Genomic DNA, 72,089 nt, shown 5'->3' with positions numbered 1-72,089 from the left:
AAAGTAAAGAATTAAAAAAAAATGTAAAACACAAAACACAGAAGACACAAAAGCAGAAAACTCCCTTTTAAAAAACAGCAATGCTTAGACATAGGTTTATATTAGGTAAAACAAATGTGTGTTCCTTTACAGAGTCCCTGACCAGAGTATTGCCTTTAACGCCCTGATAGCAGCCCTAGTTATCCAATACTGACAGGTATAAGGCTGGTTACCAGGGATAAAGATAATGAGTCATTTTGTTTACAATGAACAAATCTTATGATACAATTTGTATCCAGTTCAGTATCACAAATTGTATTACAATTCTGTACTATGTATCCAGCATAGTTATCAGTCCTTGAAGGGACACATCAAGCGCCATAATGACCCCAGTGTATAGTAACACGAGTTCTCTTGCCTTTTCCTTCCTTGAACTAGTTACAGAAAAATACAGTGATCTGCAAAATCATTGCAGTTGTAAGCTCATTTTAGGGATGTTGCTAGGTCCCAAAACGACTGAAGCGTGAGAACACATTAAACTTAGATTACTTGTATTAGACTGCATATATTGTTAGGTCACCTTTACTGCCCAAGATATGGGCATCATACCTAGTAACTCATAAATATCTGACTTTTGCTCTCTAGCACATTGTCTATAAACTACCAGCATATTGACTATATTGTATGAAGCTGCCGAGGTATTGCTTTGTTTTAGTTTTTTTTTATTTTGTAACACTTATGTTGTACCACTTTTGTAATGTGAAAATCATAATGGGGAAAAAACTACTTTATGTCCATAACATATGAGTACGCAAGAAAGCCTGATGCTGTTCCAGTGACAACGGGTGGCCTTTTTCCTTGTTAGGGCCTTTACATTATTAGGCATTTCCCTCATTTTATCCATACAATTTGTGGGGGGTTTTGTTTTTTATTCTTGTTATAGGCTGACAGATGAGCGTTCTTATACTGCCATCTTGTGGGTAACATGCAAAATAACTAAAATGTCAAACCTTGGTAAGTCAAAGTACACTTCAATATACAAATATCCTTGTGCTTCTGAAGTGCTGTATATTATTACTTGATTAAGATTGCAATACTAACATGGGGAATTAATCAGCACTGCTGATAATTCCCTCAAGTCAGTAACTGATTGCTGGCAGCTGTCTGATATTTCTGTTCCATATTGATTTATATAAGGTGATCTATTAATTTTATTTTATAACTTCTCATATAAAGATTACATTTTTTTTATTTCTGTTAATTGAGCTTGTTTTTACCAGGTATACAATTATATCATATATTCCAGGTGTTGCAAGAAATTAAAGAGTGGTAGTGCACGTTAATAATTTCTAAATTTACTACAGCGGAGATACATTTAAAAAAGGTACAGCGGAGATGCATTTGAAAAAGGTACAGCAGAGATGCATTTTTTTTAAAAAAACAAAAAACTTTTTTTTAAAGTCCAAGCCAATTCAGTGTAAGCAAATATAGGCCAAAATACAACAGTTCCAAAACTAGAAGAACGTAAAGTTCCTCTATAATCTATACATCACAGAGAACGTCACATCCATCCAACCTCCTGATTACATATTGGAGCACTTAACACATTGTAATGATCACACACTTGGGCAATGCAAAGGGTTCTTTCTAAGTCACTTACATGTCTAGAGTCTCAAAAGGACTGTGGTGGCAAACAGGAAGATCAAATTCCAGCTCCAAAGACAAATGATACCCTTCCTCAGTGCCTGCACAGGAAGAAAAAAAAAACATTACGTTACATATTCTTGCACCTAAAAATACCTTTAAATTCCCTGGTTAAACATCTGAAAATTCAGTTTACTGTAAAGCCAACTCTGATGAGTATATTATCAGAACACTCCTGACTACTCCACTCGTATTATGTTTATACAGGTTGTTTTTTTTGTCGTGCAAAATATGCTCTTCTGGCCTGAATCAATTTTTATGAAAAAGGTCTTTATGGTTAACAAAAGGTCCTACCATGGGACGGGACCTAGCTTCCAGGCTGAATGGACGTGCCAAGAATCAGCTCCTGATACAAGCCACATAACTGGGGGAAAAACCCTGGAAAATCGGATCGTACTCCATCTGGAAGGTGAATCGATCGACACCAAGCTTGCAACACACACACACCGGGAACCCGCAAACACAGCATGGGGCCTACCTGTCAGTGAGCCGGAGAGAGGCGGCTGCTCTCCTCGCTGGCAACACGACACACAGACCCCTCTGCTAACTCACCTCTTACCCCCTGGGGTGGGGATATTACAGTCCTCACTGGGTGTCTGGAGCGGTCAGCTTGAATCAACCTGTACCACAAGGACACAGCGCTCATACTCCCGGCGCACCTAAGATGTCGGAGGTCAACACGAAATTTAAGCAGAGTCTGCTCACACACCACATGCCGCACCAAGAAACCATGAAGCGTCTGGATGATATCTTTAACCGCTTTTGGGAACGACTATGGGAGCGACAAAAAGCAGCCCAGCCCGCGCAGCACACTCCACAGATCACGGGTGTGCGGGGCCACAAGCAACGAGAGGTGAGGGGAAAATCCTTGGGCACAGCTACAGTCCACCCACCTACCCCCACTTTACAGGGCCACCCAAACTGACGTCCAGAGGGGTGACAACCCAGAAGCATCATCCACACCAACGGAGGCAAAAGCACCGCAAGTCACCAGGACCTCTGTTACTCCCACACTGGGAGGAAACTCGGACCCTAGTAGGCATCGAGTTCGTGAGATGCAGGCCGACGCACCAGCCTAGGGCAAGAAGGACACCCTCACGTGTACCTGCGCATCAGCAGCCTCCCGCGGACCACCAGCAGGTGCTGACCGTCTCCCATCAGCAGGAATTGGTTAACAGAGACACCATTTCAAACCCAGAGAGCTCTCATCGTTTTCTCAAAGAGCAAACATCTCACTAAGTTGTTCAGGACGACTAAAATTATTTAGATTTGGGAGCAAAATGTTTTGTTTAATGTATATCACTGTCTTAACGCGTGGCATCAGCGTTGTGTCACTGCCATAGCACTAATTTAGCACTGTTTCACTAGGATTGTCTCACTGCGGCTCCAGACTACAGTGATTTATAAGCCCAAGAGTAGCCTGTTTAGACCCATTATACAAAAGGAAAATGTGTAGTGTATCGCAACAAATCTACACTTAGACTTAACTAGCTTAGTCACTCTTTCTTAAAAGTCGACCTAAACGTATACTGCCTAGCCTGTACCTATTATACAAAAAAATGTGCATGTTTTTCTCAATACCCCAATTGTTATGCGGGATAATTAGCACGAGGACTGCTGTTGGGGCACCTCAAGCGTGTTTGTAATGTCTTTATGCACTGCAAAAATAAAAAATATTATAAAAAAAAAATAAAAAGGTCCTACCATTCTTCTCAATAGGAAAGTTGATTGCATAAACCTCTGCAGATGTCGTGTATTACTCATCTGTAGTTTACCGTATATACTCGAGTATAAGCCGAGTTTTTCAGCACATTTTTTGTGCTGAAAAACCCCAACTCGGCTTATACTCGAGTCAATAGTCTGTATTATGGCAATTTGCATTGCCATAATACAGACTGGGGGCTGTGGGGGATGGCAGAGCTGTAACTTACCTCTCCTGCAGCTCCTGTCAGCTCTCTCCTCCTCCGCGCCGTCCGTTCAGCACCTCGGTCAGCTCCCAGTGTAAATCTCGCGAGAGCCGCGACTTACAGTGGGAGCTGACAGAAGAGCTGCACGGACCGGCTGGGAGGAGGAGAGAGCTGACAGGAGCTGCAGGAGAGGTAAGTTACAGCTCTGCCAGCCCCCCTCACCCCCAATGAACTGCCAATGCCACTGGACCACCAGGGAAGGAGATAAATTAACAAAGAGATTTATCTGCATATTAGGCTGATTGAGTTATGAATGTAACTCAATAGTAAATAGTACAAGACAGTTGTGGTGTCCCGGGACAGACAAAGCGGTAGGCCTGTAATAAAGAATTTCCTTCAATTTTTTACAGAGAGGGACTATTTGTTTTTCGATACACTCCCTCTTTGGTTATACATTTTTTTTTATATATTGGTTTAGGAGATACAGAGATACAGCCCTTTGCTGACAGAGGTGTAACTATGCCTTCAGCAGCATCAATATGGCGTCATTAGTTAGCACAGGAACAATGGTTCTGGGTTGGTTAATGTTGGTTTTGCACATTTTACACATCAGCTCACATTATAATGCTGAAAGCAAGGTTGAAGGTTGATATATTAACCTAATCCTTTCAGTATTACCATCATTCTTTTCAGATTTTTTCCGCAGCTTCTCGCTGAATTATCTGTTCTGAGCTACATCACTGCTTTACACTTACACATGCACAGGGCTACAAAAATGAGGTCTTGCAGAATCTTTTATAGGACAAAGAGATTCCATTCCTATTATGTATGGAGATGTTTGCACACCAAGATCTCTATTTCATCTTATATTTTCTTCTGATTGCATTGAGAATCCAGTGAAATGCAAATGTACTGTTTATGAGTTTTCCATAAATATATATTTTTTTTAATTCTTTATTTTTGCTGTGCATATCATGAGTAACATCCAACAGAGTAATCCGCTGTGCCACAACAGCTACAGCGTGAACTTGACAAACATAAAGCAACTTGTGTGCTTAAAACAGGTATTACGATGAATATTCTGCACATTTTTTAAATGTTTGAACATATGTGCTATGGTGTACGTGGGAGAGCTGGTGTAAATGGATGCATGCATGGAATTAGAGACATTGAGTTGCATGGTGGTTACACAGGAATGGTGCTAGGGATGAGTCGGGGAGGGTCGTCCAATGTGGGGCTCTCTCGCTATAGCGTGTGGTGTGCTTGTTGAGATTGAGTAGACTGGCCCTCCTTTGGTGGTACCCCTAACCAAGCGGGGGGAGAGCTGGCAGGTGTGGAGCCAGCACCTACCAGGTAGCGCCCTGGTGCCAGGGGTTGGAAGTCAAGGGATGTTAGGTCCTCCTTAGGGGACTCACCTGTATGTGTTATGTTAAACATGCAATTGACAACTGTGAGCAATACTAATAAACTAGTTTGCCGGCAGATGTGCAGTCCCGGAGGTGATCAAGTCTCTTGGTGTGTGGAACAAATGGTACAATTTGGGAAGGGTTCCAGTCGTGAGTGTTCGTTCGCCTGTCATTGGCTGTCGAATGGGACGGTAGGCCCAGTGCCGTGAGGAGGGTTGGGGTGTCTGCAAGCGATGATATTTTGTGAACTGTACCTTCGTGGTTTATCACAAGAAGCCTGGGGGACATCCATCGATATTTGATGCCAGCTGTTCTCAGTTGGCTTGTGAGAGGTTGAAGAGATCTCCGCCACTGCAGGGTGGACCTCGTGAGGTCTTGATAGAAGGTTAGGTTAGAGCCTTCGAAGATGAGCGGTGTCTTGCCCTGCAGTGCTGACCAGATGGAAATTTTGTCTTGGGAGTGTGAGCAGCGCGCTATGACGTTTGGCAGGCGATAAGTCCCATCTAGGGTGATTTTCCTGGCTTGGGCAGCTGGTAGGATGGTGGCCACCAGCCGTCTTATGTAGTGGGGGAGCTCTTCTGGGGTTACTGTGTCGAGTATGCCCCTTATCTTAAGATGGTTTCTCCTGGACCTATCGTCCAGTGTGGCTTGGTGTAGTGAGAGTGAATGTGTCATGGCATTTAGGTGTTGGATAGCCACATGTACAGTGTTCATACCTTGTTTAGAGTCTGCGATATCCCCCTCTGCCACTCTCACTCGGTCGGTGACCTTCTGCATGTCTGCCTTTATGGCGGCTACATTAGCCGCTAGTAGGTTTTTAATTTCACCCACCAGGTTTTGGAAGTCTTGCTGGGTGACCGGAGCTGAGCCGTCTCGTGCAGCTGTTCAGGCTGCGAGTATGGTTCGGCCTGAGGAGGGCTTTCGGGTGTGCCCGCGGCCATGCTGTTCCCGGGCGGCGCCATTTTGGTTTGTGGCTGTCGCTGGAGCAAAGTCCCAATGTCCTGTGCCCCTGATGGTGTGTGGGGTGGCGATTTCTGGGACCGACATCCCATCTGGCGGCTGGCTCAGCCTGGGTTGCAGGTCTCTCTCCGGGTGTTCCCGTTGGTGCGAAGTCGCCAAACAGTGCAGCCAAATCCAGGCTTTGGGTGGCGTGATAGGCCCCAGTTGGCAGCTAGGAAGAACGGCATATGTATTGTCGGGGTTGTGCTCACGATGTTTTCGGGGGAGTTACACGTGCAATTGGGTATTTTGATTTGGTTTTTAGGCGTTTATCTATGTTTTCAGCGGAGCTGATGCGAGTGGCGTCCGTTCTGGTTCAGGCGCACGCTCCGTCCTCCTTCCACAAATGTTCTAAAATGCATAACACAATCATTACAGTGCCACTTTACATCAAGCTCCAGGAGTGCTCTGGCTCTGTGGTGGAACATCGGATGTTGCAGCTACCAAGATGGGCAAATTTAATTCTCGCCTGATACAGACTGAAGCCAAATATTCATACTTCTACCTCAGCACCATGTATTCAACTCATACTTAGTTTGACATCTGGCTGTACTCTTAGTCTGCCTTCCCTAGTGTTCTGCTGTTAGTGGGTTTTACAACATTTGTTGAAAATAAGTCCTAGAGAGAAACCTTACTGGTGTGTTGGGCCCTTTTCAAAATGAGAGAGGTGTGCATATGTAAGGTATCTGATCATATGTAAGGTGTCTGATCATATGGATAAATACAAGTACAGGAGACAAAAAAAAAATTCTGGGCAACTAAAGAAACACATCTCTTTGATCTGTTAACAAGAGTATATCACCAGTTACTATGAATATGAATATATTGCATGTCTAGCACTAACCTTTAATATATTTATCCTTTATTAAGGTGACAATCTGAATAGTGAAGTTTCAGCCAAGCAAGGCCTTTATCAAACCGTGAATATCAAATTATCAAAAGGAAGTCTATGCCTCTGCATTTACTAATTTATTGTGGGAAGTAATGTGGGCCTGAAATAAAATTGTTTAATTAGGTCGGACAGGTAAATAAATCATTGCCAGTTATTCACTAAAGTCTCAACCTTCAGGAATTCAAACTGAACTTTAAAAAGTTGACTTAAAAAGCAGCACTGGAATAAATATCCAAGTCAACTATATTTTCAGTTGGGCTTTTTTTTGCTTAGAATTTGAAATTCACTTTGAATTCCCAACAATGCACATTAAAGTAAATAACCCTGTGAGTAAGAAAAGGCAGAGCTTCCTATCAGCGTGCCTCAAATGCGGACCTGAGGGATCCAAAAGACTTGCATCTAAGACAACCAATAAAAGACTCATTATATGTTATTATACGGCTAACCCAAGCCTTCAAAAGGGTTACGCTATAGTGATCCTTACATGAGTAAGTAAAATGTAACAGGCTCTCATATATGTTAGTTCAAAGTAAATAGTAATCTATCCATTTGTCTGTACTGCATTGCTGAACTATAGCCAGAGGAAAGATGTCACAGACAAACGTCTTTGAGATCAAAATACTTCAATGAAAGGAACATTCTACTTAAAGGGAAACTCCAGTGCCAGGAAAACAATCCGTTTTCCTGGCACTGGAGGGTCCCTCTCCCTCCCACCCCCCAATCCCCAGTTGCTGAAGGGGTGAAAACCCCTTCAGTCACTTACCAGGGGCAGCGACAGGTCCCACGTCGCTGCTTCCTCCTCCCCCGCCGCTCCTCCTTCTGGTTACGTCGGCCGGTGGGCGAGACTGATCTCGCCCGCCGGCCGAGGAGACCTAATGCGCATGCGCGGCAATGCCGCGCATGCGCATTAGCGCACCCCATAGGAAAGCATTGAAAATGAATTTCAATGCTTCCCTATGGGGAATAGAGCGACGCTGGAGGTCCTCACACAGCGTGAGGACGTCCAGCGACGCTCTAGCACAGAAAACCTGTGCTATGAAGCAGGAAGTGTCCTCTAGTGGCTGTCTAATAGACAGCCACTAGGGGAGGACTTAACCCTGCAAGTTAAATATTGCAGTTTTAAAAAAACTGCAATAATTACACTTGCAGGGTTAAGGGTAGTGGGAGTTGGCACCCAGACCACTCCAATGAGCTGAAGTGGTCTGGGTGCCTGGAGTGTCCCTTTAAGTTTTAAGGAAATTAACACACTGCCAATTTTTACAGAGCAATCAGTGATGGCTCTACTTAGCTTTTTTTTTTCTAAACTTAATACAGTAGTGTATCATACATGTGGAAATCAGTAGAGGGGAAAAAAGAAATAGCCCTTTCACAAGTTTCTAATCATTACTATTACTGGTCATCACAAGAGTGTCAGAAGATGAGATAAAACGTAAAGAGTATGCAGAAGTAAAGATGTTAATGAGCGAATAAAATACGCAGACTTGTATGGGATAATGTTCAATAGACACTGAGCACCATTACAAAATTATACTCCTTGCTCAGTTTTTGGTAAAGAAGTTCCCTTGTTCCTATCTGATTGACAAACACCACAGCAATCGTCCACTTGTCACCTCACTTAAAGGAACACTATAGTCACCTAAATTACTTTAGCTAAATAAAGCAGTTTTAGTGTATAGATCAATCCCCTGCAATTTCACTGCTCAATTCACTGTCATTTAGGAGTTAAATCACTTTGTTTATGTTTATGCAGCCCTAGCCACACCTCCCCTGGCTATGATTGACAGAGCCTGCATAAAAAAAACTGGTTTCACTTTCAAACAGATGTAATTTACCTTAAATAATTGTATTTCAATCTGTAAATTGAACTTTAATCACATACAGGAGGCTCTTGCAGGGTCTAGCAAGCTATTAACATAGCAGGGGATAAAAAAATCTTAATTAAACAGAACTTGCAATAAAGAAAGCCTAAATAGGGCTCTCCTTACAGGAAGTGTTTATGGAAGGCTGTGCAAGTCACATGCAGGGAGGTGTGACTAGGCTTCAATAAACAAAGGGATTTAACTCCTAAATGGCAGAGGATTGAGCAGTGAGGCTGCAGGGGCATGTTCTATACACCAAAACTGCTTCATTAAGCTAAAGTTAATCAGGTGACTATAGTGTCCCTTTAAATATGTCACGAGGAAAGCATGACCCATGTATTTGCATTGTGTGTCCATACAAGCAAGGAGCCAGTGTCTCAGCAACACTCACACCCTCATGCAGCTCTTTTCTTAGAATCAATACAACATATCAATTATACTATTCAGGTTCTCTGATGCTGAGCAGAGTTTATGGTATATGTTCATCACTCACTGTGAAAATATGAAAAAAAAGATAAGATTAGCTGACACGTTTTGAGTTTTTACTAGTTTGGGCGTAGCTTACTTCAGTGGCTGCAAATACAGAAACATTAAAGATAAGTATCTTCTATGTTTTGGTTTGTATTTTTGCATATTTAACAAGGGTCTCACAGACAGAAACATCTTTAATTTTTAGGTTATTTACATTTATTTTAACCTTTCCATACCACACATCAGAACAAGCTACACTAGTCTTTGGCACTGAAAGGGATGGTTTTACTAATGGAGTACACACCCAGTCATGCTACATACACTATGTAGCCAGCCTGGTAGGTGGGGATAGTGGGACCTTACATATGATCCCACTAGCCCAAAATTGACTTTTAAAATTGACCATTTTAAACCAGAGAATATACAGCCCCATCTACTGAATGAATTAAGATGTTGCAGCTTCCCGGTTTCTGAAAGACTAAATTTAATAAATGGCATAAAAAGTAAAAAATGACATAAATACATAAATAGTTGTGAGAAAAGACAGCCCACAATGTAGCATGTTTTCACTAATCATTGAATTGTGCCGAACTGAAAACCAAATTGAAAAACAGACAAACTGTGTCTTTAGTTGACTTGCAGTATTTTGAAATTTTCAAAAACAGTTTTCAATTCACTATTTGATGAGCAACCAATCAGATGTATCTATCCGAAGCATGAATCTCATGCTTCTCTTTGCGAATTGTTAAGAGCCACCTGCATCCTAACATCACAGCGCTGAACATGAACACCAGACTGACATTAGAGCTGTGATATCAAACAAACATAAGCATTGGCATTTCTCTGAAATCAGTCACGGGCAGGGGTGCTGCTAATTGCTAAAATGCCCATTGGTAGTCACAAAACGGCTTGAGAGAAGTATGTATGTTTCTCAAGCCTTTTTGTGAATAGGGAGGTACTGACTGAGCTGACCGCTGTAAGCCAATCAGCAATCTGAGGTTTCTTTTGTTAAAGGGTGTGGCGGAACCAACCTCGCCACTGTCCACTGGAGAGGCCTGGTTGCTCGCCTGCTACCTTTAAACTATGGTCCTGCATTTTAAACTTTTATTTTACCTGCAGAAAGGTTTATTCGTGCCTTTCTGCAGACTGTTAAAGCCATGCTACCCCAGATAGCTATGCCATGGAGCCCAGCCGTATACTGAAAAACTGTATGAAAGATTTTGGCGATTGAACTCCATGGCGATTGAACTGAATTGTATGTGATCTGAGCACCATCCGGTAATAATGTGCGCTCAGATCTAAGCTATCTGGGGATAGTTAGAATGTGTATGTTCTATGTGATAAATGTAACAGTATGTATTTTTATGTCTTTTATTGTCCTTTGTCTGCCATGTGGCTAATGGAGTTTTGCCTCTGTCCTTGAAGATAATTGGATTACTTCCCAATTATCTCCAGGATGGAAGACTCTGTGGAACTGGTTTGGGGCAGAAAAGCCATGCTTCATTTGGTCAAATAGGACTTTCCCTTAACTTTTTAAAGTATGCCGATTCTGAATATGTATGTTTTATGTGAATATGATGCATATTTTTAAAGTTACAGTGTATGTATAAAAAGTGTATTTTTCCTGCCTGTGATAAATTACATAAACCCATTGTGTTCAGTAATTATATCACAGGCAGAGGGGAGGGATGTATGTTTGTGCTGGGTGTGTTTTACGGTTCTCCTGTGAATGATTGGTTGTACTGTGTCCCACCCTGTGGGATGTCCCCTTACATGGGGACTTGCATAAAAGCCAGTGTGTGGCCATTACAGTGGAGTTCCTGCTTAACCCTCAAAGTGAAGTGTCTCATTAATGGGAGAGGATTTATTGTATGCTGTTCCAGTTTGACTGCTAGGAGTGTAAACCTATTCGCATGGTTTGTCCAATTCGGCTGTATACAGCATTCATATGCTTGAGAGAATTTATATGTTTCTCCGGTTCGGTTGTTGTGGTGTCTGCTGCAGTGCTTGGAGTCCTCAGGAAGTGCTAGGAGCATCCTTCAACGGAGGTACCCAGTCGGGGTGCCAGGTGATTTGTTACAAAGGGACACTATAGTCACCCAGACCACTCAATGAAGTGGTCTGGGTGCCAGGTCCCTCTAGGGTTAACCCTACCTGCTGTAAACATATGCTATGTTTATATTTGGGGTTAAGCCAGCCTCTAGTGGCTGTCTTCCGGACAGCCACTAGTGGCGCATCTGCGACGTTGGAGGCATGTTATGCCTCCATCCCACAGAGCGTCTATAGGAAAGCATTGAGAAATGCATTCCTATGGACACTTTGAATGCACGCGCGGCACTGCATTCCGCTCCGCTGACGTCGGCGGGGGAGGAGAGGTAAGGGAGCCCAGCGGTGGAATAAGGTGACTAACTAAAGGGTTTTAACCTTCAGCACCACGGGAGGGGACACTCTCAGGGTACTATAGTGTCAGTAAAACCGATTTGTTTTCCTAACACTATAGTGATCCTTTAAGAATTTTTAGAAAGATGTTGGGAGGAGGTAGAGCAAAAAGGCACTGATTAGGAGACTTTGGGGTTAAACAGTTTGTGAATGGATGGTTAGAGCCCTAAAGGTAATCCAGCGCCAGAGACCTTCTGGTGCAATAACAACTTCATTTTAATTAAGTTGTTATGGTGACAAGAGTGTTCCTTAATTAAAGGCCCCTGGATAGGGTCACGTTAAAGTAAGATTATATATATATTTATAAATACAATACATTACATTACATTAAAAGATTTCACCAAGCGGTGCTTCTCCAACTCTGACCATCTTAATTTATCCACAATAATCTTTCCATTTACCAGAGGCAAATAGGATGATGGGGCAAAAATAATAATAATAATAATAATAATAATAATAATTCAACTGGGAAACTAGCAGATCCAGAGAAAATTCGGCTTCTCTGGTCTAAAATCTGCATTGCCCTTTTCTCATTCTAATTCTCAGTTTAGTGAATAAACCTCTCCTAGGATATACCAACCTCAGCTCCCTCAGCCCAGTGACAAGAATCAGTCTCTCCATTCACCATGTTATGTGGGCAACTGCCCCCACATCTCCCCCCACATGGATACATGGCTGCTCTGGTGAAATGAGCTGACAGAAAAGGCGGGAACAGCTGCACCCCCCCCACACCAGGGTTTACCTCAGAGAAGGTACTCTTCTGCGTAAAAAACCGCGGGCTTTTCACCGGAAGTGACGTAAATATCCCACTCACCAGCGCCACCCTTGAGGATGTCCTCCCTTCCAAGCTTTCTGCAAGAGTTACCCGTTTGTAGTTCGGCCGTTCCTATTAGTTGCCAAATGGTCACATGGTCAGCAGGAAGAGCCCACGTACACTTGCATGGGGGGGGTTGAAAATAGATAATATGTCTGACCAATGACCATATATTATTATTGTGTTCAGAAAGAGAGGGTTCATAGGGTAATTTATACTACAAAAATAAGAATAATCAGAGAGTATATTCTTTAGAAAGTCAGTTTAGCTATTTTGACTAAAAGTGTACCATATAGAAATAGGCAATAAAACAAGGAATGGTTTTAGTGGTTGTCAAAAGTAAAAATAGTAAATGAAACAAATAATTGTATGGGGCAAAATGTCTGGTTCACAGAGTTCCAAATCTGTGTGGTATGAAAAATAAAAACTGCTGCAAATGTAAAATGACACTATTATTGTGAAGGGATAATCATAATAATAGTGTCATTTTCACTTAATAAACCTGGCACAATTCTAATTTCTAACTATTCTCGTATGTGGAAAAATGCATACTTGTGCAGTCTACCATTGCTATGTCACAGAATAAATAAAACCAGCTATGCTATTTATTATGGCCAACGCTCTGTTGTATAAACGAGAGTAAAATAAACACTGATTAATAAGATGCTAGAATAATGAATTCTTTGTGAGAGACAGAGCAAAGCAGATGATCCTAACCCCCAAGGGATCATGTCCTGATCATACGTTTATTCTGCTTGAACGCATTGCTCTCCCACATCAGGATGTGTAAAATGTGTTTTTGTTTTGTGCATACTATCTCTCCATCTCTGATTGACCGGTATACGTTTGGGCAACTTGCTGGACATCGAGATGACCACTGGATGCTTGGGCTGTTAGAGGCTGCAAATCAAGCAGGTTATAGCATCAAAAAAATATAACCCTTAAATTGGGCTATAGCAGTCTTCCATAAACCAGTATATGTAATCAGCAATCTAGCATTTAGGGGTGTTATTAAATCCTTGGTAGTTAGTGGGCCTGATGGATAGGTTACAGATGTGCTAAATTAGGAAACAGAGGACCAAAAAAAAGCCCTAACACTATAACTATTAACCCTAAGCTACTGTTACTAAGCGACGAGTAACTCATAGTGACAATCGTAATTAACCAGCTTGTACCTAACCTGTTTTATTACCAAAAAATCTGTGCATTTTATCTAATGCTGCATGACTGTTAACAACTCTGTGCGCTCAAACTGTCTGATTATGCTGTTGTGGCATTGTTGGCACGCTTATGTTATTCCTGCACAGCAAAAATAAAGAATTAAAAAAAAAAAAAAAAAAAAGCCCTAAAACAACCATATAGAGCTAATTTCTCCATTACCTTCAATAAATTAACTGGATTCCTCCTATAATAACACAGTTATAAAACATAAATGGTGCAGAGCAACGTGGTTTTCAATTCCTGGCTAAAAATGGTCACGTTACCTAATGACCGACCCAGATTGGTGATTTGTGGAACAGTCTGGTGAGTTCTAATAAGCAATTTACAATATATTACAGGTTCCAAGTAAAAGTTTAACACTAATGTGGGAAGTGCGGAAGAAAGGGTTAATCATATGCCAAACACACTATCTCCTTTCTGCCACTCTCAATGGGCTGTATGTGATTTCAGCTGCGGTAATACCCAACAGATGTGTTTGTCCACTAAACTTAATTCGACATCTTTGTGACAAAAGGCTATGCAAATCCTATTGTATGTAATTGGTCAAAAAAGGGTTACACACATTGCTGACACTTTTCTCATTAATAACATGCCCATACATGTGCTGACTGTATTCTTGCAATAGGTGTTTAGTCTCTTATGTAGGGAAGAGGTTAAACTTTGCGGTCACCGCACACATCATCTGGGAAAGGAGTAGCGTCCGGAGCAGATGTTGCTGGGAAGAGTCCAGTTCCTGCATCCCATAGTGCTGTGAGCCTGTGAGTTTCTATCTAAGAGACCACCCCGGTCTGACCAGAGGCTTGTGTGTTCTAATAGACATGGATCTGTGTCTGTCCGTGACAGAGCGTTAGCTTCTGTACCAGCTCATATTTTCACCATTGTATTATCAAGCTCATCAGCCCTGCAACCTATTCTCAAGGTTCTATAATTTAGGAAACATCCAATTCTTTTAAAATAAAGATTTTGACAAAAAAAAATACTGGTCAAGTGGACTGGTGGTCCATTAGAATTGGTTTGACGGTCTGTAGTCTACTGCATTTACGTAGCCAACATTTATTGGCCAGTTAGACCTCTACTGGAGCCAAGCGCAGCCTAGGTTAATTTCAGAACCTGTCTAGGGGGACACTCATAGGGTGCTAAATAAAATATATAAAAAGTTGCACTAAACAGAATTTTTTGGGGGGGAAATATGGTCCCCTAGCTTCTGGGGTTTGGCAATCCCAGGCATGAATACTATGTACTAATATGAATACTATTTGAAAGATTAACCATTGTTTAAACTTGGCTCTGTAAAATAAACAGGAGAATGCAGGAGAAAAATGCAGGTGATGCATATTTTTGCTTTTAATGGTTTTTAAAATATCCCTTTAAAGCAAATATATATTCTTAACTACTTCCTCTCCCCTTGGCTACCACCATACAAGAGGGCCTTGGGGGCTACGCAAAAAATGCTAAAGCCCCACAACCGACAGTGCTTCTTTAATGTATTAATTATTAAAAGTACTCATGGGCAGGGTCTACCACATCCAACCTAACTTTAAATCCCCCTAAAAATTCTGAATGCTGAAGACAATAAACATAACACTCTGCTGTGGAAAATGTACAAGTTACTGTTATTTTCTGATCTTTGCAGACCTTGTCACATATTCTCTTAATTTGCTCAAAATGATGGCCATTCTTGGAGCATCTTTTATATTTTTTTTCATAGCTTTGTTTTTGTTAGTTTTTGTTTTGTTTTGGGGTTGTTGTTTGTTTGTTGTTTTTTTGTGCATTAATAATGAAAGCATTCTGAAAAAGAAACTCAAGTTCCATTAACTTTTGTGCTGTCTTACATTAATCTCTGTGAATGTCTCTCTTTTTGGCTCCCAATAAATAAATAAAGTGAAACGTTATGTTTATTGTGGATTTTGAAGAATCACTCTAATCTGTACAGTTTATAAAGACGTTTGTGGATGCTGCCCTCCCTTTTATTGTGAAGACATTTTCGACTGCATGCCTCCCATGAAAGCTATGAGAGTACCAGATGCATAGTCCCTGGTCGCTCACCAGCTCAGGACACCAAGGAATTGTCCCCAACCAGCATAGAGCTCACGGGTACTTAGAACATTCATGCTACACAGAACGCTCGTAGCCCTTAGGTAGCTGTCTGATCTGTCCACAAGGCCTCTGATTGAGCGGAAACTGGATCTGCAGCTAATGTAAGCTAGCTTTTTTATAACCCCCTCCAAAATAAATAAATAAAAAAATAAAAGTGTGTTTATATAAAACTTTATATAATACATGTTTTTGGGGGCTTTGCGAATACAAAGCCGTTGATTTATTTTTGTATGGAGTGTTCCTTATTATGTACTTTGTCCAGCATTATTTAACAGAATTACTAAACTTGGATATGGCTCTAGGCATTTGGCATTCTACCACATATATAAACATCTTTGAATGTTTAATGCCTTTATCTATCTTTTGCTAGATAGCTTCTGAATGCTACAAACATATATTATAATGCATAATACATTTCAGACTAGCGAAGAAAACAACTATTTATTAGCACTGAGAAATCAAAAAAGTTTAAAAAAAAAACCTGAAATCGTTTGAATGAACTTATAATATGAACGCTAATATTAAGTAATAAATGGCCACAAAGTCAAGTAAATATATTGCAATGTAATTGTGTCCTTTATAGAATGTAATAGAATGAGTTGCCCCGGTATGATACATTTTACATCTTCATTTATTTATTTTTGTCATGAACAATATCAGCTCATATCTATGCTCTATTAAATAAAATGGGAGCATTTACAAAATAGCACATCTTTGGCTTCCCTTCCATCAATCCTTTGAAAGTTCAACCTTTAAAACACATTTTCTAAATTTTCATACTTTTGATCCAAAAAGGAAACAACAACAAAAAACCCTGTACAATTTAAATAGATTTGCCACAAAGAGGGTGGAAAATAATTTCTTGACTCCACAGAGGCAATCAGATTTCTCATTGGATCAACAACCTGCTCATATACACGTTAATTATATCCTTGAAATTATGTATTTTTTTAAAAAAAAAACAAACATCTAGGAAGAACCTTGCACAGGCAAAGTGTAAAAATTATTAATGGAGGATAAGACCGATCTAAAATTCAACTACATTTTTTGGATAGGTTTTTGGTAAATCCCTGTCTGTAACTGTTTTGAGCAGCATACCATCAGTCCGACTCCCTCAACCCTGTGTGTTGCAATAGGCATACCAGACTAGTACACCTAAAATTATAATAAGTTTAAAAATGACAAAAATTATTTTTACAAAATAGGGCCGGATAGGGGGCGGAGCTACAGGCTGCCTGAGAAGATGCGCTCAGCACAAGCTCCGTTCAAAACTGCACAAAAAACAGCTTTACAGCTTACAAACATCGGTGACACCGACTACAAAAGCTCCCAATTACGGGTCACACAATGGGGAAACACTCACAAAAGAGACAAAACAACCCAGGACGTTGCTATCAAGATATCAGAGAATTACTGCTCCGGGGAGCACCGCGTGCAGCACCCAAGATGGCCAACGCTGCCGTAGAGACTTGCTCCGATGAGGAACCTTCACTGGATACCCTCAATGAGCAACCCCAGAGAGGAGGTTTACACCACACATCTTCAGAGGAGGAAGATGATATGCCAGCTACCAAAAGGGACATTAAGTCACTGTTAAAGGACATTAGATCCCTATTTCAAGCAGACCTGGCGATAGTTCGGGAAGATGTGCACTCCCTCACAGGCAGAGTGAAGCTGACAGAGGAAGAGGTCTCAAGACTACTCACCACACAAGCCGCTAGGCAAGAGGCTCAGGTGAAAACTAGCCAGGCCCAGGAAATTCTGGCAGCGAAGATGGCGGACCTGGAGGACAAAAGCAATAACATCAAGCTCAGGGTAGTGCCAGAAGAGGTGGCCATGGTGGAGCTACCCCAATATCTACGCCGCCTGTTTTACCGCCTGCTCCCACCTAAACGAGCAAAAGCCATCTTACTAAATGGCTGCTACCGCCTACCCAAGCCATCAAATGGCCAGGAAATATCCTCAAAAGAAATCATAGTCCAATTTGTGTCCTCTCTGGACAAAATGGCAATACTGGCTGTGGTACGTGACTCATCAGCCTGCGAATTCGAATCGCAAACACTCACTTTCTACTCTGACCTGTCTCGGGCCACCCTAATGTGGAGACGCTCCATGCGCCCGTTACCAGTGTCCTACAGTGGAATGGAATCCCCTACAGATGGGGCAATCCCTGCTCACTTCAAGCCACCAAAGAAAGAACGCTGCACCGCGTCACTGACGCTGCTGAATCCCGAACCTTCCTGCAAGTGCTGGGCCTCTCCCTGACAGAACAATCGAAACGGCCCCATCAAAGGTACACACCGCCGGTATGTGGAGAAGATACAACCCCTCACCCCTAACAAGGACCGGCAGCGAGGAGCTAAAACGGCCCCAACTGGCTAAAACTGTACATTCTTTCTTTGACTTTTAAACTTGTTTACTGCTTATGCTATAATGGCCACCACACTCAACCACATGGTTTTCCACGTGGACCTTTTTTTTACCTCCTAGACAGTGCCTTACGAGCACGACACATTCCGATGACCGACACATAGGGAAGGCTATCGAAAGTTTGTTTTCACTGTATTCTAATTTATAGTCACTGTATATAATTAGCGTGTAACCATAACAACTGCCGAAGATACCCACCAAACAGAGATGAGGTATGATATAAACCCCAAGCTTAACACCTCCAGGATGGCTTAATTAAACCTCCCCACCCCATCTGAAGCAAGTTACTAAAGCGGGCTACAAAGTTCTAAACAGCTGTTTCGCTACCATATTTAATCAGGCCCAAAGCACAGCATTATAATACCCTCAACGCTTTAACCAGTACTAGCACAAGTCGAGTCCTACACGCCACCTATTATCTGCTCACGCATGTGCAAAACACACTTACTTAACCATGTATTGCTACTGTTAAAAAAATGTTAATACGTATATGTGGTCACTGAATGCCATGGCTCTTGTTTACAACTATAGGCCGATAGCAGCACAGTTTCTGCCCTAGTTAATACCCCCAATTCTGAGACCATGGTCAGTTAATCTCAAAGCTCTGGGATAACGCCACCCCCTAGCCAGCCTCTACTAACCTGCAATTCTCTTGTAGAGCCACACTATGACCCAGGAGGGCTATCCCAGCTAGGCTAATCTCCTGTAGGCTAAGCATGTTAATATATGGTACTTTATTATATATTGCTATAGCTCACAGCACTACCAGCAACCACAGAATGTTATGCTCACCATTTATGACATACTCCATGTTCAGCATGTTTAATTTAGCTACTGACATATTGTTACCCCTTTATTATATAAAAAAAAAAAGTGCAGTGTCTTGGCATTTCTTGCTATTGCTGCACCAAAGTGTTATCAAAATATCCAGAAAAATGCCACTGTATAATTGATTGATTATTTCTCAAATAGCCTCCCTGTGGGATTAATCAGGCTATACCTGAGCAAGGTTTGTGGGTCTGTGCATAGAAAGTCACTGAGCGGCCTAAGGCAACCAGGATATAAAAAACAGAGCCTTGGTGATCCCCTGCTTCCCCAGGAGCCAACACAATAGTGCCACAGACCTGACCATTAAAAATGTCCTAGTCTCTTCTTCGGGAAAGTAAAAGATCCCACCAGGCATCCCTACACAGGTGTGGGCAGTATAGGAAGGTAAGTCCTCTAGTTGCTCTATAGGTATTGTACCATCTGTAAAAAATGTTCCAATCTCATGGTTGCTGCATTGCTTCCAAGGATGGCCCACTCAGAATTTCATATTTACAAGGTCAATAACATCTGGTCATTGAGTTGGGTAACAATACATACGTCCCATATTGACATCACAGTTTATCCTTCTTCGTTAATAAATAAATAAATAAATAAATAAATCTTTCACCTTGTTGGTCTTCATGGGGGCTCCCTGGTCCTTGTGCCACCAGGTCAATGCACATTAGTCACACCTGTTTTGACTTCACCACTCGTGTTACTGCTGACCAGGGAGTCTACTCCTCCATGTATAACGACCCACGATAATAGCCAGGGTACGGCTCTACCTGTTTTATATAGGTACCTGTGTGTACTAATCTATACCTGCCGAGATCTGCAAGTCTTACACTATCTTTTTAGAGACCTGCGAGTCTCAACTGACCACTGCACTGCTTGACTTTTATGGGTACCTGCGTGTACCACCATACTGTTGATCTTTAGATGTCATGTTGGTAACAATAATTTGACTTATCACAAAATACTAAAACAAAAAATGTACAATAGACAGAAATTTACAAACACAAAAAAACTAATTTCATGGATATATACTGAAGTGTAAATTGTTGAAAATTCTAAGTAAATGTCATAATTTATGTATTCTGTCTGCTTTCCTGACAATTCACACTTTAGTGAATAAGCCTGTTTGAAATGATTTCCCCCCATTATTGTTTATAAGTTGGTTCTCATCATTACTGTGGTCACAAATATTACTCGTATAATAAAATCTCACTGCTATAATGGCTAATGCACAGGAGCATGGCTGTGAATACATTACACACCTTTCACAGAGAGGGGGATAATGTCTCATATTAGCGGAAATTAAGCCCAACACAACATATTTGCACTAATGCACTTTAATAGAGCTTATCCATTTTATATGTTAAGCCCTCGGTGATCAAACTGTGTCATGTTCTTACTTAGGCCCACAGCCATAAGTGATTAAGAACCGACAGAGTACTCTCCTACTAGAGGCAATTTGACTTTGCAGAATAATTCACATCATATTATCAGTTCATTATCTTAACCCTATATGGGCTAAGGTGATTATATTACTGATTTTATTAGAGATCGCTATTATAAATTGCTCCCCAAAAAAATATTTTTTTGTACAATATAAAGAAAGGCAAATCAACATTTGTTAGGTTAGTAAATGTGTTGACAATAAATTGAGACAGAGAAAGAGATTTTTCTACAATTTAAAGTAATTAATTCAACCCTTCTATTCTAAACCTCAGCCCTCCTTCCTGTGCCAAGAGGCTTGTGGTATATAATTTATTATACCCATCATCCATTCCATTGCATAGATATGGAGAGCACATTGATGGACTTGTTTCCCACCTCTAACTTGCAATGAAAAGGTTAATGCTGCTGTAACTATAGTTTCCGATGAGACTTACTTGCCGCACACTTAGAACACGAATCCTCTCAACGAGGCTGTCATTGCTGCATAGAATGTATCTCGGTGTTTAGAAGATTGGAGTGAGGACACACATGCAGAATACAGGGTGGAGATTGCCTTGTGATGAATTAACTCCTTTATTCAGGCACTACATTGAATCTGCTTCATACACAAGCGATGTCTAATGTTGCTATTTGTAAGATTAACCCATTTGGCTGAAATCATTTTTTTAATTTGTACAGTCATTGTCATGATATCACAATGGGTTTTATATAAAAGATATAAAATGGGACACAATTGTCAGAGTCAGATTAGGTTCCAAGAGGTTCCATAGGCAGGTTACCATTTGAGCCCCCCTCTCCTTCACTAATTTTCCTTGTGCTTCACATACTGCCACTCCTAACATTTCATTCTTTACTCAATACAGTTAATATACAATGTGGGACAGAATTCTGAGTACGATTTGACAGATAAGTAACTGATTTGTTAGTTGTTCATTTGGGGTTTTTTTTGTTGCAGGTACAGGTACTCTTAATAGCTCCCAACTGATTCCTCTTCTGCAACTGTCACTGGTCTAATACTATCCTTACCTTTTGTGTCATTTTACCCCACTCCCTCTAGCATGTAAGCTCATTGAGCAGGGCCCTCAACCCCTCTGTTCCTGTGTGTCCAACTTGTCTGGTTACAACTACTTGTCTGTTCGTCCACCCATTGTAAAGCGCTGCGGAATTTGACGGCGCTCTATAAATAATATAATAATAATGATAATAATAATACATATAACTGAGTCTTGGGGGATCCACCATTGGTAATTTTGTGAAGTAACGACAAGTAAAAATAGTGGAATTTTATTAATGTGAGATATCGGGACGGAAAAATGTTTATGTCCTGTAGAGTAAAAATCGTCCTGAAATGTGGTTTCAAATAGAATGGGGCAGCTGCCCATAGAGTCAGTGCCACAATGTACCTCCTGAGACAACTGTTAATCGAGCGGATAAGTTCTAATGATTCCCAGATTAATTGGCCGCCACGTTCACATGACCTTTCAGAGATATCTGAAGGAGCAGGTGTACATGAAGAAACACATACACTTGAGTCGCTCAAGGAGAATATCAGTGCAGAAATCTGATTGCTAGAGCTTCAAACATTAACTAATGTTATGAAAAATTTAATTGAAAGAGCCCGACTTTGCGAGGCGGCAAATGGAGTTTATTTAAAAGATGTTATCTTCTGTACCTAGTCAAACAAATCCCAATATGTTAAGCATGCATGGTATGTAATATTATTGAAATTGGATAATTAATAAAACAGTTATTGATTCTTCAAACCATCGTCTGAATCTTGGCCCACCCAGTAGTTACTGTGGAATGTCTGTGAATGTAGAGATGTATTTGTTTGCAATGTCAGCACCTTTACACTCCTAAATTGAGATGGATTAACATTGCCCAGGGCCCTAGGCAGGGTGCCAGATTGGGGCACCCTCCTAGGGCACTGGCCTTTGTATCTGCGTGTGGTGCGTGTGTGTGGTGACTGAGTGTCGTGTATGTGGAGGAGAAGTGTAGAGGGGTCTCTGGCACTGTGCACCTGTATACATGTCTGAGCATCCTGGAGTGTGTGTCTGTGTGCATCTGTATGTATGTTTCTGGGAGTATATGTATAGGGGGTAGTGGGTAGTGCGTTGTGTTGGGTGTAGTTGGGGTGCTTGTGGTCTTTGTGTATTGTTGTTACAGGGTATGTGTGGCAGAATGAGAGGAGTGGTGAGTGTGACACAGTTGGGGTTAGTGTGACAGGGTGCATGGCGATTGTTACAGGGTTATTGTGGCAGGGTAAGAGGGTGGTGAGTGTGATAAGGTTAGGGGAGGTAAATGTCATAGCGTGAGGGCAAGCAATTGTGATAGGTTGAGCAGTGACAAGGTTGACGGGTGAGTGGCTGTGGCAGTGCGACAATGTGTGGGGCTGAGTGTGTGTGGGGAGTGGCAGTATGTAAGGAGGCTGTGTTAAGCACAATCTCCTCACACTAATGCAGTTTATTTTTTGTATATAATGTTTGCCCCCTTTTCTGTTTACTTTATGGGCAGCGAGGGGAGCAATAATACATTCCCTGATGGAATAATTTTTAGACATTAGAATGAATTCTCTCTAAAATATGTGTCTGTCGCTATTTTTGTGCTTGCTCTGTCTATCTGTGAGTCACTGTTATCTGTAATTGAATTTAAAAATTCTGATGTTCTTTTATTGATCGCATCTAAGTGTGATTGTCAATAAAAAAAAAATCACCTAAAAGAAAATCAAAAACATTTTCCAAACTAAATAAAGATTGTAACAGTAACTGTGTTTTATTAGTGAAGTGTTTTCTGTACCCTAAAGCACTACAACACGTAATACAATTAATGAGCTGATCTATAACAGAATAAATAGCAAGTTTTAGAGTTATTGATTCTGAACTGTGCAGATACGTGATAATGTGAACTATTGACGGTGAAATTTATCTTGTGATTTCTCTGGGTCTAAGGTGCAAATGCTTCAATCCTCAATTTCAATTCTGTCCAAAATAATACACATCGATCTTTTGCCAGGGGCGATTCTAGGTTTTAATGCCCCCTGAGAGAATGTTGACTAATCTGCCCCACGTTTACCAAATTTGATATTATTTATATAAAATTGAAGAAGAAAAAACACTGCAATACATAAGGTCACTTGTTTATTTCCTTTGTATATATTTCCAGAAGTGCATAAAAGTTTTAACATTTAGACAAGTCTGTTCTTTATTTGTCACTTGGTTGAAACTCAAACTGGCAAATTGTCTATTTAATTTGATCATAATGAAGTGTTACTTATGTTACTTTTGTAAACTGTTGAATTCCTGCTTCCAGTCTGATTCAATGTATTATTCCATAATGAATGCAGGGGAAAAAAGTAGCTTCCAGAAGATAATACATTGGGAAATGTATAACTGAATAAGGCTCAAGAAGCGAGAAATCTTTTTTTAACCTCATTAATGTCAACCTGTCATAACATGTTTACTTTAACTTAGAATATCACCTAAAGCAATGAATTTAACATTTGCCGTATAGATAAACAATATAGTTAAAGGGACAAGGTATCTATTGTAACTGCTTCATCTCATTGAAGTGGTTATAGTATCTCACAAGTCATTTTTTTATTTTCAGTAATAATAACAGTGATTATTTAAGCTAGTTTTAATTTTACTATAGCATTATGTTTACTTTCTGGAATTGTGTTCTTTTCATTTACAAGTTGCAATAAAAGTGTAGTTTTAATTTAAAGCGGCACTGTTACCATCGGGGGACTTTGCATTATTTGCAAAGACCACCGACGGTGACATCGGTGCTAGGGGTCCGGAGGCCGGAGGGGCAGCAACCCTTGCGTGTGCTGCCATCCTCATCTGTTTCTGGCACTTCAGCAAAAGTAGCCGATGTCATAGCTGTACTCTTGCACATACGTGAGATTACAGCATTTTGTTCAAAGGAGATCGCAGGATCCTCCATAGATAGAGCCAATTCCCTGCAGCCATCACTGGTGACATCCAGCTCAATACATCTATGTCACGGTGATATAACCTAACACGCAGAGTCTAGGATAACAATAGTAGACCAGACAGAACAGACATATTACTGGATATTAGAGTGGTCTGGGCAAAAGAGATAAATCATAGTCAAAATACAAAAATATCAGAATAACATATAAACAAGCCAGGTCAGGATTACATAAGTACTCAGAGTCAAGAAGTAGCTGAGGCCAATGCCAGAAAAATCAGACAGGAACAAGGAAGGCACTAAACGGGTACTAGGAACAGAAGCCATGATAGGGTACATTAAATGGGGCCATGTCACATCTGTGACCGCAAAACATGCGTTAATGGGTAAGCCGGGTCAACCCCCCTTGTGCATCTTTAAAAATGTGCTTCGTATGTAAGCAGCATTCGTATCTCTATAATCCGCCCCCACTGGGACATCGGATCATCGCGTGGCACGGGCAAGTAACGCTACCATCTGTTGCCAGAATGGACATTTGGCAGTCCATAACCGAGTTCCCGGCTGCCAAAGTCATGTGTGCCAGGGATGCAACTAACAACTGGCACACAATATCTCAGTATGTGCAGTGTTTTCAATACTGACTCCTATCACCATGACCACTTTAAATTACCGAAACGGTACTAATGGTGGATGGAGAAACCCTTACAGCTAATGTTTTGATTTGATATTGATGCCATAGTATGCCTCTAACCCTAGCTACTTATTACTCAACACTTCTTACTGCTAAAATAAAATCCCCCAGGAAGGATGTAGCTTGGTTAGCTCCTGTGCAGCTTTTAATAGTTATGATGGTCATTTGAACATGATTTAGCCAAGCAGTGTCCATTTAAGATACATTGCAGTTGTAATAATTTATTTTCTAATGTGGTGCCCGTGTAATGCAGGGTTTATGCTTATCAGCCACTGAGTTCAGTGTTACTGTCAAGTTTTGACTATAAATAAAGTTGTTGTAGAACATACTCGGTAGCAGAACAAAGCTGGAAGGAGATTGGATAACCCTGTCACACTGTTCAACACTGTGGTTTCTGATTGGCGAAGCTTCAGAGCGTCTTCCGCATGGCAACCGTTGTTAGGGCTACTTGAAAGTGGCGCTTCCTGCTTCCTATATGCATGTGGCTTCCCGGGCTCTCTCTACGTGGGACACCCTGGCCATCTGTCATGGAAGGTGTTAAAAAGTAACTCACTGTTTCATGCTAGCCCGAGCCAGGGAGAGACATCTCCTTCAGCTTAATCTTTTATCACAGTGAGTTTTTATTATTAGCAATAATCAATTATCCCCAGTAGTTATGGTCAGATGGTGGACCTGTCAATAATATTTGCACCTGAAGGCCAAATTCTAAAATTATAAGAAAGCTCTTAATCATTGTAAACTGTAATATAAGTTAAAACTCCCTAATTTATAGTGTTTTGTGGATTATATTTAACTATTATTGACCAGTATTTATTGCTTTTCTTATGTTCTCATACATTGATAATGGAAATATGTAATTGTGTAATTTCTGTATTTTAGGGTATAAATTGAATGGCAGATGGTGATCAGGAATCCATGCCAAGCACTGTTTTATGGTAAACATTTACTAAGTACAGTACCATGTAGATGGTAAGAAGCTCCTACAGTGCAGTACGTGGTGAGTAGAGGAAATTACCTATGGAATTATGAATTTTTAAACTTTTTTTTTTTTTTTTTTTTGAAATTTGCTGTTTACATGATAACATTACTTGAACCTTAATCTATTGTCTTTATTGATTTATTTTTTGTTAGGTTCAATATCCCGGTGTTTTGTGGCATGATTAGATTAACACTGCAGGATGTTGTCTGCAGACTGCTCTCACAGGTACTGATCAGTGCATGTTTAGAAAGTATTATTTATTTAATTAATTTAATATTTTTGCAGTGCATAAGGTGAGTACATACGTGCCTGAGGTACCCCGACGGCAATCCTCTGGCTTCTTAGCTCGCTTAACATACAGGGTATTAGATTTAACATGCACTATTTTATATTATGAATAACACGTTTTAAATTGTATAGTCATAGCATTGGTTGATTAAGTAATACAAACATAACAGATGTATCAGATAAATCATGGATGAACTGCTTGAATTACTGAGTTACATACTAGATAGGTCACATTTATTTTGACATAGTGTGGTTGCACCTTTGCATGTACCTTGTGGGACTGCAGCTGTATATGCGATAGTGTAAAGGTACTTGTTTGTCGATTGGGTTGTTTGGTTGGGTTGCAGGTTTTGGTTGCCACGGGCACTGAGCGAGGACTCAAGCTTATTGCTCCCATTGGCGGGTCTGTTAGCCAGTGTAGCAGGTGTGGGGGCCTAGTGATATTTGTGCCAGGTGAGTGTTGTGGCTTGCTTTATGTCTGGTGTTTATAGCGTCATGGGGGTGGTCGTGTAGGATTTTGTGTGTGTAGCCATATGTGCTAGCCGGTATCCCTGTGGGTGCGGGTGTCAGCCAGCACCACAGGTGTAGGTGTAGAGTCTCAAGCTAGCCGATTCCCTGGTTAGGTGATCGGCTTGGGGGTAGCAAAAGATCTAGAGGCAGTCCCAGCAAGTCATGGAGACCTGCATCCGTGTTCCACGAACTAGGAATTTCCCATAGGAGGCCACATTCTTCCCTGGTCGGGCTCTGCCGTGGGATCCGTTGGAGTGTTGCCAGTTGTGGCGCTGAATCCTCGGCACCGGTGGGCGACGCTTGGGGTTTAATCCCCAGGAGGTCTTCAGCCCGAGTGGGCCTATCTGGTGAGGCTGTGTGCGTGAGACGTCTTGAGTGCCCAGGGGGGACTTACGTTTTTCCCTCCTGTCTTCTCCTTGCTTGTTGCTGCTGGTAGTTTTTTCTGCCCTGGGGTATCAGTTAGCCCGTTTTGGGGGCCATCACGGTTGGCGAGATGGTGCTGTGTGGTAGACTGGCTCGTTTTGCATGTCGGCTCTGTCTTTGCCCTCACACGTGGCCATGGATGCTCTGCCATCTTGGGGTGAACCTTTTTGTCTGCACTTTGCGGCTTGGTTGATGCCCGCTGTTTGGGCCTGGTGGACTCTGATCGTGGTCGCCCGTGTGGAACGGGATAACCCCCACCGGTCCGGGGGGGGGCAGCCAAACACCTGGGAGAGCGGCCATCTCTTCCCAGCTCAAGCCCGGTAGGCCTCAATCCTCGATCGGGTTACTCCGGTACCGTGCTGGGTCGATGCTGGTACCTTCGTGTTCGCCTGTAGCTTGTGGGTAGTTTGGGCACCTTTGTGGATTAGTGGGTGCTGTTGGTACAGAGTTGGCTCCGAAAATTTAGTCTAGGCACTGGAGCTCAGACTAGACGCGTCTGATCCATTTGGCGGTTGGCTCCGCCCCCTTATTTATTTTTTTATACTGCTCAAGTTTGTCAGTGTCTGTTTTTACTTTTTAAATGTAAATTTCTACTATATCAAATGTAGACTTTTATTTACATATGTAAATGTGCATGTTACTATCTAGACTGTATGTATATGGTCATCACAATTTATTATGAAACCGGCATTAAAAAAAAAAAAATAAAAAAAAAAATTGTATATGTCAGAAGAACAGATCCAGATATTTGGCATGTGGGTCCCACATTAATAGTATTTAGAAATGAGACACTTAGGTTTTCTTTAATTTGAGCACTGTCAGGTCCACTTTGTTTTCATAAGCATGTGACCTTTTCATCTAGCTGACAAATCCATGTAATAGCAGCAAAATGTTCGTAATCAATGGTGGTGTTTTGTTTTTCCTTTCAAAACCAGCACTTAGGAACAACCTTAGTGCTAATCTTTTTACCTTTTACTAAGAAAAAGGTGTGTGTGTGTGTGTGTGTGTGTGTGTGTATATATATATATATATATATATATATATATATATTTATTTATACTAAACATGCATACATTATAAAAGGAATTGCTGGGGCCAAATCATACAATATCCAGCCCACTCGTTCACTAGAGGGCAACCCCCCAAAAAAACAACCTAATCCAGACACAACCAATGCTGGTACAATTGGCGTATATGATTGTATATTACATAAGCCTGCCACAATGCCAATGTACCCCATTCACGGCAGGTCCTACCCTAGCAACTCTCTTATGAGATTAATCCACTTACTTTGGAAATGCTTTCTCTTGGGACCTGGAATCAGGCACCTGTGAGAGGGAGGGGTACAGAACTGTAATTAAAATCCCATAGGTTTTTATCGGGGTTAGGTGTATTTAAAGAAGACAATTGCATTCCCTGAGCTTTGAAATTGCCATTTAATGAATGAGTGCGCTGGATATATATATATATATATATATATATATATATATAATATATTTTTTTTTTCTTCTACAATTTATGTTAATTGCTAAGGTGGTAGGCCTTTATTCCAGCGCTTGCGAGAAACTCCTTGCTATAGCCCAATCCACCAAGTACTGGGACACATGGCGCATGTACAGTAACTGGCAAGATCTACCAATAATGATTTTAATTGAGAAGGACTCACTTCCACGTTGAACTGCAAGTAAGGCAGGAAACCTCAGCCAGCTGAAGTGCTTTAGGGGACTGCAGTGTTCCTATAAGTAGACTAGTTGTTTGATCCCAATCATCATTCAAGTCGCACGGAAGGGAAGCCAATTAAACATCTCAAACAGAAACAGAGGCCAATTTATTAAACATAGTTTCACCAACAGCATTAACCTTAGAACAGGAAATCTAATAAAATAACATTCTGAATAATATCTACTTCTACCTCATACTAAAATCTGACAGATCTGCATGTAAAAAAAATGTATGTCTTTGGACAGGCTTTTGTCATTGCTGAACCAGTCAATATTGAACTGCAAGGAGGAAGAGAAGAAGTTGGAGCAACAGCTCACACAGTATCACACTCTTCTGAGAAAATGGTGAGTTAATGACTTGTATTTTGTGGGTGGTAGACTGTTCCTTTGGCTCCTCAGCATCATGTAGACAATTACTCTATGGATGGTAATAACTAGGAAATTATTATTATTATTATTATTAGCGGACTATCATTCACTAATTATCACAACCACTAAAAATATACTTTAGAATGTTCCTTTCCATCTATTATGCTATATTCCCCTTTCCTCTACTTCCGTCTGTCCTATTGCTCTCTGCTCTTCTTCTTCTGTCCTTTCAGTTTATATTCCCATTTTTCTTTTGCCTAGGTTAAATAGTTAATCCAAGCCCCATGATCACTGCAGTGATTTGAAGTGGTCATGGTTCCTGCAGTCTGTATGTGCAGCGTTTTGCCATGAAAGGCTGCATATGAGGAGTTTAACCTCTTTGGGTGGTTATGATTTTTGGAGTAACACTTTAATGTCCCTTTCACTGCACATCATTGGATATTTTTTTTTGAGTTTCACTACTCACTGCCTCCATATGCCATCCCATGACACTTGTTTTATATAGTCCTCTCATTCCAAGTGATTCCATTGATTGATACGTTGACTTATTTAAAAAAAGGACACTTTTTTTTTAAGTTGAAGATGGTAAAATATATATTTAGATGCCAATGTTAAAGTATTTTGTGTAGTAAATGGCGTTACCTTGTTATAGCATATCACCTGTGAAACATGTGTAATGCTTTTTGTAAATATAGTTTTTGTTTTTTTTGTTTTTTTTTATTGATTTAACATATAATCATATATCATGGCACATAACTTAGAAGATGAGATGAATTTTTAACTGCAAGAGGTTTAGACACGCAGGTCTGGTAACATATCAGAAAGGAAGAGACACGCAGGTCTTGCAACTTACATCTTCTAACCATGGTGACAAAGATTTCCATGCGGTCATGTGACAATTTGTTGTATCCGTAAGTGTATTTTCATGACCTGTTATCTTGTATGTTTTTGTTGTGGTGTGTTGCATACAGTATGCACATGCTAAGATTGTGATTTTGTGTTTTTTTTTTTTTTTTTTTTCGTAAATTTAGCTTTTATTATTGTTTTTTGTCATTGAGCGTTTAACTTGCAATAAAGAGGTAGGACTCGCAGGGCCATTGCGTGTAATGCCTTTTGTGACTCGTGGTATTATGGGCAAGTTTGGGGTGACTGCCTGCATGGCAGCTAGCGGAAAATAAGATGCAGAGGATTTTGAATATTAATGGATAGCATGGTAGGGAAAGGGAGGGGGAATTGTTCCCTAAAATGTGTGAGGGGATTCCTTCACACCCCCATGTGACTATATTTTCAGCTGGGCTAACTTGGCCTGATATGCACATTTCCCTTGTCCGTTCCCACTTTTGTCAAACCAGTGGGGATTTGCTGCAAAACTGTGAATAGCGTTAATGAGTAGCACATAATGTACCTTAAACTGTTTGTTTGTTCTTTGTGTAATGATATTTTCCTGCGTGGTTTTTATATTGACATGGCATCAAGGGAAATACCTCATCTCATGTTTATTAGAACAATAAAGCTCCATGATACTATGACGACAGGATAATTAATTACATGTCTGTTTGCTGACGCTGTGTAGTGATCCAGTACACCGTGTAGGCAAACCGACTTCTTGACTTGATTTCCTCCAATAATTAAAAACACTTAGAGTGGAACTCTTTAAATGATGCACGTGGGGAAAATAAAAAAGTAATTAGGTTTATATTTAGTAATCCTGTTTCTCTCTCTCTCTCTCTCTCTCTCTCTCTCACTCTCTCACTCTGTCTTTCTAAAGGAGAACGGGTGAATGTGAGGATGGAGAGCAAGATACAAAACCAGACGAGATTCAAAGTAAGTCCTCTGTTACTGGACTATATGTTTGGACACTCACTCATCCTAATAGAGCGCTATAGCCCGAATCTATTAACTTATTAATGAATCTTAAAGGAACACTATAGTCTCCAAAACAACAGTAGCTTAATGATGCAGTTTTGGTGTATAAAATATGCCCCCTGCAGTCTCACTGCTCAATTCTCTGCCATTTAGGAATGAAATCACTTTGTTTATGCAGCCCTAATTACACCTACCCGGAAAGTGACTTACACAGCCTTCCTAAACACTTCCTGTAAAGAGTCATCTAATGTTTATACTTTATTGCACAGTCTGTTTAATTTTATGATTTCTTATGATTTCCTGCTCTGTTAATAGCTTGCTATACCCTGCAGGTGCCTCCTGTATGTAAGTAAAGTTCAATTTACAGAGCAGTAGATAAAAACTTGAAAGTATGTCTCTCTAAACATACTGCCTCAATGACAATTTTGATTGACAAAAAAACTTGAAAGTAATTTGGTCTGATTTCAATTAAAAAATATATATATTTTTTTATTTTGCATGCAGCCTGTATCAGTCCCTGCTAGGGGAGGTGTGACTAGGCAGAATAAACAGAAACAAAAGTAATTGAACTAAAAAATGGCAGATAATTAAGCAGTGAGACTTCAGAGGCATGATTGTTGATGAGTTGCTTTAAAAAAATTCCAAATAGTTCAGTATCTGTAGACAACACACCAGAATTTCTGTTTAACCCCTTAAGGACACATGACGTGTCTGACACGTCATGATTCCCTTTTATTCCAGAAGTTTGGTCCTTAAGGGGTTAAATATGACCTAAAATGCATTGTAACTGTGAATTGTGATGTGTAATGTATATGTTCATTTTGGTTGATGTGTCTCTCACATGCAGTGGACCTGGCAACCTCAAAATAAATGATTCAGGTGATAAACTTTTGGTATGGACAGAAACAGCACTGGTCATTACTCCAGACCTTGTAAAGGATTGATAAGGGATTTTTAGCCAAAATATCCAAATTGGAAAATTTATCCAAATCCACAATTTTTCTATCTCGGCTGTTTGTAATTTCCCGTTCCATACAATTTTTTATGATCACAACTCATTCCCAAACCTTGTCCAAGATGCAGTTCCACATTATACAATGGTCGTGCAGGCTTTCCTACTTTCAACACATTCATAATTCACTTCATTGTTTCCTTCCTAATCAGATTCTCTAATTTCTGAAATCCGGAAGCTCTTTATCTGTCCACTCCAGTTCAATTCTCCTTTTATTCATGATTGAGTGTAGTTAGGGCCGCCATTATCTTATTCATGAGATTGTCCTATAGCCAGTCCAGACCTCATCCTCCTTATAATTCTACCTTTTTCAAATGATTGCAACAACAACTGCTTCATAGCCATTCTGTCTTGCCTGCAGATTCACCCCAAATTAAATAAACAGGTTGTAGCAGAGAGGATCATTCTTCCTAACTGTCTCCTGAAACCCAATTGCTTTTCTAATCCTTATCTCCTACATACAGCTTCATCCTCAACGTCTTCATTACCAGGTGGCCGCACAGGTCCCATTACTGGATGGCCATTCCAAAATCTAATTCAAAGCTATAGGCTCCCGCAGGCAGTTTTAGTTTGAGTACCTGCATTGTTCTTAGGAAATGCAGATATTTAATTTTATTGTTTACTTCCAACTTTGCCACTCCTAGGTGTAAAACGTTTCTATTTATTGTATGTGAAGCTTCAGCGGGATCATCAAACCAGCAGGATGCCATTCGGAGAAGCAATTTGAGGCTCTTTCCATTTCAGCAGAATTTCATAATATTAAGCTACGAGCATGAAAAACATTAACAACCCAGGCTGTCTACCAGACAAGTGTAATAATGCAAGTTAATGTATGCTAATTATTTCTTGTCTCTATTTCTTTTTTTTTCTCTCGGTGGAACTATTTATATATACTTTTTTTTTTTTTTGAAAGGCATTCTGTCGTGCAAAATACAGCAGAGTGTTATTCTCATATTATTATTTCGACTGTACATCATGCTAGCCAGATTTCACTGCAGTAACTGCACTGCATGTGTCCCTGGGGGGCAGGGGGACATGCACACAGTAAGTTTGCAAGGCTCACAGTATGTATGACTTCTAATCTATACATCTGCTAGTCATTTTGCTAGCACGGGTGAATAGGTTTAACTTTGGGATTATTTGCTAAACTGAGAACTCTGGAGAATTGACAGTGAAATTTCAAATTTTGGACTAAAATAAGAAACATTGTATTTTTCCCCCAGTTCAGCTGTCTTGATCTAAAGTCCAGAATTCACTGTTTAGTAAATAACTTTGCTTGTGTTCCAATCAGAAGTTCACTTTGTCTGCAACCTGTTTTGATGATCTGTGATTTACGTTTACATATATAATCATTCTTTACTATAAATTTTTTTTCTAGAATACTATAGTTGTTAAGCCTGTTTTTCCGAGGTTTACTGCCTGTTTTTTGCAATCAGAAAGATGGCAGAACTGATTGGAAGCAATATCTTGTTATTCCGTCATTGAGAGTCTCTGGGGCTCATAAGGGATTCTTAGAGGAGATTTCATGAAATGCAGCGAGATTGATCTCCAAGGAAACTGATTAAATGAATACTCCAAACACCGAGAGCTGAAGTTCTCCAAATGTTAACAGAATGGAACTTCTTTCTTACTTTTATAAGACTGCTGATTTTTAAGGGAAATCTGCACTTTTATAAAGTTTCTGGGTTGCACACTCCCAATTGTCAGACAGATGGGAGGATGCTCATCCTTACTACCCCTGAGCACTCGGTCAAGGCAGAAGGGAGTACTTCTCATCGAGAAGCATTGAGTTGATCATGAGATCTCTAGTAATGATCTCCCAGAGACAGAACGGAGATGCAGCAAGGGACTCTCTCGCCACTGAAGTAGAGGTAAGTAACTTTTTTTTTTTTTAAATATATTTATTTTTTACCATCAGCCTACATTTAAAAAGTGTTTTAATGTGCTCCAGAGTATTTATTCTTACATTCATAAGCAGGTTCTCTTCTTTCCACCTCTTTCTCGTCCATTTGCCTTCCTCCATTTTTACAAAACCTGTAACTATTCAGTTCTGCTTGTCTTTTTTATTTATTTTTTTCCCAGCTTTTAGAGTCTCATTGTCTTCATTCCATTTCTTTCTTACCTAGCCCTTTTCCTATTTTACACCAGTTTACTTGATTGGAGGTCTACCCCAACCCCACCCCCTTTTTTCCCCTCTATTAATTATTTAGTTCTTGCCTTACTTGTGTTTTGTTTATTTTTATTTATTTTTTTATTTACCCTTCCCATGTTACACACTATACCTAAATTCTCCCCCCCTACCCCACCCACACACATACAATTTAAAAAAAATTCTAGATCTGAATAGGCAACATAAACATCAAGGACCAGTTAGTTATAATTCATGGTTTAATAAAGTCTAATCTGGTGTCACAAGAAAACCAAAAATTAGGTAGATCTTTTTACTGTGCAAACCTGTGTAATCTTAAAATTAAGCAGCTGCTACTACACTGAATGTGTGTGGTGTGGTTGGTTTGTTTGTTTATTTTTCGGTATGTCCTAGATTTACAGAGTAGTCCATCCGCAAAAGAAATCCAGGAGGTGGAGATACTCAGCAAAGCCCTGGAGAAAGCCTTGAAGGTGCGAACAGGCAGCAGACCACAAACTGCTGGAGCCAGACTTCCACTAGCCAATGCTCAAGTTGATCCACCATGTCCATCCACTAAGAAGACAAAGCCACTCATCAAATGTTCACATCCTGGAAGAAAGCCTATGACCTACCAGTTGAATCCTCCTTACAAGACTAACCCAGAGAAGAAAAGGGCTCACGGGTCTAGCAGAGGGGAATCAAGTGACGGGACTAGGCAATTCACTTCTGGGGTCAACCTCCCAGATAAGGACAGACGTGACTGCGCCCAACTGCACAAGGCCAAAGAAGGCGCTTCGAGTACAGATACAGTGCTGGGAGCATCAGCACCTCCTACTGTTTTTCCCCAACCGCTGGAGACACAAGAAGTGCAAGATGAAGAAAAGCATAGGGTGAAACACATACGGTAAGCTAATTATTTAATCTCAAATTTCCTATCCTCTCGTCAGGACAATACGCAAATGTAGAAACCAAAACTTTTTCTTTTTAAACTCAATGTTGATTGTTTATTTGCTGGTGGCTTATTTTTCCATCTATATGGAAGAGAATATGCTGGTTATTTTCCTTTTAAAATTTTCTAACAAAGGTGTGTGTCTCTGTATCTCATCTGAATTTACATCCTTTTTTTAAAAAAAATTCAAGTTGATTCAGGTTGTTTGTGAACTAGCTAAAATTTCAAAATCAATTTGTTCAGGGGTTGCCAGGTATTTTTATTCATTTAAATGTAATAATTTAAAATGAATTATTCACATGTCCAATATTCTATTTGTTATTATTTATTTTTTATGGGTTTTGTTTATTGATGCACTTTTTACAACTGTCTAACAAATGGGGTTAATAAGATAATCAATATCCCAAATGAATTCCCTCCAAGGCAAGTCTGTTAATTTCACCATTTACATTCTTAAACCTATTAAACCACTTCTAATCTACTATAAGCAGCTTTTATGCTTTCTTTTCCTTGATGTAGGGTATGGGGGACAAATGGGTTAACTTTAACTGGAATGGAAAGGACATTAATCTCCTAATGTAGTAAATCACTTGTTTCCTCATAGACACGCTCTGAGGCTCCCAGTTGAGTATCGGCGGTTATACACGAAAAATAGCAGGCAAGTACTTTGAAATGGGCAGAGTGAGAAAGCTGCATTTACATATTGATGCATGGCATTTTGGGAGCATTGTCCAAATATAATCTTGACCGCTGTTTGTTATATTGTAAATTTTCGACTGTCTTGGCGCCCACCATTGCATGTTATTTTGTGATCATCTCGGGCAGCCACTGTCTCATGAATCACACTGGGATGAGATGCTTAAAGGGAAACATGGCTTACCGGCCATCCACTCGCCCACCGCGATCACATTAAAGAGCTGGGTGTTACACTTCTGCCCATGCTCCGCCAGTGTAATGTTCTTTGCCGACTTGCCCTGCTTGGAGACACTTCACCAAGCAGAGCAAACCTCTTCCATAATGCTAACATGCTGGCTTCATTTCCAGCGTGTCCGCGTCTGAGCAGAATGGTTAAATTGGTTTTCCTCCCAACCTATACAATTGCTATGAAAACCGCAAGCATAATGTATGTATAGAATGTTAAGCTCTTTAAAATAAGCTAGTTGTATATTTGATGACCGTTTCCCTTTAGGGTTGGTCTTGTCTAGACATTTCCCAACGGGCCTTCATCAGTCAAGCTGTCCCAGTTAAAATCTCTAATTCTGGCAGTGTAATTATTATCATGAAGCCACAAGATTAGCTAGCCCTTATTATCAGACAGGCGAAATATGCCCTCTAGTGTGAGTTTTCTGGCTATAGCTGGTGGTAGTATAGTGGTTAAAAGCCTTCTTACAAAGTGGGGCAACTCCTCTGAGGTGATTCCTATCGGCACTCCCCTAAGCTTAATATGATTGCGACGCAGGCGGTCCTCCTAGGTGGCCACCTGTGTCGCTAGTGCTTGGTGGGCTGTCTGCAGGGATTGCAGGGCTTCGGTGAGATTTGATGCCCCACTGGTTAGTGATATGTAGTGTATGTCCCCTTCCATGGCACTCACCCTCTCTGCGGTTTGACGTACATCTGTCTTTGGCCAGCAAGGATTGAATCTCCTGCATCCATTTTTGCAGGTCTTGTTTTGTAGCAAAGGTGTTGTCGCTCAGCTCTGTGCAAGCCAGGGGTGAGTTGGGTCGCGTGTCCTCAGGCCTTAGCTCCAGTAAGTGAGCTATCGCCGGAAGTGCAGGCGGTGGGCCTTCTGTGGAGGTTCTCGTGCTTCATTTTATTTATTAAAATGAACATTTCAGGAAAAATAAGGATATATTGGTAGGTATAGTGCATGGGTTCTGAAAGAAGAAAACTTTAACAAAGAAACAATAAAGGATATGTATCAAAGTGTTGTGTTCTAGAGAAAATGCTTCAAAGTACTAAAAGTGGGGCAATCACCATGACAACCACAGGAACCAGCAGGCATATTCCTCTCCCCTTTTACATCTTTACACTACAAGACTTTCCCATTTTACATCTTTACTCTACATTTCAGAACATGGCACTGATCAATCTCCCCCAGTGTGTATTTGAAGTGGTCATGAGAATTATTTGAAGTTATAACCGCAATGAGATGTGTATTTTTTTAAAAATTCTTTTTTTTTTTTTTTTTTTTCCTACAGATTGTGGGACAGTTTTTATGACATTCAGATACCGCGTCCATCTTCTCAACCATCATTTCTAGAGAGGCTGCAACAAACCGTATCCTACTTGCTGTTTGACTGTAGCATAATCCTGGTCGGTAAACCATCAGAGCCTTTAATCCAAATTATGTGGGACTACAACTCCCACAATACTCAATCAGATGATGGCTGGCTGTATTCTAGGTGTTGCACTACACATCATCTGGGGATTGGTGTAGTGTGACATCCCTGCAGTCTAATGTATTGTGAGCAGGTTTCCTCTTTTAGGAAGGAGGGTGACCAAACTGAAATTAAACTAATAAAATGGTCGCTCCAGTCATTGCAACCACAATAGCCTTCTGTAGTGGTTATGATGCCAGGAGAATGCTGGCCCAGTTCCTCAGTGGTTTGACCATCGGCTCTGATGTTCCCTGGTGGTTTGGTAATGCAGATAAACAGAAGCAGCGCCCATCCCCATTTATAGGCTTTAAGCTTTTGTTCAATGACTGACTTTCTGTGCAACAGCAGTTACACATAATTGACATTCGGCAACTCTAGTACCAGGCTGGCTGATAACACCTCGATGACGCTGCCAGAGGTGGAGTTATACCTCTGGTAGCAGAGGGGTTAAACTCCTTATGTGCAGCTTTTCATGGGGAGACACTCCACATACAGGCTTCAGGCACTATGACTATTTCATTCACTGAAGTAGCAACGGCGCTTGGAATAACTCTTTAATATTACTGACACCCTGTAGTAACCACTCCATTACAAAATGATTTTCCTGATTTGTTTCTCTAGCATTTTCTGTGGGCTACGTCTAATCAAGTTAAGTATTGAGAGTAAGAATTATCCAGCTATTCTCAAACCTTGAGTGGGTCCAGGATTATTTTTTTGTTGTGTACTAAAAAGGTTGTGGTGAGACCAAACATTATACAATTCCCCACAGTGCAAATACAAACCTTACTGTCATGCATTACCTGCATATCTCAAATTGGACTTAAAGACATCCTTCTTGTGCATAGAAGCTCCAGAAATCATCTTTCCATAACTATCCCAGAGTTCCTAGCTTGACATGCAAATGAGTATGTTTTAGACCTAATACTGCATTTCTGCACATACCCTTATTTTGGGATCAGTTAACTAAATTAAAGGACCACTATAGTGCCAGGAAAACAAACTTGTTTTCCTGGCACTATAGTGTTAATAGGTCCCCCCACACCCTCATGGCCCCCATCCCGCTGGTTTCTAGGGTGGAGGAAAGGGTTAAACGCTTACCTCTCTCCAGCGCCGGGCTCTTTCGGCGCTGGGGACTCTCCTCCCTCTTCCGCCGAATGCGCATGCGTATTCAGTCAGTCCATAGGAAAGCATTATCAATTATCAATGCTTTCCTATGGACGCTGGCATCTTCTCACTGTGAAAATCAATGAGAGACTGGATTAACCCTATTGTAAACATAGCAGTTTCTCTGAAACTATGTTTACAGCAGGTAGGTTTAACCGTAGATGGACCTGGCACCCAGACCACTTCATTGAGCTGAAGTGGTCTGGGTGCCTATAGTGGTCCTTTAAAGTGTTTAATCTGTATAGCTCTTGTAATTTAGTCATGTGGACCACTGAGAGTTTAGTAATATTATAGCCTTGTGGGCCACTGGGTGTGTTTAGTAATATATAGCTCTGTGGGTCTGTGTGATATACCTGGAATGTGTAGGGAATGACAATAGACGCAGATCAAGCTCTGATTAATCCATGAAACATGATCTCCTTTATTCTCTGTGTACATTCGCTGTGGCCATGATTGTGCAGTTAATGCGTATGTATGTGGGCAGACATTAGCTTTGCGTTTAATATGCTCACCCATATATTCAGCCTTTCCTGATTGACAATATGTAGATTTATAATGAAGTGTAAATATATGTAAATCACCATTAAATATGAATTATTCCTATTCTGGGTTCACATTGATGTTAATTTGTACATAAATATTCAATATGAATAACATTGATATTCCACAAGCACCCTTGATTTCAGAGGTTTGCGAAATACTTAAATGTACCAGCACGTGACAATCCCTATATGGGCAAAGGAAATGGTTTATTCTACGCTTGGCAAGGGAGAGACTTCTGAAATGCATTTCCCGTGATGTTTGAGGACCTGGGGGTAATTTTCCACAGGCGCATTGTTAAGAAATTCATTCTCTGGTAGTGCTTCCAAAATCTTGTTTTGTTTGTATATAATAATACCGTTGGCAAATAATTTTACACTGGTTTTCCATATCTATTTTTTTTTTCTTTATTTTTATTGTGCAAGTATTAACCAACAAGCCTGATACGCCAAGACAGCTATAACAAGCATAGTAAAAACAGGCAAAAGGTATTATTAGCATGGCATTCATAAAAAAAAAAAAAAAAAAAACCTGCACATTGTTTTTTTGTTTTTGTTTTTTTTTTGATAATTCATAAGTGTATTGTAGTATCATTCAGGTTCATTGTGTCTTTTTTTGTTGTTGTAGGTGTAGAAAAAAATAAATCTGTTGCATATTACAGGAGACAGGTATTATGTTAGGCTATGACAAATTAACATTGTATGTTAGAGAAGTTCGTTGATTTGCATTATGTTTATGCTTCATTGGTCATATTTTATGAGACCGATCTCGCTCCTGCCAGGGACGTATTGGCGTGGATCGACCCTTACTGTTCTACTGGTTAGCTCATTGTTTCGGCGTAACCGAGGTATCTAGAATAAGTAGTGTAATGCCTGCTTGTATTTGTCAACTGTGTAGCCTCCATATCCGTATCCAAAAGTACAGATTTCAATAGAAATTGGCATATTTATAAATTAACCTTGTAACACCCTGCTGGCTGTCAATCAGACAACAGGTCCTGTTACTTCCTGGTTTGTTTAGCTCAGTGGAGCTCGAGAGGCAGGTACTTGTCCAGAGCACCTGCTTTGCAAAGACTTCTCATTGAGCTGCATTGGCAAGTGTGGGATTGGGAAGCCAATGAAAGTCTGGGTGGGGTTAGAAGGGGAGCGCTTGCAAAGGATGCAGACAAGACATCTGCTTTTTTTTATTTTTTTTTTAACAGCCTCAATGAAAATAATGCATTGTAGATACATCTAATAAATTGTTAGATAGAAATTTGCAATTGTTCTTTTAGGAGCATCTGCACCGATCCGAACGTTTCTTTGTTTTTTTCTTAACCGCCCATCAGTTCGTTCCAGGTTGCCCTAGTAAGAGCCTCTTCGAATTACAAGAAGAAATATCTTGTTTGGAAAATTCAATCACCAGAATAAGGCAGAACATAGACAGTCTCCAGAACTGGAGAGGGACAGGTGAGATGAATTGACCATTTACAAATCTATGTTAAGAAACTTTCTTGGGGCTTATGACCTATTGTATTTGTGTCTTTGCGTTTTTTTTTTTTATTCACGTATTTATTTAGCCTGTATGAACTCCTTCAAAAATGCTGATCTATAAATTGTTGCATAGCTAGAAAATGGCTTGTGCGGGATTCTTTTGATAAATAGTTTAATTTATTTCAGCTTATAGAATTAACAAGGGAATTGTGCATCTCGGGTGATAATAGCAGAGGAGGTAAAATAGCCGCAATGGGGAATTATTTCCAATTTTTAAATTTCACGTAAAATTGTTAATTTCCCACGATTCCTGGTTTAGTGAACTTTATGTCCCCATGACTATTTTATCCCTCTGGTTAAAAATGCCTTTTATTCTATATTAAATCTGATTTAGATTGTGTTGCCCATATAGGCCTTGATTTTAAAAAAAATAAAAAACAATTTTTTTTTATTTTATTTATTTTTTTTAAATACTTTTGGATAAACTTTTGAAAGGATTTAAAAAAAAAAAATATTCTAAATATCGAAATATATCATCTAAAAATTACGTTAGATTACTAATACATATAATCAAAATGTTAAACCAGGAGGCGGGGCCTGACCGCTGAGCTGGGTGTACGCAAGATAGTGCTGCTCCCATTCTTCTTGGGAAATATTGCGGGCTGTAAGCCATACACAGCCTTCACAGGACTCAAAAGGCCCACCAACCGTGAGGTGAAATGATGGGGCACACACTGGCACCAAACAGGCAGTGTGTTCTGCAGAAATCGCTGAAACTACAATCTCGGCCTACAAGCATGGTTGGCGCGGGGGAGGTGACCGCTCTTCAACGTCTGGAATCTTACAAATAGGCCTTTGTCCCCCCCATGGATCAGTGGGGGTTATCCCGGTCCCAGGAAAGCCGCTCCGTGAGAAATGGCGGCTTCTCCAGACAAAGCTTACCAAGCCTCAAATAGTGGTGATCGTCACTGGGCCTTCTAACACAGCACAGGGGTCTAACATTCTGGCACGGCTGGGCGCTGTATTTTCAGCCTTCTGGAGGAAGTGAGACGTTACAGAGCTGTAAGCACTCTCATGCCTGTTTATTGTGAGCCTCCTATAGGGTCTCTCATATAATCTGTCTTTTAGACATGTTCCCCAGGGATAACCGTAAATAGTCTAGCTTGAATATATTTTATTTTCCACAACTGCCTACATGCCCTAATGACCCTCAATCGTCTCCTTAAGCATAGTGGGGCCGACCTGATAACCCTAATATTGTTTACTCATGTATACTAATCACAATTCCATGCTAACATATATGACTATCATAAGCTAGCCAAAAGTTGAAGCAGTTATTATTACTCTTGTTTGACTATCAAAAATGCCAGTTTAACATGACCATTATTACTAACCACACTCACTCCTCTTCTGGCATGAATAGCACCATCCTGTTTACTTATAAAAAAATTGTGCAGTTCAATCCTATGTCATGATGTCTGCTTTGATTATTATTTTATTATTTATATATAGCGCCAGCAAATTCCGTAGCACTGTACAATTGATGTGCCTGTTACTGCTATCGTGGCACTGCAGGTTTGTTTGTAATACCTTATGCACATCAAAAATAAAGAATAAAAAAAAAAAAAGTTAAATCACGGCAATAATGTCCTCTGACATTTTTCATAGAGACAGAAGCGATCTGACTCCTCTTGTCGTCTATCCCACCTCCGTGCCAGCCTCTCAAGTGCTTCAGTCATTTGAATCATTCACTGGAACATATGTTTTAATGTTGGCTCATTTGCAGAGATCCAGATTTTTCTAAAGCTGAAAAACAGTTTCCTTAAATTAGAATATTTTTCATGAATCTATAAATAATATATTTGTTAGCTAAATTGTGTGCTCTCCGTGCTGTAAAATGATTTGTTTGAACAATTAAACAAAAAAACAAAACATTTTGTTACATTCAACATCTAGTTCAGGTTATTCACTAAATTGTGAATTGTTAGGAATTCAAAGCAAATTTAAAATTTGAGGCCGATTTATAGCCAATCTGAATACATAAATTTAAAAAAAAAATCTACGTAATTCAGATATTATGGCCTTATCCTGTATGTCCTGTACATATTTATTTATTTTTTTCAATTTATTTTGCCAGTTAATGGCTCTGTTCACTGTCTGTGGATGGCTTAATCATTCCTAGACAATTAAACGCAAATGACACCTTGATTAGGGTTTTATTATTATTATTATTATTATTATTATTATTATTATAAGATATATATTATTGGTATCAGCTAGAAGTAGATGTACCATACCAGTAGAAAATGAGGCACATGAATAACAATAAAGGGTGTATTTTTTAAAATTTATTTATTTGTGCTGAATGTTACAAAAGCGCCCACAATGCCACAACAGCAAAAACATACTTTTGTTATGTAAAATAAAGCAGAGATGGCATTTGATAACATGCACATTTTGTATGAAAGTAAGCAGCGTTGAGATATAAGAGAGATAGTATAATAGAATACCTCAGGCTTAGGGATAGGTTTTAAAGCACAATGCCATCTTAAAGGACCACTATAGGCAACCAGACCACTTCAGCTCAATGAAGTGGTCTGGGTGCCAGGTCCATCTAGTGTTAACCCTGTAGCTGTAATCATAGCAGTTTCAGAGAAACTGCTATGTTTACATTAGGGTTAATCCAGCCTCTAGTAGCTGTCTCAATGACAGCCGCTAGAGGCGCTTCCGAGCTTCCCACTGTGATTTTTCACAGTGAGAAGATGCCAATGTCCATAGGAAAGCATTGAGAAATGCTTTCTTATGGACTGATTGAATGCACGCGGCTCTTGCTGCGCATGCGCATTCGGCAGATGACGTCGGAAGAAGGAGGAGAGTCCCCAGCGCCGAGGGAGCCCAGCGCTGGAGAAAGGTAAGTATTTAACCCCTTAACCCCTCTTGAGCCCGGCAGGAGGGGGGCAATGAAGGTGGTGGGGGAGGGGGGAAACCTATTAACACTACAGTGCCAGGAAATTAGTTTGTTTTCCTGGCACTATAGTGGTCCTTTAATATTATGTAGCTTAGAAGTGAATGGAAAATAAAATAAATAACAAAGATAAAAACGAATTAATTAAGATAATGGCTGTCTGCTTTTGAATGGTTTGAGGGTTTAGGCCCCAGCCCCTCCAGTCCCAGGCTTGAGAGAGGGCCAGTATCGATGCACCGTAGATCTGGGTATTTGTTTTGTTATTAAAGCTTTTTATTGTTGCACTCGTATGGTTGTATACATTGGATTTCATAACAGCACAAATATTATACAGCATAGTACATCACAATCTATATATCGGTCATTACAGGTTGTGTGACGTGCGTGGATTGGAGCCGGACTCAAGTCGGCCCCTTCCTCCATAAGGTGTCTCCTGGTCCGCCTGGGTCCGATGTGCATGTCCGTGCGTAGGTCTAGCTGACATTCGTACCAACATCTACTTAACATTTTAGCTTAATAATATGATCGATAATAATAACCAACGTTTTAACTGAACCTTCGTTTTTGTTAGATTTCACTGTGTGTATACCAATTTTCATTCTGATTCCTTAACTGGTAATATGGGTCTTCCAGGGTCTTTCCCCCTGTGTTTGTGTAGTTGTGGTCGGTGTGATGTGGTTGCGTCTAGTCCCTGGTGTATTGGTTGGTTCTGTGTATTGTGGGATCCGGCGTGTGGTTCCCCCTTCTATCCGTGCCTTTCTTACTATCTAATTTTATACCGAAACCCCCCGATCTGGGTATTTATTAATTCCACCCCTTGCTGAGGGCGATTGGAGGATTGGGTTGTCATTCGCTGCTTGCCTCTGGTAATCTTGCGTCTCTGTGCTGCAGGGCAAGCAAGCCCCTTGTGGCTCTCGGTCTAGATTGGGGCACAGTGGGAAGAGCAGGTTTCCTTCTCTGTGTGTAACTCTGAAGGTGCCCCTTCACCATCACCTGCTGGACTCTCCTGTCTCCTGACTGAGGGTTGACTTTGGTGGCTGAAATTGGTTGCTGCATTGTCAAGCCTCCTCAAGGAATCCGCTGTGAAGTCATGTGGTATCCTCTGCATGGAATACTCGCCTTGAGGTTGCCTTTTGGAGCGTCGAAATTAAGGCAGTGCAACCTGGATGTTGTGGTAAGTGCGAACAAAGTCTCTGAACTGCCCTGAGAGGACCGGGATGACCCCCGCCGGTCGAGGGAGAGTATAGGAATGCCGCAAGTACAGGCCCCGACCCAAAGCACAAGGAGATCGGCCGCTTCTCCTCAGCTCCGCCCCAGGTAGGCCGCAGAAAAGTTAAGTTTCTCGGTATGAGAAACACACGGGTCAGGTATCGATCAGCTTGCCTGGGATCCCCTGACCGTGGGTACACAGAAAGATTTGCGTGACAGCCTTACATGTCGGGTTATAGCCCTAATTTCAGCAAGATAATCGGAAGCTCCGGCATACCACGTCTAGCTCACTCGGCGGTCAGGCTCCGCACCCACTATTTATTTATTTATTTATTGGTATTTAAAACATTTGGTATTCATTTTCTGATTAGGATACACATATATAGAAACAATTTACACATACAGTGTGTTTAACACCTCCAATAACCACACAAAAATTAGAATTGATAAAAAATTTAAAAAATGTACAACTCAAGAACTTGACTACATGTATAAAAAAAATACAACGCGTTTCATGTGTTTACTGTTTACATATTATAACTGATTCTATTACTATTATCCAATACCTTTATTTTGTAGACTCAACAATCTATTTATACAACAAATTAGAAAAACCCGTTACAAGTGTCTATCTGTGTAGTTTTTTTTTTTTTGTTACCTAAGATCTGCCATTTTAAAGGTTCCAGAGATTGGCTCGACTATCGTTCCATGTTGGTTTGTGAAGCTCTTCTAGAAGAGGTGTCCCAACACAGTTTGGATCTGAACGCCCTTAAGCAGGGTAAGTGTTGAGTCAAAGACCTCACGGGTGAACATGTGGAGAGTTTCATCCAATAGGCCTTTGTTATAGACAGGCATAATATAGGAAAGTAGAGGGACTCTAAATGCAAGACCAGCACCAGGGACTGGAGGGTGTAACTGGCTCTTAGTATGAAAATAAATGTAAGTTGGTAGAATGATCCCTGCAACAGAACTTTTGACACTGAGATTGCCAATGTATTAATAAGTGATGCAGGTCAAAGGCTACAGCATTCTTAATATTCACTAATTAAAAATTTACAAACGGCTATACATTGTATGGATGTATACAAAAAAGAGGCAAGCTAAAATCTAAAAGAGTGGCTATTTAAATAAAAAAAAATGTGAGAACAAAAATGATAATAATGAGAAACCAATTATAAAACGGTTAGTGTGTATGGAGGACAAGGCTGGAACTGGAGGTATACACTATAGATAATAGTAGTAGGACACAGTGGTGCCTGATGTGTGTGTGTGTGTGTGTGTGTGTGTATATGTATGTACAAGCCCGGCCTGGCATCTGGCAAATCAGACAGGCAGAGCGGTGCAGGATGCTGCTGATCTAATCTCCTGCTGGGGGCCATGTGCTCTTTCAAAAAACAAAAACTTCACTACATGTACTCCCCACCTCCCTTGTGTTACCTTTTGTCAAGTGATGAAAGGTATCCTGGTGGTGTACTGGGAGTGTCCTCTCTGGCAGCTTCCTCCAAGGAGCTCCGACGTTACTGAGAGTGTTGTTGTGGTAACCCACGTCAACGCTCTCAGTTACATTGGAGCTTCTCGGAGGAAGCAGCCACAGAGGACACTCAGCCCAGTACATCACCAGGATATCCCTCCTTACTTGACAAAAGGTAACACAAGGGAGGTGATGAGTAAATGTAGCAATGTTGTTGTTTTTTTGTTTTTTCTTTTGTTTTTTATTATTTCATTGTGCAAATATGAATTTATGCATAATTATAATATAAATTTAATATCCCCCCCAGCACCCTGAAGCTCCAATCCCCTTAAACAAAACAACTTCAACCTCATAAACACACAGAAAATAGCCCCTGTACATACACACTAAAGCCCCCTATACAAACACACACACACACACAAACAGCCCCTGTATATACACTCAAAAGCCACCTATGCGTGCACACACACACACACACACACCACCCCATATACATACACTCTAAACCTCCCTATAGACACACAGTAAGCAGCCCCTGTACATACACTCAAAAGCACCTTTTACACACACAGAAAACAGCCTCTCTACATACGCTCAAAACCCGCTATACACACACAACGCAGCCCCTTTACATACACACTAAAGCTCCCTATACATAACACACACAAAACAGCCTCTAACCAGACACACTGTAACCCCTGTACTGTACACACACAGAGTACAGCCTATATTAATATATACACACACAATACAGCCCATATATATGCCCAGGACAGCCCCTAGATACATCTACATGCATGCTACAGCCGCTATATAAATACATTACAGCAACACATACCATCTAGACAAACACTACGCCACATAGACAAATACATAAACTACATCCTCCTGACACACACTCTCTACAGACCCTAGAAATATAAACACACTGAAGCCCAAATACATACACACACACACAACAGTCCTTCTACAATCACACACTACCCTGTACACACAAACTACAGCCTGTATTCATTAACATGCACACTATTTCCCCTGTACACACAAGCACACTACAGTCCCTATAAACATAGAACACTGTCCCCATAGACAAATGCACACACAGTCTCTCTCTTTTGACAGCCCATAGACATACAGACAGATACACAATCTTTACAGCCTCTAGACACACACTTTACTGCCATTTGAAAACACATACACATTACTATTCCTAACCACACATTGCACACGATAAACAGACTTCTTTGCGCACAGGACATCACAATCGCCTCTATGCCCACACTTTGTCACCAGCAAACACATTGCAATTGTGTGATTAGATTTGCTTGTGCTGTGTAAAACACCAGACATTGTTTCCATGCAAGAGCTCTTCAGCATAAGATGCCTTGGAGGGACGGCAAACTAACATGTTCACAACTACTCTCTATCCCCACCCCTACTGGGCTGCTATGCCTTTAAATGCCAGTCCCAGTCCGGCCCAGAGTATGTATATATACCTGGTGGGTAATGAAGGCACTATTAAAGCTCAGTAGCATTGTGATAACGACTGATGTAGGACTAGACTGGGTCCTAAGGAGAAAGCAAATTATTTGAAGTCCAATAAGTGAGGGCTAAATGCACCGAATGTGTTCACAGATTACTCTTCCATAGCCATACCAATTGTTACCAGCAATAGGTGCATGTAATAGGCTGAGGTCAATGGACATTCAGCCAATCAGTGCTGCCCACTGCTACTTACTCATGAGCCCAAGCTGAACTGAGGGGTTGCCTGCCAGCTGCTAGGGACAATGAAAGGGGACTGTAGGCAATTTTAAAGAATGAAACTGCTCATACCATATTTGTGGCGGCTGCTATAAAACTATTCTTTTTAAAAGTTATTGAAGATCTGCCCAACTTACGCTAGTAGTTGGTTATTCGATCGCTACGGTCAAGTAAAACATGTGACTCCCAGATGGTATGGCTTTTGTAGTATGGAAAGATCAGTTGTTTAAATTTGAATGAAATATGAAATGCATGAAATCGGTCTTGATACTTCTCAAAATCCTTAGTTGTTAGAACAAGCTTTAATGTTAAGAGCATTTTTTTTCCCCCCAAAACCATTTTTATTGTGAATGCATGATACAAGAATATGGCACGAGTGACACTATCATTTTCCAACCATCAAGACTGCTTTAAAGGTGTTATTCAATCAGTTACTTTCGCTATTTTGTGGGTTTTCTTAACATAACTAAACAGAACAAAACCAAATAAGGCATTTTTTTTTTAATAAAAAAGATATGTTTAGACTGTAATTCTATGGAGTATATTATAACCTAATTATTTGTAGGACAAAGATGCACTGCCATAATGCTATAATCTCTCCTCTGTAACATACAGCTGCACAGCAGCACTTGGCATGGAACAAGGGGCACTCCACTGGTGCCAGCTGTGAGGAGATAACCTGCTCAAGTATGCCCCGCATGGCTCCAGCAATACTCCGATACAACCACCCTTCTGAGCTATCCCAGCTAATCTGCTGCAAGCACCGGGTGTTAGAATTAAAGGAGAAAATCTATTTACAAAAGGTATCAATCTGTCTTATAAAGCTCTCTATTGTACATTCTACAGTCCCAGTGTTCTCAATCTTGTCATATGAGCTCAGGAGGCTTTTTACATGGTCATTCTGACAGACCTGTTAGTGCTGTTACTTGTTCTTATTGCAACAAGGTAGTTAAAAATTATAATCTGGACACTTGAGCCCTCAAAACAGCTTTTAGCTTAAAGAAGCAGTTTTGGTGTATACATCATGTCCCTGCAGTCTCACTGCCATTTAGGAGTTAAATCACTTTGTTAATGAGCCCTCCCTGCATGTGACTTACACAGCCTTCCTAAACACTTCTTGTAAAGAGTCATCTAATTCTGCAATATTTAATATAACTCCTAAATGGCAGTGAATTGAGTAGTGAGTCTGTAGGGGCATTATGTATATACCAAAACTGTTTCATTAAAGGGACACTATAGTCACCAGAACAACTACAGCTTAATGTAGTTGTTCTGGTGAGTATAATAGCTACCTTCAGGCTTTTTTTTCATGTAAACACTGCCTTTTCAGAGAAAAGGCAGTGTTTACATTGCCTCTAGGGACACCTCCAAGTGGCCACGCCTTAGATGGCCACTGGTGGTGGTTCCTGGGTCAGTGCTGCACAGTAGGCAGCTCTGCCGTTAACCATCCCCACGCTCTGCATGGAGACGCTGAATTTTCCTCATAGAGATGCATTGATTCAATTTATCTCTGAGGAGGTCCTGATTGGCCAAAACGTCATTTGGCCCCGCCCATGTGCCGATTTGAACCAATCCAATGCTTTCTCTGTGGGAAAGCATTGGATTGGCTAAAAAGCGGCTATTTGGTGATGTCACAAATAGGGCGGGGGCCAGCGCTGGCGGCGCTGGAAATAAGGTGAGTTTTAAACTTTTATAGGATGGCTAAGGTGGGGGCAAACCACCTTCATTATTGGGTAAACACTATAGGGTCAGGAATCCATGTTTGTGTTACTGACCCTATAGTGTTCCATTAAGCTAAAGTAGTTTTTGTGACTATAGTGTCCCTTTAAGATACAGAAGATGAGATAATTGCTGGGGCAACTGTTCTCCTTTCACTTTAATTCCAATGCCTGGTACCGTTGCCTAAATCTCTCTTCTTTCTGTCTATTTTTGTAAATTCCACCTCTTTCTCTGTAGAATGCATACAATTACTTTTCTGTATTCGGTTGATGACCTCAGCTCTAAGCCTCCCTGTGCAGATGTGTTCACTTTTGTTCACCGTAATAGCGTTTAATTGCTTTCGTTCTCCCTAAGCTCTTTAAATAATTTGTCTGCGGCCCTGGTTTCTTTTTCCCAGGTGCTGAATAAAGAGCTGCTTTCTGAGATGGATTTGCGATGTCACAGTGACCCAGAATCCTGGCTCCTTTACAGAGCCATTTACACCCAACTTTGCGAGGGGGGAGACGCATTCCCCGTACTGGTACACGAGGACAACTGACTAACACCAAACACACAGCCCACGGAGACAGAACGCAACACACTGAGAATGCAACGTGCCGTATGCCTACTGCAGCAATTATTTCCCTGTGCAGCTAGCGGAAGTTTGGAAATTGGAAGTTCAATGTATTGTACAAAAGCCATGAAATAATGCTCGATTTTATGAAGATTTATAAATAAGCGTGTATTTCAAACAGAAATGTGACCATACAAGGTGATGAGACAGTATGGTCATATAGGAGACTCTGCTTGTGGGTACACACAGCTCACGCCAATCAGGAACCCCTTCAGTAAACATTTAATCTAAATGTCTGCATTCTCTCTTGCTAGCACCATGAATTGATTAAACTGCAATATTTCCCGCATTTAAAGGGGAATAGGGGAAGCATCCACATTTTACATTTAACTTGGGCTGTAAATTACCACAATTAGGTTTGCTGTAAGCCTAATGGGAGATATGGTGCAGAGCATCTGGAAATCCAGAAGTTCCTACACCTGCTCAAATGGATCGACTCACCCCCAGGTTTTTTTTTTGTTATAGAAGAATGCAATTAGTAACGCATTCTCCAGATGCTTTCATATTCTTCTACTTTTTAATATCCTTTTTTTATATTTTTTTTACAAATCCACAATCAGGGTATCCACTCTCCTCGCATTTTAATGTAAATCAATACATTCAACAATTTGCATTTCAAATCCGCAAATAGAAAATCAAAGATTTTTAAATATGTATTAAAATCACCATCAATGCTGTACTCATTCTTTGTAGCTGATTTTTGCATAATGGAATGTGAAACTTGTAAAAGGATTAATTGTATAGGACTGCAGCGCATGTCATCTCACATCCTTTCTGCCCCCTGTACGTGACAATTAATAATGCTGGGGATAGCTTCTGGAGGTCCCTGGTGTAATAGAGAAAGAACGGTATAGATCCACATTTGGGCACTAGCCACCCTAAGTGCCTGACCCTGTTCTATACTCCGTTTCAAATCCCACACACATTGTTTTAATATGTTTTTGTGGCATACAGAATGGTGTTTTAGGAACACTGTTGGATCATACATTGCATAATCCTGACCCTATTTACAGGTTACTCCGTTTGTGGAAGGTGTTTCTATGTATTCTATTATTAGCATTTCTGCAGTGGGTGTATATATACAGTGGGTATGTTTAATGGTAAATAATTGACAAACAAACTAATGTCCACAGATAGATTATAATATTTTTTTTCATTATTATTGGTATTTATATAACGCCAGCTTATTCCGCAGCACTTTACAATAAAAGGGAAATTTACCAAATAAGACATTAACAAAAAAACAGAAACAAGCTCAAACAAGCTTACAGTCTAGAGGAGGTGGGGTATAAAAACACAATAGGAAGGAGGGAGACAGCAAATAGACATGGGGGAAAGTAGCAGAACTGGAGGTGAGAGTGGAGAGAGCTTCCCTATAGAAGTGAGCGAGAGAAAGGTTTGAGAGATAGAAGTTACTCTTGGAGGCCATAAGCAGTCCTGAAAAGATGGGTTTTGAGGGACTTTTTAAAGGAATGAAGACTAAGGGAGAGTCTGACAGGGGTAGGCAGGCTGTACCAAAGGAAAGGAGACGCCCGTGAGAAGTTTTGCAGTAAGGGTGCGAGCAGCAGACTGGAGAAGGTCACCAGTAGAGCGGAGAGACCGAGAGGGGGCATACCTATGAATCAGTGAAGAAATGTAAGAGGGGCTAGAGTTGGTTAGAGCTTTATAGGTAATTGTTAGTATTTTAAATTGACATCTGTAGGGGACAGGAAGCCAGTGTAAGGATTGGCAGAGGGGTGAAGTGTGAGAAGAGCGACAGGAAAGAAAGATCAGCCTGGCAGCAGCATTCACCACAGATTGTAGGGGGCAGTACGGCTTCTGGGGAGACCAATTGAGAGAGCAGTACAGTAATCGACGCAAGAGATTACTAGGGCATGAAGTTGGAATCGACAAGTTTTAGCAACAGACTGGACATAATGAGGCCAGGATCAAAAGTGACACCAAGACAGCGAGCTTGAAAGGATGGGGTGAGGCAGGTACCATCAACCTGCAGGGAGAGTGAAGTAGGAGGGTCAGTGTTATGAGAGAGGAAATAAAGGAAACTCAATTTTAGAGAGATTGAGTTTCTGAAAGCGAGAGGACAGGGCTGCCATCAGGGGGTGACAACCATAACGGTTGTCACGGGTCCTAAGGGGCCCGGGCCCCACGTGTAGCGGCGGAACTGCAGTTGCACCGGCGCCCGCACGATGGGGCCCATGCACTTAGGGCCACCCGATGGGCCCAATATCTTCAGGGGCCCGGTCAGCGCTGCGGCTGTGGTATAGCGCGACCGGGCCCCTTTAAAAAAAAAAAAATGCCCTCTCCCCCCCCCCCTTCTAGATCTATTTCTTTAATCTTTCTTTGTTCCTATCTTTTATCTTTTCTCCCATTTATTCTTTCTCTTTCTCTCGCTCACTATTTTTTCTCTTTCTAGTATGACTGGATTTTCTCTCATCTTCCGTCTGCCAGTACCTCATTAGCTTTGATTGCACAGAGCTACGACCCCTTAGAGTTTCTCTTGAGTCCTACACTGCATCTATTGAGGTGAACTCATGCTAAGGGCTGGAGATGGGAGATGTAGACGAATAGCGCATAGGCTCACTGGAGCCGCGAAATTACTCAACCTATTGACACGATTCACATGATAAAGCCAGTCATGTTAATGTTACTTTTTACTTTGTTTTACATTTATACTAAAAATGGGTGGATCACCGTAACTATACGTGGGCCTTCATGGCCGATATGCATTCATCATACCTGAAGGAACCAAATGTTTTTATTGTACTCTTATACATGCTTCCTTTACATGCCACTGCCTGAAGGTGTCCATATAACTTTTTGTATGATAATGTAACTGCTGATTATGGTGTCTAACCTTGTAATAAATAAAGAATTAAAAAAAAAAAGGCCGCCGCAGCGCAAGTGCTGCTGGGAGGAAGTGGTCACTTCCTCCCAGCTCACTCCGCGCGGGAGGAGCGCTCGCGCCCGACATGAAGAGGGAGAGCCAGCCGACTGCCAGTCCCATCAGCCCCAGCCACCCTCCTGCAAAGACAAGGTAAGAAACAGGAGGGTGGCTGGAAAATGAGATGTCTGTCTGTCTATCTGTGTCTGTATGTCTGTCTGTCTGTTTGTGTGTGTATGTATGTCTGTGTGTGTCTGTGTGTCTGTCTGCATGTCATTATGTGTGTATGAATGTCAGTGTATGTATGTCTGCATGTCAGTATGAATGTCTGTCTGTATGTCATTATACATGTGTGTCTGTATGTATGTTAGTATGTGTCTGTCACTATGTACGCCTGTGTGTCTGTATATGTGTGTATGTCTCAGTATGTGTGTGTCAGTATATATGCATATCAGTATGTGTGTCTGTTAGTGTGTATTTGTGTCCTTTTGTATCAGTGAATGTGTTTGTGTGTGTATTCCTGTGGGCGGGATTTGGAGGCGGGCCCCCAGGGGCCCAGACCCTGAGCTCAGTTCGGGGCCCCACAATTTCTGGTGGCGGCCCTGCGGGAGGACATCCAGTCAGAGATAGAAGAAAGGCAATTGGTGACACATTGTAGGACAGCAGGGGAGGAGAGATATATCTGGGTGTCGTCAGAATACAGGTGGTAGTGGAACCCAAATGAATAAATGAGTTTGCCAAGAGAGGCAGTATAGAGCGAGAACAAAAGGGGACCAAGAACCTTCAGGGACTCCGACTGAGACAGGATGAGGAGAGAAGGTGCTGTTGGAAAAAGAGACACTAAAGGAGCGTTGGGAGAGATCGGAGGCAAACCACGAGAGGGCTGTGTCACGGAGACCAAGAGATTGAAGAGTTAGGAGAAGGAGGCCATGATCAATAGTGTCAAAGGCAGCAGAGAGATCAAGAAGAATTAGTATAGAGTAATGGTCTTTGGATTTGGCTGCGATTAGGTCATTTGTAACTTTAATAAGAGCAGTCTCAGTAGAGTGGAGGGGGCGAAAGCCAGAGTGAAGAGGATCGAGGAGAGAGTTGGAATTTAGGAAGCAAGTTATACGAGTGAAGACAAGATTTTCTAGAAGCTTTGAGGAAAAAGGAAGCAGGGATATGGGACGATAGTTGGAGGTGGAAGACAGGTCTAGGGATGGCTTTGTTAGGATGGGTATGACAGTAGCATGCTTAAGGGGAGCAGAGACAACGCCAGATGAAAGAGAGCAGTTTAGGATGTGTGTTAAGGATGGTACACAACAAGGGGTGAGAGCTCTGATGAGGTGGGAAGGTACTGGATCAAGCGGATAGGTGGTGGGACGAGAGGAGAGGAGAAGTGCAACCACCTACTGTTCAGTAGCTGGAGGGAAGTCTTGGCTAGGTAGGGATGGTATGCTCCAAGTGAGGTTGAGATAGAGAGGGGAGAAGGGGGGATAATTAATTCCTTAACTGTTTAATCTTGTCAGTAATGTGACATGCAAAGCTATCAGCTGAAAGATTAGTTTGTGGGGTGGTCACAGCAGAACGAAGAAGAGAATTAAAAGTGTTAAAGAGATGCCTAGGATTGCAGGAGCATGAACTAATTAGAAAAGAAAAAGAGGCCCTAATCAAATGACTTTCAATCTAGGGGGTAGTAACACATGTGGAAGTGGACACTGTATAAGCAGGTAGGAGAGAATGGTAGATCTGAAGCCTGTGTGTGGAAGAACCGCAGACGGGAATGGAAGTGGGAAGAAGAATATGGCAGGACATTATATATGTGGATGGACAGGAGTGGTCTACAGAGATATTACATGGGAAGGTGATAAGCTTCGTAAAGACATGAGTTTGAAAGGACTTTCTAAAGTACTGGAAATAATAATAAAATATATATTTGTGGATGTGTATATGTGTGTACAGTATATTGTTTGTTTTACTTGGTAACTTACTTTGGAATTATCCCATGAAATGGCTATGAAACATCTCGGTTGTGTAATATTGCAACTTGTAGACCTCAGGGACACCGGTTGTGTCAACCCAACCTTTCACCCTTCTGAAGTCAATTATAATTATAGTGTTAATGCTAAATAATAGTAATCACTATTGATCAACTGCCACTCCTGTTAAAATCCAAGAGAGTTGGGGCGCTCCTCACTGCCATGTGGATCAGTTGCATGTAGGCAGAGCTCCCAGTGAAAGAGCTGTTTTGTTGCCCATTTATCTGACTTTGTACTGGAGATATTGTGCATTCAGTCTGTAAGGGTTGCCTTCTGTACCTGCAAGTCTCTTGAAACAGACACTACTGAATATTTTGGTGGACTTTGCCTGGAGGCTCCTGAGGTGTCGGTCTGAAAAGTCGAGTGTGAGAGAGGCCCATTCGCCCAGAAATCAGATGAACCAGTGCGGATCCCTGTTTCCTTCAACGGTGAGGGTTATCCTGGCAAATTATCCTTGACCATTCTCCAGTATCGCTAATATATTTGGGGACTTCATAATTCTCAAGGGACATACAGTTTCGTGCGTAAGCCTGTGGCAGACAGACACCACAAACTCTTGTGGATGCAGAGGTCTGTCAATCAACATATTAGCTCGCCAGGAGGACCTATTTGACACGTTTTGGTTGAAATTAAGCAAATGACTGCAAATGTCAATGATGAAAGAGCTAGATCATGTCCTACTTCAGGGAATTCCGCAGAGTGCCCCCTGAACATCAGATGGTCTTGTTCATATAGTTTCTACCTCCACCCACTCTAGGAGACTAAAGAGGACACTCATATCACTGTCTGGTAGCCTGAGCTCCAGGAGCTGATTGGGCTGAGAGTCTTCGGGGACTCCCAGGATATGTTCCACTCCTTTGGAGGGAATACAACTGCCAATACCAAGCAACAGTGATCTTACAAGACCAGGGATCCAGAAGCAGCTGGATCGGTGTGCAATGCATTTAGGCGCTCACTGAGACCCAAGGTCGGTGGAGTGGATGGCTCTGGATGCAGTTACCATGTCTCTTTAATCCATGTCTATTTTATTTACTTTTATCCCAGCTTGGAAGTAAAATGATCTCAATAAGAGCATGGCCTGGTTCCCTCTAGACTCTGTAAATTTAAATCATTAACCTCTAATATTTGTTGGAGATGTGAAAATGGAGATAAAAATGCAAATAAGCTGGAGCGGGGCCTGCCCGCCATGCTGACCGGTCGCATGGCCCTGAGGCTCCAACTAACTGTACCTCCAACCGGCAGAATTCAAGGACTTACCGCTGACAACCAGGCGGTATAGCCCGCATCTTAACACATATACGCTAGTAATGAGTACTGTTATCCTGTTAATTTTATTTTATTATTACTTAACCTATGTACATTATCATGCACAAGCCATGCTCTCCTCCTATGTCTCTTCTCTACCTATTTCTCCATGACATGTGCATTATGCTACCATATTCAAAACCAAACGTGAACCTAAACTACTGTTCTAGAGATCATATAAATATTATAAAAAATGTGCCTGTATATCAAATGCCATAACATGTAATACCAGTGTTCACCTATTCTACCGGATGTCGCTGTTGTGGCACACGCCAGCTGTTTGTTCATACCATGCACAACCAAAATAAAGAATAATAAAAAAAAAATGCAAATAAGCTACCAAGATAACATGGAAAAGGCAATATATTTTTAACAATGATCATTTAGAAACTTATAACAGAATATGGACCCCGTGGTTTAATTGTTACATTTAAACCAGATAGATAAGATTTTCCTTCACTTTCTATTTCCCTAGGTTACCTTTTATTCGCTCAGCCGGAACATCCCTCCCCCTCGGTAACTCCTTCCAGACTCACCTAGCCTTAATAGACTAAAAACGATAAGAATAACTTTAGTTTGTTCTTTTGCATGTCCCAAGTTTGTATTTGTATTGTATGTATATGTGTATTGTATATGTATATTTGTTATAAATTGAAAAACTAATAAATATTAAAAAAAAAATTTAAAATTGAGCAGGAAGCTGTTTTTTTAGTTTCTTTGTGCATTTGGGTTTTTAAATTTACATTTGGTTCATTATTCTGTTTCGGTGCAGTGTATCGAAGTACATAAATTTGCTTATACCGATAGCTTTGACCGATAGCTATTTTCCTGCAATACCAGTACACTCAAGCAAATCCGAATAGCGTGGGATGAAGAGACTTAAGATTCACTTGTTTTTTATGCTGTAAACAAATTATTTGCCTCAATTTATCTTAATCCTACCATATTTCGCACACTAGTGCATTTATTGTTGAAAGATTATTGTGTGTAATATCCTTGCACTGCTTGTATAATTTGCAATTACTTATTACTTCTAAAATGAGATGTTTACTCAAGCAGACGTGTGCTGACAATATCATTCATTTATTATACACTATCATCTCAATAAAAAAAAAAAAAATCTAAATGAAGAAAATAAAATCCAAGAGAGTGCGCTAAAGTGCTTTGAGTCCGCTTGGAGAGAAAAGCACTATATAAAGCATAAATTATTGTTCTCTCAATTATTTCATGAAATCTTTTCTTTTTCAGTTTTATCATACCTTGCTGCAATCCGGGCCTTGTCATGCTCTCTCTCTATCCTTGCGTCTACCACATAGATCACATCAATCGCCTTGGGAATGTACCTATTGTATTCAGTCTGGAAGAGGTTTAATTAAATGTAAGTTATGCAGGGGCAAGGTTAGCGAGTCTGCACACTGTACTCAAACACTAACACGGCTGAGCCTTTATTCCTTTCTTTAGCAGAATTGAGAGTTTACAGTAGTGAAGAATCTGACAGTACATGGTTCGTCTATGGAATAAACTGTTGTTAAAGGTTCATCATACTGGAGGCCAGTATTCTCCCTGTTTTGATACCTTTTTCATAGACACAGATCATATTATCATGCTGATGGACAGCACCTAATTAGTGCTTCTTTGTAGTATGGTGAGTTCTTCTGATACAGGAGTGTAACCCATTAACTAACAGCAGCAGTTCCTTTGAGATACTGCTTTTATTACAGCTGAAGTGGTTATGGTGCAAAATCCTTGTCCCTGCTGTCTTTCTTTTTGAAAATATTGGATTCCAGAGATAAACATTTATTCCCCCCGCCGCCATGTGTAGGACTGCTACCCAAGATTGTCAGCCACCTAGAATACTCTGTTCCTGGTACCAATACCTGTTTTATACAACATGTTTATCTGGTGCCAGCGCACACAGCATGCCAACCTCGGACATCTTGGAGAGGTTGCCCAGGCGTGTGTGCTAGTTACATACACACACAAAGTTATTTACTAAAGTATTTGGCATTTAAAGTGATTTAAAAAAAATATATATATATATTTTTTTAAATAGTTAAATATATACATAAAAATATATATATGTACTTTTAGACTTAGTTTCTCTTTAATGAATGGATTTCTGTATAGATTTTCAGTTTTCGTACACCACCTGATAGCATAGAGAGGCGGAATATATTCAGGAAGACCAGATGGATCTGACCTCCTTATACTGAGACTCTGCATTATTGATATCCCAGGAAACCATAGTTATTCCATAATGTTTAACCTCAAGACCGTCACAATGTACGCCATGCCCTCCATTCAGGAGCAGTGGGGCATGGAAAACTGATGTATTGTACCATGGGAACATGTAAGAATACACAGGATATTAACACTTTCAGCGCTCAATGGGTCAAACAGCATTTTCTCTTTTGCATAAGACGTTTAGAAGAGCTGTGATAATACTGCCAGCAGTGTGCTCCTGGCAACAATGACCCCAATATTTGAGGTATATTCACAAAGCCCTGATTATTTAATATTTTTACTTATCTCTGTGCGATGCCTGTATGGTGTCCAGGAGAGTTCCAAATAGATTGTATTTTTATGGGTATGGCCAGAACATATCTGATTTAAAACACAGGAACGGTACAGAGTCAAAAGAGCTAATTTAGAAGCTTGCTTGTCCTTGTTAAGAGGAAGCCAAACTATCTTTAGGATATTGGAATCTGGGAAGGCAACGTTACTTTCTGAGGCTCAATCTTTTATTTTTTTTTTTTTTAAATTCTTTATTTATAACAAGGCAAAGCACCACATGAATTCGAAAAAGACAACAGTAAACAGCAGTGACTGATGGTTATAACATCGCATAGGAAAGCATCAAATACAGTAACTGGTACATGAAGAGAGTAAATAAATCACTGAGCGGATAATCCTGACGGAGTCTCCATTAACGGTTGTCTGTTCGCCATATTCCAACGGGATATAAATAGTCATGGTGCAGCGCCTTGGGTTTTTAATTTTTAAGAAATATAGAAAACGATCAATCCCCATACACCGTTCGATCTAGCGTAGCACTCGTAATCAGTAAGATGTAGGGCATGTGTTCATATCAAATAGACCGTCTATCCCCAGCAAAACATTCGAAGCCCCCGCGAGGGTGGACTAGCCAACCCTGCAACATCAGTATGGTCTAACTGACCAACCGCATCTACAGTGCTGCATCGGTTCCCTATGCATAGGTCGTGAGAGTTTTGCTATAGAGGGAACAGAGTAAAAGATGATATGTGGTGAAAATGGAGACGATCGTAGAGAGAGAAGAGAGAGATAGATGAAAAAGAAAGGAGGAACTTCCATAGGTGGGGGGGGGGGGGGGGGGGGAAGGGAAGGGGAGGAAAAGATGTAGGGAGGGGGGAGTGCAATATACTGCTAGCCGTCGATAACTATGAATATTTTCCGTGGGTTAAGCGCTATATAGCTATAGGAGGTGGTATAGATCTAGAAGCCCAAAGCACTGGACAGAGGTCGGGGCCACCTCAAGGGTTTGAAGTTTAAGGCAGGGGAGGACCCTCACAGGGCGTTGTCTCGTGAGCGTGGAGCGGGGTCGAGTGTTCAGCCCTCGAGACAAGGGCTCGGGGGAGATATCCTAGCCGTCCGGTCTTAATCGCCTATTCCGCTATCTATCCACGGGGCCCAAACCCTGTCAAACTTTTTGAGGGTGCATCTGACCCGCGCCGTTAGCTTATCCATGAGGAAAGCATCTTTGATTTCCTGTATGACAGCTTCAAGCGAGGGAGCCTCGCTATGTAGCCAAGCTTGGGCGAGTGCCCTCCTGGCCGCTAGGTTCACTTTATGCAATAACGCCTGTTCCGCCCTGGACCAGTCGTCCAAAGATCTGGCCAGAAGGAACACCCAAGGGTCTAATTTAACTGCTTTGTCAAAGATATCTTTCAGAAGCCCGGCCACTAAGCTCCAAAATTTTTGTGCCTTGGGACAATCCCACCACATATGTAGGTACGTCCCTTGCAAACCACACCCTCTCCAGCATAAGTCCGTGGGCGATTTACGCATCTTGTATAACTTTACCGGTGTGGTGTACCACCGTAAGATAGTTTTGTATGCTTGTTCCTGCATGGAGACACATATAGAGGAAGTGGCCGCAGCTTCCCAAATCTCCTGCCAATCAATGCCTTCCAGTTCCTCACCCAAATCAGCTTCCCATTGAGATATGTAAGTGAGGTCCCCCCATTCTTTCGTACTCGAACTTAAGTGAGTGTATAATAAGGAGATTAGGCCCCCAGGGGACCGTTCTTTGAGACATATAGTTTCGAAGAATGTGAGCGATTTCTGGGCACTGATCTTAATCGAAGGGGTTTGGGCAAAGTCCCGAATCTGGAGGTAGCGAAAAAAGTCGGCAGGGCGCAGTGTGGCCCTATCTTTCAATTCTTCAAACGTTACTAGGGAGCCACCTTTGTACAGATGGCAAAGACGCTGTATCCCTGTACTTTCAATGCCCCCGAAGTCTCTAGCCTCCAGTCCAGGAGTGAAGGCCGTGTTTCTCAAAAAGGGGGCTAAGGGTGAAAGCCCGGGTGATAAACCGTATTTAGTCGAGGTAGCATCCCAAATTCTCAGGGAATTCACAATAGCCGGACATTCGATGCAGGTCGAGGGTCGGTTTTCCTTAGGGACCCACATCAGAAATTGAGGTAAGTCGGGACCCATGAGAGACGATTCCAAGTCTACCCACCGCCTTTCCTCCGGAGGGGAATGCCATAGAACTACTTGTGACAGCTGCGCCGCCAAGTAGTAAAAGTATAGATTCGGGAGTCCCAGGCCCCCCCTTGTTTTAGCCCTATATAGAATGTTTCGGGAGACTCTTGGCCTCTTATTTTGCCAAATAAATTTACCTATCGCCTGCTGGAGCCCGCCTAGGTCAGATTTAGTCAGCTTAACCGGGAGGGCCTGGAACAGAAACAAGATTCTGGGCAGCACGTTCATTTTCACCGAATGGATTCTACCAATCCAAGAAATTGGTTTGTCTATCCATTTCTCCATATCGGTGATCAGGGCACGTAGCAAAGGTGAGAAATTTTGTGTATATAGACGTGTTGGATCCGCTGTCAACCTTACCCCCAGGTACTTGATCTGGTCCCTCGCTATCCTAATCCGGTAGGTATCCCCGATAGTTGTTATATCTGTTTCAGTCATGCAGAGAGGGAGTGCGCTCGATTTAGGCATATTCACCTTGTACCCGGCGAGCCCGCCGTAGGTATCCAATATTTCCGCCAGTGTCCCCATAGAGCCAATCGGATCTGTTAGGGTCAGCAATATATCGTCGGCAAAACCCGACACTACGTACCGCTGACCCCTGATCAAAGAGGCTCAATCTTTTAAACCAGAAATAGGCTTCCTTCCAGCTGTCATTGGACAAATGTTGCTATCAGCCTTCAAGACGTCAAGGTTATATAGCTATGCAAATCTTCAAAAATTACCCATCAAAAGGAATATTTGGCACCAAACTGATGGGGCATCATTGCAATAGTAATACACAGCAGGGGAGCCAATGAATAGTCTTCCATCTTCTTGGTGCAAGATGGTACCCATGCCTCCTCTAGATACTGCCAATGGTTAGTCATTCCGGTTCTAGAGATTGCTACGGTTTCCTGTTCTACAGAGTGCAGTTGGTTAGCCATTTCTGCTCTAAAGGGTGCCATAAGTTCGCCATTCCTGCTTCATAGAGCTCCATTGGTTAATCATGCATGTTCTAGAGAGTGGAGACGTTATCACTCTTACCCTAGTGGAATATGTGCCCTGCTGGAATGGTGCAGAGGTTTGGTGAATATATAGTTTAAATTATGCCCTGCGCTCATACTTCCACTACATCTGGGTGGCAGCAATGACTATAATACACATCAGCCCCAATACCTACAATAAAAACAACAAAATAGGTACTTGCGCACTACTCCAAATCCCTATACACATTAAAATAATTGCAGGTTTTTTTTATTATTATTGGCCATTAAAGTGTAAGCTCATCTGCACTATAGTCATTGCTGCCGCCCAGGAGTAGTGGGAGTTGGAGCGCAGGAGCGTTTAATTTTCTATGTTTGTATTTGCTTTTGTATTACACAGCCATGTTACAATGCTGCCGCCCACCCCATGTGTTCCCTATTAAGGGTTAATAAGTGTGTAGGGGCTTAGAAAAATACCCCTTTCTGACTCATTAGAGATTTTACCTTTTAGTTAAAAGCAGCAGGGTGAACTGTTAATGTAGGACTCACATAAGAGGTTTTTCTTGACGTGGCAGATGAACTTGCACTTTAATGGCCATTGGAGTGAGCGAAAAAAAAACATTGTTATTTAAATGTGCGTAGGGATATGGGAGAGTGCGCAAGTAATTTACTCACTGGTTTATCCTACAAAAAAAAAAACTTTACAATCGCATTAATTTCATTAATAGAGTTCCTGTGCCTTTGGAACACAGTGTTCCCTGCTTGCAGAGCAGAGCTCATGAAAATGTATAAATTCTACTTCATCACTTCGTTAATAACCTAACGTTTAAAAAAACCCTTCTTGTCCTCCGTGGGGTTTGGAATAACCCAATGATGTTCTCCCCATTACAATATGTCTAGATCAGTGATGGAGAATCCTGCGCCTCCATAGTTTCCTGACTCACGTTTCACCTGACGCTGAGGCTGCTGTAGATGTTTCCTACACGTCCAGTGTAATGGTGGCTGATCTTTCGATCTAGATGTATCTTCTAGATCCTGTTCAGTACGCAGGCCCTGTATGCTGTTCAGCCCCCTTGTCTCAATCCTGCCTAGAAACACGTTTTCTATACTGGTCTGTTTCCATTAGAGACCTGCAACTAAGGTGTCTCCTATCCATTATCTTTTTTTCTCTCTCTATCTGTATCTCCATGGCAGTGGTAAGAGGACGTGTGCATCCACTTATATGGAACCATGCGATAGAGCACAAGCCGTATATTAAACTGTACTTCCACTCATCAAAGCCAGCATTTAACTGCTGTTTATTTTGTTCATTTATATTGACCAACCCCATATGATAATCATATCAGGGTCTCCGTGCCTTCCTGGGATGTGGTCAAATAGGTATATTCACTGAATTTTAATTTAAATCTTAATGACAAAAATAGCCAAGCTTTGACTACGGCCAGTTGGAGAATTTTTCCTGATCAGCTATTTTTATCTTGGTTTTTCCATTTGGTTTTAATTTGCTAAAATTCTGAGGCAGAGGCGTAACTAGAAATCACTGGGCCCAGTGCCACCTCCAACTAACTAATTCCCTCCCCCATAGCTCCTCCATGCGTCTCATTCCTTCCTAACCCTTCCATGCATCTCATTCTTCCCGCAGCCAATTTTATCAGGTAAACCAATTTTATCAGGTAAACATTGTTCTTAACCCAAATAGGACCAATGAAACTATGTGTCATTATCACAATACGTTCTCTAGAAACATTATTCCAATTTCTTTAATTGTATAAATAGGGCTGGTGCAACCAGGAGGCGAATTAGGCAGCCACCTAGGGTGCACCAGCCCAAAGGTGCAGTTTCCAGGTGACTCCTGCGCGCTCCCCTCCTGCCAGTCACTCCATGTAGCGTGGTCGAGCAAACCGCAGTAGAGGAGCTTCTGTATCCACTACCTGGTCTGACAGAAAGTGTTCACACAGAGTACCAAACAACTTCCCTTCAGACCGTATGGAGGAAACAGAAGATCCTCTATCACGGTCCGCGGTTCGGCCATGCTACATAGGGAAGTTGAGCTGGTTAAGGAGGGACAGAGGGGGTGACGGATTGGGGAGGAGAGACCATAGAGGGACAGGGGGTGGGATGGAGAGAGACCACAAAGGGATGGAACCGACAAAGAGGAACACAGATTGGCTTGGGGGTGGGGAGGGGCAAAGAGACACACAGTGGGCTGAAGGGTACAAATAGACACACAGAGGGGCTGGGGAGGACAAAGAGACCCACAAAGGGGACTAGGAAGAGGAACAAAGGAGTTTGGGGAGGAAGAGACACACAAATGTTTTATTGTGGGGGTATGCAAGTAGCTGGTCTGTTCAGGGTGCATAATAATCTTGCACCAGACCATGTATACAACTGTTAATGCTAAATAGGCAGGCCTTTCCATGCTGACACAAGGTCTTTACAAGCCAGATTGTGATGATTTCATTGATTCTCATTGGCCCATGAGGGGTTAATCATCCAGCAATATTTGCAGTCATTCTCTCTTCCATACTGCCCAACACATTTACCAAGCCTGCGTAATCCAATTTTTAAAAACCATTACCTAATTAATGTGTCATTTAAAAAAAAAATGTAAAACTGTTGCAAAAAACATCGTATGATAATTTGCTAACTCCTCAAGCTGCGATGAGATTAACGGACGGCTGCCAAATTCACAAATAAGGATAGCATCTCAGAGATAAATCAGCATCGCCCTCTCACCCTCCGCCTGGGGCTCTTCAAACACAACCATTTGATTGAACAGAGGCATTCTCTATGCGATGACTCAGACTGCGTCCTCGGCGTAGCCAGCACATAGTGGGTGTTAGATAGATTGCAACCCTTCACATTGAAAGGTCTCAAACCTCTTCCCTGCTGGTGGGAACTACAAGCTTTCTTTCTTGTTTTTGTTTTCTTTTTCTTTCATTTCGTAAATACGAAATAGAAAGCCATTTGCTGTTAAACTACAAATCCCATGATGCCTAACCAGGTAAAGTGGGGTATTAAAATCTGCCCCATGCACCCTGCAATGCCAGAAGTCTGTTTTAGCTTTTATGTACACCTATCATCATCCCTTTGGGGATTCTGTGCTGTTGCCTGGCAACCTCTGTGTTCACTTTCTGGTAGGCGTGAGAGGGTTCATTGAGCTTTTGGCTACCCACTCTTACAGATACATTCTCTATACCCAGAATTCTAACAAACTTGACATCTAAATGGCAAGATTCGGGCTTGTTACTATACTTGTGTATAAACTTGTTACTATAGCGGAATTGGTAGAATATTCCAACATTAGCTATTTTTGCTATTATTTCACTACAATTTTGAGGGTAATGACTGATTGGTGAAATTTCCCTCTCCCCCTCCCCCCCTCACATTCACTAATGTGTGAATTGTTAAGAATTTATAGTGAATTTTACATTTTACATCATAATAGCAGAATTCAAAATAGTTGCAGAGTTTGACACCAGGGCAACAGTAGCAATTAGATTATTCAGATTTTATTATTTTTATTATTCCTTATTTATGCCCCAGTCAGACATAAGGTGGACATATCAGAGTACAATGAAGATGCAGATAATTACAGAAACACAGCTCAATAACAGTAAAGGGTTACTTTGTCAGACTGTGGCCTTTTTAGAATAAACACAGACTTTAATGAAACAGATTTTAGATGACATAATAAGCTGGTGTTTTGAGAATCTCATGCAACAAATAAAAATATGAAGAACGGAATATTTTGTTTTAAAACAGTGTGATAACTTTGAATGCTAGTAGATACAGCTCCCAGAGGTAGATTAAATAAGAGGACAAATTTATGGAGCTGGGAGGGTGGGGTGTGACGTAATGGAGCTAGCATTTTAGACAACAGTCTAATTAGATCGAGAAATACGACAATAGGGGTAGATAAAAAAACAGGGTGAGTCCCAACAACAAAAGTAACTACTGTGCCCATTGCACTCCTAGTTGCAGTGACCTCCATTGTCCCCAAGGTGCTGGGTAGAAAGATCAGGCCAAGGCCCAGTTTATTTGGGACAGCGTCCATCTCTGATACATCACGTATGTTGAGTTCTCTGTTGTTGTCCTGGATAAGCAGGGAATATTGGGTTACCCCATTGGTACCGCAGGCCATGTGCGGAACGAGCAGTTGTATAGCGTCTGAGCAATTTTCTCCAATGCAGAGTTTTGCGTGAGAGATTTCAGATCCCTTCAAATGTGTATTGAGTTTTCCCCCTAGTCACATTTAGTAAGGCCTCTTATCTTTAGGTGTTTCCATCGTCTTTTATCCTTCGGTGTCAATAAATGGTGCTCCAGCAGGCATGAGCTGTGGTCAGGTAACAACTCTGTTTCTGCAGGTCATTACGTTGCTCACTGTGGGTCACTCTCGTCCCCTTTACACCAGTATGCATACATGTAAACCTTCTGATACCTTGCAAGATATCAGCTGAGATACACTGATGGAGGTCCACCAAGAAGCTTGCTAGAATGGTCGCAGTCAACAGAGGAGAGGTTCCTCCACCCCCTGGTAAGATTAGGAGGGTCTCTGAAAGATTAGATCCTGTCCCATGCAGTTGCAGCTCATCAGAGCTGTCTGAGCGAGCTGTGTAACTCTATACATACATAAATATAATGATTTGTGTTTTATGTGTATATATTAATGCATGTTTATACTATAAATGTCTGTGTATATATAGGATATTAAAAAGTATGGTTTCAACATATACAAATGTAAATATTAGTATACATGTGTATATATATGTGTGTGTAAACATGTATAATATAACCAAATAACAAGCTAAAATGGCGCAATGTATTTCAAGTGACTAAAAATTGTATATACTAAATAATAGCAGCACCTTATAAGTGTAAAAGCTCATAAAACACTAAAATACAAATGGTTCAAACATAAAGTGCGCTGTGCCTTTAAATAACTGTGCGTTCACAAATCTGTGCAAAACACAACACTCAAAAAAAGTGCTAAAGTGTCAAATGTGCTAAATCCCAATGTTGTGACATATATCATATATACCATCAATTATACAATTTATTTAAAGTGCAAAGGAAAAAAATTATTCTATTTTTAAGAATAATCCTATTTTTTAAAAAATAAGTGCTAATTTGTGAATCAGTGTAATTACTTTGGTATACAAACCCAAATTTGGTAAAAACTTGACTCTCCACATGTAAAACAAAAAGAGACAAAATACAATAGTATAATATTGTTTTGATATTAATAAATATTTAAAAAATGTGATGAACACTCACAAACATGGAGCAGGTAAAGAGACTGCTCAGGCTATCCTCGCTTTCTCACTGTTACACAGTGTTTCCAGGAAATGAACTGCTTACAGATTCCAATGGGGAATAAAACGATCGGGTGGCCGTCAAGTATAAAATAAACTTTATTTGGTAAAACCTTCCGCAGACTTTTGCAGGTAAGATTTGATATCGCTCAGACTTCCATTCAAACAAATAGTTAAAACATCCGGACACCGGTATCTCTGGATATCATAAAACTTGTCTCTCAGTCTTTCGAGCTTCCAAACTCCCTCACGTCTTGCGTGCTAGCGTGATGACGCGTTTCGCCGTATAGGCTTCCTCAGATCACGTGTTCCTGTGCCGACCATCCCGTTTTTTAAACAGTCTCAAAAAGTGGGCGTGTTTATGTTCCCAATAGAGTCCAATATGTTCCTACAGCTGTTAATTCAATTCGTATACCCAGACTATTCCAGCTCTTAAAGAGACATGCGTGGTTACAAGCTCGAATGCGGTAGAAAACTTTCCCGCCGGCGGGTCTCTTCTTTTCAGTTCAAAAATTATTATTCCATTATTATTATAAACATGTATAATACTCTCAGAAATCATAAAGTAAAAGTTTAGATTTAAAAAATAAACTATCTTCTTTTCATTGACCCATGCAGACCCACACACATATACTGACCCATACAGACACACACACATATACTGACCCATACAGACACACACAAACACACATTGACCCATACAGACACACACACATATACTGACCCATACAGACACACATACATACACTGACCCATACAGACACACACACACATATACTGACCCATACAGACACACACACATATACTGACCCATACAGACACACACACATATACTGACCCATACAGACACACACACATATACTGACCCATACAGACACACACAAACACACATTGACCCATACAGACACACACACATATACTGACCCATACAGACACACATACATACACTGACCCATACAGACACACACACACATATACTGACCCATACAGACACACACACATATACTGACCCATACAGACACACACACATATACTGAGCCATACAGATGCACACAAACACACATTGACCCATACAGACACACACACATATACTGACCCATACAGACACACACAAACACACATTGACCCATACAGACCCACACACATATACTGACCCATACAGACACACACAAACACACATTGACCCATGCAGACCCACACACATATACTGACCCATACAGACACACACACATTTACTGACCCATACAGACACACACACATATACTGACCCATGCAGACCCACACACATATACTGACCCATACAGACACACACAAATATACTGACCCATACAGACACACACACACATATACTGACCCATACAGACACACACAAACACACATTGACCCATGCAGACCCACACACATATACTGACCCATACATACACACACAAACACACATTGACCCATGCAGACCCACACACATATACTGACCCATACAGACACACACAAACACACATTGACGCATTCAAGCCCCCACTAACATATACAATCAGTAGCCCATACAGACACACACTCAGGCTCAGTTACCCTACATACATACACTCAGTGACCTCCCCCAACATTTGTCCTCTGGAAGTTGGGAGAGGTGGGCGAAGTTTTGAGAGGGCATCGCCATTGACTTGATCCACGTCACTAGCAATGCCCACAATGGGTGAGCCACAAGGAAAATGGGTGCTATTGTCTAAAAAAGAGGGGGGCATCAACCCAAATAAGGGGTGGTCCCACCACCTGACAGGCAGCTAGGCCAGCCCCCAGCTATCAGGACCATGCAGGGAGTACTGTTGAAGCGGGACACACAAAATTGAAATTTTCCTGCCGAAAGCAGGATAGTTTGGAAGCATGGATTCATAGAGATGCACACTCAGAACCTCACACATGCACTTAGTGACTTATATACATACTCACCACTCACAATCACACTCTGCAAGTCCAGTTAACATTTGCCTTACATGCATTCATGCAATCGCTGTCCTGTCATCATTCCTTGCATCACATCCCCTCACCCCTGGAAGCCCTCTGCAGCCTTATTGCTTCTAACAGGAAAGTTAGAACCTGGCTGCATACCACGAATGGACCACCTGGAAATTTTCCAGTGTCCTGCTAGGTCAGGACATCTGTCCCTGCATGGGAACGCCCAGCTATGCCCGAGGGACAACTGTGCCCTGTGGCACATGCCCTGTCACCCCCATGCTTCTGTTGAACATTGAATGGAGGGAGAATGCGAGAGGACTCCAGGCACTATAACCAATTTAATCAAATGAAACTGTTATAGTGCCTACAGTGTCCCTTTAAAGGCAATAGATTGGATAGGGTACGGTAGTTATATATTCAAAGAGGGAGTGGGATGTGTATATGAATCATTTTTCTTAGAATGTCTGGATTCCTCTCTGCTATCAAAATCTGAAAAATATATTTTTTAAATGAGGTTTACTTGTGATTTTATTAATTAATGCATGTCTAATCCATTAGATGAGTCTTAATTATCACTTAGAAACTTAATGAATGTGCTGTTCTTGTTCTGCATAACAGACACGTTTAGCCAACTCTGCCTGACTCAATCCTCTAGGGCTATCAGCTCATTCTGGTTCTCAATGGGTTGGTGGACTATAATTCCCATAATACTGAGAGGCTCTAAATTGGCAGCTTTTAAATATCCATTTACCGCAGTCTGTCAGTGTTTTTTAACTAAAGTGTGAATTGTTGATTATTTTAGGCCAGAACGGTCAACTTGGAACAATTAGCTGTGTTTACGTGGAGTACATATTACTGATAATGGGGGTTATGCATAGAAAGTGGTCAAAAGTGGACAGTCACCATGGAAACCAGTGGAACCATCAGGCAAGTTCCATTTGTGACTCCGCCCCTTTTCAATGTTTGCAGCATTCTTAAGACCAGATACTTTTCATACCTGCATTGTATCCAAAGACTAATATACTACACAAGATTTTATTGGTTTGTCATCTCCACCATGTTTCTCTGCACACTTACCACCAATACATATACAACAAGGTGCTTCCCTGCCGTAGAATTGAAATTTCAGGAGGGAGAGCAAACCATTGAATGGTTATCGTCACCATTGAATAAAACATTGAAAATCACTGACAACATATGTTAAAGGGACACTATAATCACCAAAACAACTTTAGCTTAATGAAACAGTTTTGGTGTATAGATCAATTTTTTATTTAATTGAAAGTTTCCATTCAGTCAGTGAGAAATGTTGTAGCATATGAATTCTATATACCGCAGGCAGAATTTTCATTTATGTCAATCAAATGTAATTTAGAACAAGGAAAATGTATCTTATTTACACAGACTGATTTCTAAGCACATTTATCATCGTTTAGAAACATTACCGTGAGTATTATTGCTGTGGAGCTCTGTTACACACTCAGACACATTACTGGGAGTATTATTGCTGTGGAGCTCTGTTACACACTCAGACACATTACTGGGAGTATTATTGCTGTGGAGCTCTGTTACACACTCAGACACATTACTGGGAGTATTATTGCTGTGGAGCTCTGTTATACACTCAGACACATTACTGGGAGTATTATTACTGTGGAGCTCTGTTATACACTCAGACACATTACTGGGAGTATTATTACTGTGGAGCTCTGCTATACACTCAGGCACATTACTGGGAGTGTTATCGCTGTGGAGCTCTGTTATACACTCAGACACATTACTGGGAGTATTATTGCTGTGGAGCTCTGTTATACACTCAGACACATTACTGGGAGTATTATTGCTGTGGAGCTCTGTTATACACTCAGACACATTACTGGGAGTGTTATCGCTGTGGAGCTCTGTTATACACTCAGACACATTGCTGGGAGTATTATTACTGTGGAGCTCTGCTATACACTCAGGCACATTACTGGGAGTGTTATCGCTGTGGAGCTCTGTTATACACTCAGACACATTACTGGGAGTATTATTGCTGTGGAGCTCTGTTATACACTCAGACACATTACTGGGAGTATTATTGCTGTGGAGCTCTGCTATACACTCAGACACATTGCTGGGAGTATTATTACTGTGGAGCTCTGTTATACACTCAGACACATTACTGGGAGTATTATTACTGTGGAGCTCTGCTATACACTCAGACACATTGCTGGGAGTATTATTACTGTGGAGCTCTGCTATACACTCAGGCACATTACT

The 72,089-nt window shown here is 41.1% G+C and overlaps 1 protein-coding gene across 1 annotated transcript; it reads left to right on the top strand.

Moving 5' to 3' along the window:
• Window positions 1-25,672: 25,672 nt before the first annotated feature.
• Window positions 25,673-51,326, top strand: TEDC2 (tubulin epsilon and delta complex 2). The gene is made up of 12 exons (XM_063428987.1): window positions 25,673-25,722; window positions 25,990-26,107; window positions 26,242-26,314; window positions 29,278-29,376; window positions 31,169-31,224; window positions 34,821-35,310; window positions 35,960-36,013; window positions 37,554-37,632; window positions 40,765-40,885; window positions 45,763-45,861; window positions 48,931-49,118; window positions 50,432-51,326. Exons 3-12 carry the CDS (start codon window positions 26,289-26,291, stop codon window positions 50,570-50,572), a joined length of 1,353 nt encoding a protein of 450 aa, XP_063285057.1. The 5' UTR covers window positions 25,673-25,722; window positions 25,990-26,107; window positions 26,242-26,288; the 3' UTR covers window positions 50,573-51,326.
• The last annotated feature ends 20,763 nt before the right edge of the window (window positions 51,327-72,089 follow it).

The sequence above is a fragment of the Pelobates fuscus genome, chromosome 8, assembly GCF_036172605.1.
Source record: "Pelobates fuscus isolate aPelFus1 chromosome 8, aPelFus1.pri, whole genome shotgun sequence".
Classification (NCBI taxonomy): Eukaryota; Metazoa; Chordata; class Amphibia; order Anura; family Pelobatidae; genus Pelobates; species Pelobates fuscus.
The sequence above is the reverse complement of the archived record's forward strand: the minus strand, read 5'-3'. Positions and strand labels throughout refer to the sequence as shown.

Coding starts and splice junctions, on each gene's coding strand:
- TEDC2 (XM_063428987.1), top strand. CDS start 26,289: ATGTTGTCTGCAGACTGCTCTCACAG. Junction 40,886..45,762: donor CCAGAACTGGAGAGGGACAG/GTGAGATGAATT, acceptor GCCATTTTAAAG/GTTCCAGAGATTGGCTCGAC. Junction 49,119..50,431: donor AGAAAATCTATTTACAAAAG/GTATCAATCTGT, acceptor TCTTTTTCCCAG/GTGCTGAATAAAGAGCTGCT.